Genomic DNA, 72089 nt, shown 5'->3' with positions numbered 1-72089 from the left:
CACTTGGCTTTTACATGTCTTCGACATGTACCTATGAGTATTTTCTATTCAATTTTTCTCATAAAAGTTATTCAAAGAAATTAAGTGTTAGAAACATAATTCAATTTTGGTATACATCACATTAAATTAGAATACCGGTATGGAGTTCTTAGTTAACCATATGTGAAAATTATGTCACATATTCTAGTCAAGTCAAGTCAAATTTATTTATATAGCGCTTTTTACAATTGGTAATTGTTTCAAAGCAGCTTTACATGTTAGAAGCACAGAAAAAAGAGAAGTGGTTAAAAATTAGCTGTACAAGCAAGCGTGGTAATATGTAACATATACAAGATGGTGCTACATTAAGCCAATGTCGGCTGACTCCCAGGGGTGGAAAAAACCCCTTAGGAGAAAAACCCAGCGTGCTAACACTGGGAAAAAAAGTCCTAGGAGGGAAAAAACCCCTTGGAAGATATATGTAATATATGTAAATGGATATGGAGATCAAAATCTGAATTATACATTTTTATTATAGAGATTAAAAATAGATTATATATAAATATATGTAAGCGGATACGGAGATTTAAAAATCTGAATTATAGATGCAGCCAGAACTGGATCTGTAGGCCCATTGTCTCCTGGGCTACGTTGTAGTCAGGTCCAGACACAGGTTCTCCATCTGATCTGGATACGGCCTGGATCCAGCACCCGGAAAACCTCAGGATAAGCAGAGAGACTGATATTAGCGTAGATGCCATTCTTATTCTGATGTACAGGTATATCTAGTGTTATAGAAATGTTCTCGGTTCCGGCCGACCTAATTATTGCAGCGTAACAATCCTTTAACGGATTTGAAAAATGTCAATGTATTGATAATGTGTTATGTGTATGCAAGAGCAAAGAGATGTGTTTTTAGTCTAGATTTAAACTGACAGAGTGTGTCTGCTTCCCGAACAATGCTAGGAAGATTGTTCCAGAGTTTAGGTGCTAAATAGGAAAAGGATCTGCCGCCTTCAGTTGATTTTGATATTCTGGGTAGTATCAACTGGCCTGAATTCTGAGATCGCAATAGACGTGAAGGACTATAATGCACCAAGAGCTCGCTTAGATATTGGGGAGCTAAACCATTTAGAGCTTTATAAGTAAGTAGCAAGATTTTAAAATCTATACGATGTTTAATAGGGAGCCAATGTAATGTTGACAGAACTGGGCTAATATGGTCATACTTTCTGGTTCTAGTAAGAACTCTAGCTGCCGCATTTTGGACCAACTGTAGTCTGTTTAAAAGCCGAGCAGAACAACCACCCAGTAGAGCGTTACAGTAATCTAGTCTTGAGGTCATGAATGCATGAACCAACTGTTCCGCATTTGTCATTGAGAGCATATGTCGTAATTTAGATATATTTTTTAGATGGAAGAAGGCGGTTTTACAGATACTAGAAACATGACTTTCAAATGAAAGATTGGTATCAAAGAGCACACCCAGGTTCCTAACTGAGGACGAAGATTTAATGGAGCACCCGTCAAGTGTTGGAAGGAGGAAGTTTTTGGTCCAAAGATTAGGATATCAGTTTTTTCTGAATTTAATAATAAGAAATTTCTTGTCATCCAGTTTTTAATGTCAGCTATGCATTCTGTTAGTTTTGTGAATTTGTAGGTTTCGTCAGGGCACGAGGAAATATAGAGCTGAGTATCGTCAGTGTAGCAGTGAAAACTAACACCATGCTTCCTAATTATCTCTCCTAAGGGCAGCATGTACAGAGTGAAAAGCAACGGTCCTAGTACTGAGCCTTGTGGTACTCCATATTGAACTTGTGATCGATACGACATCTCTTCATTAACTACTACAGACTGATAACGGTCAGATAAGTAAGATTTGAACCATGCCAAAGCAATTCCACTAATGCCAATATAGTTTTCAAGTCTTTTTAAAAGAATGTTGTGATCGATAGTGTCAAAAGCAGCACTGAGATATAATAACACTAATAGAGAAATACAGCCACGATCGGATGATAAGAGTAGATCGTTTGTAACTCTAATGAGAGCAGTCTCAGTACTATGGTATGGTCTAAATCCTGACTGGAAATCCTCACAGAGTCCATTTCTTTCTAAAAAGGAGCACAGTTGTGTTGAAACTGCCTTTTCTAGTATCTTTGACAGAAAAGGTAGATTCGAGATTGGCCTGTAATTTACTAAATCTCTCGGATCTAGTTGAGGTTTTTTAATAAGAGGTTTAATAATAGCCTGCTTAAAAGTTTTTGGCATGTATCCTAGTGTTAAAGATGAATTAATTATATCAAGAAGTGGACCTACGACCTCTGGAAGCATTTCTTTCAGTAGTTTAGTCGGCATTGGGTCTAACATACATGTTGTTGATTTTGATGATTTGATAAGTTTAGATAATTCTTCCTCTGCTATAGCGGCGAATGATTCTAGTTTTACCTCAGGGACACTACAGTGCACTGTCTGAAGCGAAACTGTAGACATGTTTATAATTTTCTCTCTAATATTGTCAATCTTGCAAGTAAAGAAGTTCATAAAGTCATTACTGCTGTGCTCTTTGGAAACGTCAGCAGTTGAATCTCTGTTTCTAGTTAATTTAGCCACTGTGTCAAATAAATACCTAAGATTATGTTTGTTTTCTATTAAGAGATTTGAAAAATAAGTAGATCTAGCATTTCTTATAGCCATTCTGTACTCAATCATTTTTTCTTTCCACGAAAGGCGAAAAACTTCTAGTTTTGTTTTCTTCCAACTACGTTCAGCTTTTCTCACAGCTCGTTTTAGAGCCCGAGTGTGCTCATCATACCACGCCGTTGGATTAGTTTCCTTAATCTTCTTTAGACGTAAAGGAGCGACTGCATCTAATGTACTGGAAAAGAGAGAGCCAATAGTTTCTGTTGCAGCATCGAGTTCTTCTAAGTTGTCAGGTATACTAAGGCGATGAAACTGCTCGGGGAGATTATTTATAAAGCAATCTTTAGTGGTAGAAGTGATGGTTCTACCATATTTATGGCTGGGTGGTGGTTTTGTAGCCTTGGCTAACTGTATTATACACGAGACTAAATAATGATCTGATATATCATCGCTCTGCTGTAGAATTTCAACAGCATCAATATCAATTCCATGCGACAGTATTAGATCTAAAGTATGATTACAACAATGAGTGGGTCCTGACACGTGTTGTCTAACTCCAATAGAGTTTAAAATGTCTGCAAATGCCAATCCAAATGTGTCTTTATTATTATCTACATGGATATTAAAATCACCAACAACAAGGACTTTATCCGCAGCCAGTACTAACTCTGATAGAAAATCAGCAAATTCTTTGATAAAGTCAGTATGGTGCCCTGGTGGCCTGTATACAGTAGCCAGCACAAATGTCAACTTACATAATGTTACATAAAGCACCATCACTTCAAAGGAATTATATTTGAAATTGATTTGAATGATTCTGAATATATTACTATAAATTACAGCAACACCTCCCCCTTTGCCTTTCTGTCGAGGATTGTGTCGATAGTCATAACCTTGAGGACTAGACTCATTTAAAATAATGTAATCGTCTGGTTTTAGCCAGGTTTCTGTAAAACACAGCAAGTCTAGCTTATTGTCTGTGATAATTTCATTTACAATAAGTGCTTTTGAAGAAATAGATCTAATATTCAGTAACCCAAGCTTTATCATTTGTTTATCTGATTTATCTGTGATTTTCATTTTTTGAACATCAATTAAATTTTTACCCTTAAAAGGTTTCGGAAGTTTTTTGTATTTACTAGTTTGAGGTACAGACACAGTCTCTATGTGATAATATCTAGGTGAAAGAGTTTCTATGTGCTGTGAATTATCTGAGTTCTGTGACGTGAGGCGGCTAGCAGACGGTCGGTTTAGCCAGTTTGTCTGCGTCCTGATCTAGGCCCTGGTTTGTCAGTAAACTTGGAATGTCCTTTCTTAATGATTCCAGGCTTCCTGATACGCACAAATTAACCAACTGGAATCTTTGGTGATTTTGCATGGCGTTGCCGATCCGTATACTCTTTCATTTTGTTCTGGGATTGGAGAACAAAACACATGGAAGACCACCCACATGCAATTTTGTCTTAATTTGTCGACCATGCAGAAGCTCAGCAGGTGACAGTTTTGTCACAGCATGTGGAGTTGCTCTGTATGTATGTAGGAATTCGGTCACAAAAGCTTTCCACTCTTTACCCTCAATGCTAGCGGTCTGTAAACAGTCTTTAAAAACCCTGTTAAAGCGCTCGATCTCACCATTCGCTTGTGGGTAATAGACAGAGCTACGGTAGTGTTTAATATCTCTGTCTGCAAGGAACGCCTCAAACTCACCCGAAACGAATTGTGAGCCATTGTCAGTTATAAGTTCAAGTGGATTCCCTTCACGACTGAATACAGCAGACAAGAACTTCCCAACAGTCGCAGACGTAATGTCAGGGGCAAACGCAATCTCGTAGTAATTTACCATTTACTGTAGTAATCAATGAGTGTCAGAGCAAAGCGACAACATGGAGGAGCATTATTTAGGGACCCAACAATATCAATAGCCAGCTTTTCCCAAGCTGTAGTTGGAGTCGGCACAGGACAGAGTGGAGCTACATGAGTATTGGCAGTTTTATCATGCTGGAGGCAGGTGGAACAGGATTTGATGGCATTTTCTACTTGACAGTCCATACCAGGCCACCAGTACAAATCTCTCCACCTCTGCTTTGTGCGCACCATTCCTTGATGAGTGGCATGGGCCAGCTGGATGAACTTTGATTGCAACGCTTCTGGAATGATCACTCGATGTGTGCCACGAATTATGTAGCCAGCATGTACAGACAGCTCATTCTGAAGAAGATGGTAAGGGGCAATGACCGAGCTTTTCATGCTACGAGGCCACCCCTTTTCAATGCAAGCCTTAACCTGTTGAAGAATAGGACAGGCATCACACTTAGACTTAAGCTCCTGTAAAGTAACAGCGGCAAATTCAGGAGACAGTACAGCTACCAACTCAGGCTCCTGCTCTTGGTTATGCTCAGAATCTGGAAGCGGAAGTCTGGACAGGCAATCAGCTGTCACATTGTCTTTGCCAGGCTTGTATTTCATACTGTAATTGAAACATAAGAGGCGTGCAGACCATCTAGCAATCCTCATGCCTGCTCGTCCAAGGCCTTTAGTAGAAAGCAGAGTAGACAAAGGGCTGTGGTCGGTGCAGAGAGTAAAGTGGCGGCCCCAAAGGTAAGTACGCCATTTTTCCGTCGCCCATACACATGCCAAAGCCTCTTTTTCTGTTGTCGAGTACTTTCTTTCACAGTCTGACAATGTTCTAGATGCAAAAGCAACTGTTCTTTCTGTAGTGTCATGACACTGGGTAAGCACAGCACCAATGCCGTAATCTGAAGCATCCGTAGTGACTGTTGTCGGTAAAGAAGGATCAAATAAAGCAAGAGCTGGGCTAGCAGTGATTAGATGTTTCAGATGGCTGAAATGTTCCTGGGCTTCATCAGTCCAGCAAAAGTCTGTCGACTTTCGAAGCAGTGCACGGAGCGGTTCCACTAATGTAGCGTAATTGGAGATGAATTTGGAATACCATCCTGCAAGTCCAAGAAAGGAATGCAATGACTGTGCATCATGAGGAGGAGGTGCTTGTTGTAAAGCTATAACATGATCAGGATTCGGGTGTAGACCTGAAGCAGAAATAACATGGCCAAGAAATGGGAGCTCAGTTTTTCTGAAACGGCACTTCTCTACGTTAAGTTTCAAACCACATCTTTGCAACCGTTGTAAGACGGCTTGAAGTCGTGTCTCATGTACCTCTGGGTTCTCACCATAGACAATGATGTCATCTAGATAACATTGTACGCCATCCAGACCAGACAGAATTTTAGACATCATTCTTTGAAATGCACTTGGTGCTGAGGACAGCCCATAAGGGACCCGTGTGAAATGATAAAGTCCATCATGGGTGATGAAAGCAGTCAGATCCCTACTATCCTCATGCAGGGTCACTTGGTGGTATGCATTCTGGAGGTCTATTGTAGAGAACATAGAAGCTCCACGCAATTCTGTAAAAACCTCCTCGATGTGTGGCAAAGAGTGACTGTCGATAACAACAGCTTTGTTCGGTTCTCTTAAATCAACACAAAGTCGAATGCCTCCAGTTTTCTTTTGGATGACTACTACCGGCGACACCCAAGGGGATGACTCCACTTTTTCTATGATCCCTTCAGATTCCAGCCTCTTTAACTCCTGTGAAACTGCATCTCTCACAGCAAACGGCAATCTACATTTACTTTATGTACGAAGCCAGCAGCCAAACCCAAAGGCTCAGTGAAGTTTACAGCAACTTGCCCGTTCTTTGCAGAAGATACAACTGATCCATTCCTTATATCCAGATGCAAAGCAGTGAAGAGATCCATGCCAAGTAATGGTGTTCCGCCTGGCACAATGAAGAATGAAACCTGCGTACAGTGGCATTGAAAACTGGCAGTAATGGTAAGGCACCCTAAAACTGGAATAGTCTTTTGCATGTATGTCACCAAACGAACATTAGGCACAGTAAGGGAAATATCCGAGAAGTACTGTCGGTACAGATGCTCTGGGAGGATAGAAACAGCTGAGCCAGTATCCACAAGCAGTTCAGTGTCAATTGAATTTCCATCCACAGTATGTAAAGAAACAGTACATTTAAGATTATGCTTCCGTTTTGCAGGCAGTGGCATTTCAATGCTTAAGACCGTTAACTCCGGCACATCAACTTCTTGTACAACGCATGTAGATGCAGAACTCCGACAAACTCTAGCAAAATGTCCAACTTTACCACACTGTCTGCATTTTGACTGTTTAGCTGGGCATTTGGGGTAGTTTGCTAAATGCGATGTAGTGCCACAACGGTAGCATGTCTTTGCATCCATTTTTTTCTGTGTTTCATTTGATGTTCTCTGATGAGAAACTGCGGACTTACGTGAAGCAGGTCTCTGTTGCCATCGCTGTTTTGCTCCGTCACGTGAGCCAGTATGCACCATGTTTACTGAAGTGTCAGTGCGCTCCATAGCTTTAGCTTCAGCTACTGCAGACTCGATTTGTCCTGCGATAGTAATCGCCTTTTGCAGAGTAAGATCCGTTTCCAACAACAGACGTTCCCGTATGCGAGGGGTGCATGTCTTCTCAACGATCTGATCTCTAATCATATCATCTGTGAGCGTGCCAAAGTCACAGTTCACAAGCAGTTCACGCAAAGCTGCAACATATTGCACGATAGACTCACCAGGTCTCTGAGCACGCTGGCGAAATGTATTTCTCTCAGCAACTACGTTCACTTTCTGTACAAAAAATGCTCGCAAAGCAGTCAACACAGTCTCATATTTGTCATCAGCCACCGTGAGGGTATAAAAAATCCTCTGTCCCTCCGTACTGTACCTAAGCAATGAATAAGTAAGTCGTCTTCCGCGGACAGTGCAGTCACGTAGTTATCAAACATACGAATCCATGAATTAAACGGTATAGTCGGCTCACCTGGAGTATCCAAAAAAACAGGAGGGGGCGAGAGCGCAAGCATGGCCATCCTCGTCGCCAATATGTTGTATATTTCCCAGTAATAAACTTCACTACTGCCAAGTAATCTGCTCACACCGTTTATTTACATACTTCACATCCACTTTCTCATACACTTCTTCCTGTGAACTCATCCTCGTGTCTTCTATGTAGCTGATAGACTATAGCGCCATCTACTTTTAATGCCTGTATCTCAATATACCACACAAGGCTACGTCTGTAGTGACAAGGCTCACCATTTTATTATTTGCTTACCTTGATTGTCTTCCAAACTTTCAAGCCGCCTTTCCACTGCACACGACATTTGCATCCGATTGTCTCATTTCGACCCCTAGCGGCAGTCGCACAGAACTTTGAAATTGGTAGTGAAGCAACCGTTACCCTCGGCTTATTCCAATCCAGCAACCACCATGGTAAACTGAACGATTTTAATGATTGTAACGTTAATGCATGTATGAATATATCCATACAAAGCAAATGACCCTCAATACATCTGAAATAAAAACATACTAGTATATTTTATAGAGCTAATCAAAGTAAAAATTGGTTTAATAATCATAAAATATATATTTTTTACATAATTATTAATAACCACTATTTTAAAGAAACAGTGTTTACATAACGTTAAGGTGTTAAACTATTGGTAATTCTAACTTCGCGCTCATCGTTTTGATTAGAATACATCATATCCGGTCGGCCGGTCGCATACGGTCTAGCCGCAGAAGTTCAAATATTTCAATGCATCCGAAGCTCAAATTGGATCCGAAATTTCCGCATTCGCATATGATCGGAACTCCACGCAGCCCCCTTACTACTCTCCATTGGAAATGAATGACTTCCAGTCCAACGGCTGTCGTTTGTCGTGTGCAGTGGAAAGGCGGCTTCACACGTGCCGACTCCGTCTCCGAACCTATGCTCCGAACTCTCTCTGAACTTCTCACACGCAACTGACGTATCAGGTGCAAGGTTTTCAGCCAATCAACGATCAGAGAATACTGCAGTGAGAACGTTGTAGGGAGATGTAACAGCTGTGGGCCTTAAACTCCTCTCCTGTCATTAATACGCTGTGGTCTAGTCATCAACAGAAAGTAACGGATTGAGAGGGGAGAAAAATGGATTTTGGCGTGACATTTCTTGCGTGTGCGTGAGAGTGTGAGATTGATTCAATTCAATTCAATTCACATTTATTTGTATAGCGCTTTTCACGATACATATTATTTCAAAGCAGCTTTACAGAGAATGCATGTCAACATCACAATTTAAAGAATACAGTTAGCAAATATTGTAATAATTTAGGCAATTAATTTACATCACTGTTAGCAGTTTAACTGAAGGTAGAAACAATGAGCTCCTGGAAAAATGAATTACATTAATAATAATTAGGATATAGAAATTGGGCAATGTGCATGTTGATCCAGATGATTGCGTCTTCTCTCTTTCAGCATCTCTTGATGCTGAAAGCGTGAGTGTCATGCCAGATGCGTGAGAGTTGGCAACCCTGAAGCTGCAGAATAAATTTGGTCCTGGAATATCACTGTCTTTGTACAGTCAGCATTTTTCACATTAAGTGTTTTAGAATGATTAAAGATCATAACAGAGATAAAACTTTACAATGGATGTTGTAAAAAACAGGATTTTATGACAGGAGAGTTTAAATGTCGAGCATCAGTGATTGTCCTCCTGTAACTCACTGCACATCAGCAGATTTTTCAATGATTCTCAAAGGACTCTCTCTAAACCTGCCTTTCCTCGAGCTGCTCTGTTGATTCACTGTGGTAATTTTAACCCTGGACTCTTCCTCATCCTTTGGAAGTGTTTACAAAGAGTCTTCTTGACCAGATTCAGTGTTTAAAGGTCAAATACAAATGAGATGTTGTTCATGGGCAGCCAATGAAGATCATAGGTAGGCATTATGCAAATGTGTTACTGCGTTACATATGCAGGTCACGGAAGTGGGATTCGAATTCATGATGATTCGTTTAGGCGGTTCAGAGTCGATTCTGTCTTTTGAGAGACGATAGCTTTATTTATTGTGCACTTTTGACTGAATGTTTTCATTCACAGACAGCTATATACATTATATTATAAACATTATATTATCCAATATTACACAATGGATGAAAGGAAATATTCTAAAAACATAATAGGGTACATTAAAACATCTGACTGTAAAAATATCAAAAGACTGTATTTCTAGTCATATATTTTTGCACTTTTCTTAAAAAGTGTTAATCTCGTCTCATGAACCCAACATCATGCATGACACCAACGTTTTAGAGACCAGTGAAATATTCACAATTCCCATTTCTGTTTTTGCTACTACAGCAAAAACTACTAGCCGAGGAAGTTCGTCCATGGTAACCAGTTGACTGTAGACATGGATTTATACAGTATTGTTTTTCCTATATTAGTCAATGGTTACATCAACTGTCTGCTTACTGACATTCTTCAACATATCTTCTGTGTTAAGCAGGAGAAACTCACACAGGTTTGGATCAACATGAGGGTGAGTAAATGATGACGAAATGCTCATTTTCTCTTTAATTCAAAACAAAACTAATGTGGTCAGTTGGTTCATTTTTCTTCTTGACAGTAAGTGATAAAAATTGTTTCATAACTAAAGTACAATCTTAATTATCTTAATTGATCAGATTGTGAAGCGCTATATAAATGGAGAATTTAACAGATTTCTTTCTCATTATTTCAGCTACATATTATATTAGACAGAACAAGTAACAATTACAGCAAGTGAAATATCACACAGAAACCATTAATGAATGACGTTCAGTGTGATGACAGGATGATCCTCTGGACACGAGCCGTTGATCTGTTCAGATTCAGTATGATTCAGTGAATCAGATTCATCAGATCTGAGCTTCTTCTGGACAGCAGATTCAGGATCCCTGAGAGAAACACATTCAGATACAGCAGATGAAGATTCACACATACCCCTTTTCCACTGACACAGTTCCCGTGTGGATATAAATGATGTGAATATGATTTATTATGTTAATTTTCCTATGTGTTCCTGGCTTGTGTCCGTTCTTGAACCATGCCGTGAGAGGTGGTTCATGGACTGAAAAGATCGATTCAGCTCTAAAAGCCAGAGAAACACTGGCGCTGTCTCAATAAGCAATCATTGCTCTTATATCTAAATATATACAACTATGTGTGCGAGAGAGCGAGTGAATCAACGCTTTCAGTTTCAGTTTATCTCCAGAAAGGACAGATGATTGTGAGCTGCCGGTTCATTAGAATCACTCCCGGTTTGGTGAACAGCACGACCTGCACAAACACTGGGTCACGCACTGTGAGGCCTTTAACACAACTACAACTAACTAGTTGTTTCTCAACTAGATTAGACATTTATTTTTTAGGGTGAATGTTTTAGATGTCTCTCTATTTGACGCTGGCAAACAAATTAGTTAAATAAGGTGTTTTGATTAGTGGGACATCTAAAACTTTCTGGGAGGTAAGTATTCAGGACTGGAGTTGTAGGCTAATACTGCTCTTCCACATGGTATAATTTCAAAAACATGATTACATGCCTCAAAAGCTAAAACCAATCTGAATTCCTGACCCTTTAGGCACTTTGTTCCTCTCTCCAGATAAATACCTACAAAGACGAAAGGAAAAGTGCCATCTAAAACAACAGGGCAGACAGTTCAGAAGAAACGAGTTGCGTTCAACCTACATGTTGCCACTCTTCTGTGCAAAGTGATGGATTTTCAGTGGAATTTCTGAAATGTAAGAAATACACACACACACACACCAAGATCTATTTTTCCTTTTATTATATACTTTTATTATTCTATATCTGTATCTGACTGTATCTATCATCCCTCTATCAGTCACTGAAAGTATTATGTTTTGTAATATATCTAATGTATTGTCCTCTTTGTTCCTTTCAATATTTCTAGCCTCTCTTTGAATCCTGGGAACATCATCTGGAGCAGAATTGTTCTTTTTTGATCGCAAGTTTGTTGGACTTGTTGTTCGGCCATGTTGGTCTGTTCATGAAGTGATGAAAGTGATCTTGGTTTTAAGAAATGTTTTTATATGACCCTATTGGTCAAGTTATAGTTATAATTGTATTTCTTTGTGTGAAGGGCCATGATGGCCAATAAGTAATTTAAAACATTTTCATGACAAAATTTTGTCCAAAATTATTTTCTAAATAAAAAATAAATTCAAAATAGTACACTTTTTATGGCATTTTTTTATGTAAATTTGAAAGATAGAATTTTAGTTAAAATTTGTTTAAAGCTTATGCAGTTAATAGTTTAAATTTAAAATTCAGCTCCCATTCATTAAGTGAGCAATAGGGAAAATATATCGTATACTGCATTTTACATATTCTACTTGACTAAACTACTTGAATGTGTGTATTTGCTATTTAAAGAAGTATGTTAAATGCAGTATACATTTTTTTTTTTTTTTTGTAAAAATGCAGTATACAAAATATATAAATTGCTGTAAACGAGAGAACAGGAAACAAGAGAACAGGAAACAAGAAAACAGGAAATGAGAGAACAGGAAACTAGAGAACAGGAAACGAGAGAACAGGAGACCATTCCGGTGGAAAAGAGCTAAAAGTCTGAAACCTGAATGATCATGTGATTCAGTCAAATCCATTTCAAGTCTTTCTTTCCCTCACTTTGATTCACTCACCTGATTTCTGAATCACTGCACTGAATGACGCTAATCTCTGCTTTCAGATAACATCTCACAACACATTGAAACTGATTCCTAAATACTATTATATTCATCAAAGTATTTTATATATACTCAGAGAGATTTTATAATTTAGGCCACTGATTTCATCATTTAATAGGACTTTGTCAAACTGTTTTTCATGACTATTTTATTCTTTAAGGCATGATTAAAAACTCGTGACTCACCTGAAGATCCTTTTATGCAGCATGAAACACAGAAATGCCAGAAGAAAAATGACGAGAACAGAAATCCACCAGAACTGATCTATATATGAGATACAATATAAAATCAGATCTGATTGACACAAACAACAACACCATACAATCATCTGAATAGTAATAAAAGTACAGATGCAAAACAAAATGGGTCCGAGTACTGACCCCTGTGGGACGCCCTCCTGAACTTATTTGTTTTTTCCCAGGCAAACATGCTGAAAACGATCAGTGAGATAGGATTTAAACCATTTAAACACAACCCCAGAGATGACTGACAAAGCACACAACCTATCAAGGAGGATGATGGGACATATGGTGTCAAAAGCAGCACTGATGTCTAGCAGGACTTAAATGTTCCAAACACTCGTATCAGCAGAAGTAAGAAGGTCATTTGTCAGTGTCTGTGCGGTGTCCGGATCTGAATACAGATTGGAACGGGTTCAATATTGTTTTTGGAAAATATTTTGCTGTAGCTGGCCAAATCCTCCTCTTTCCTGAAGAAAGCACCCATAAGTCACCTTTCCTTCTGCAATTCATTTATTTTTCACAAACAAAGCACTTGCATGCTTTTCCACAGCAGCACATGATCAATCACAAACTTCCTTATTTTAGTTACACAAACAGTGCAGAATCTTAAAATCTGATAAACAGTTTTTGAATCCAAAAGTTAGTTTATTTTCAGGTTTTATTCAGACTCTGAATAACAGATTTAGAGATTGACCCTATTGTATCCTCAGTGCATGTGTGTGTCTGCGTCACTGTGGTTTACTGTGTGAATAACCAGACTCATAACTAACGCTCTCTTTGACTTGCATTGGTGCGTGTGACGTAGGTTACAGACTCTGCATATTTCAATATTTCACTCAGTTTCACTGTATGTGGAGAGAAACCGGTGTTCGGTTTCACCATGACTGTTGAAAGTCAAAATATGAAAGTGAAATAATTTCAGTAACGCAAACAAAAACATTTTAATCTGCATGTGCCCAAGTAGCAACAAAAGTGCCATTAAAAAATAAGTTGTTTTTTTAGTCTCTTTTCAGATCTCATTCTAAAAAATTAGTTTAGTCAGTCTGGTAACCAAAACCTCCTCTAGTCTAGTCTCATCTCAGGTCGCTTTCTGTTCAGAGTCCCAAAACCACATCAAACATCTATGGCTCCAAGGGTCAGTTGTGGCCTAATTGTTAGAGAGTCTGACTTGTAATTCACATAGGAAGCAGGAGACGATGAGATGATAAAAAGAGCAGAGTTTATTGCTCAGACTTCATCTGATCAGCATAATGTACAGCAAGAGTTAAAACCTTAAAGAGGGAGATGATCTCCTTCATCTCATTCATGAAGACAAAGAAAATCACATGGTTAGACAACTTACAAAGCATTACAAGAGCAAGAAATATAACAATACAAAATATATAAATAGTATAAATGGGTAAATGAGAATGAGTAAATAAATGGTTAAATGTGATTGACTGTAAATGACTGTAAATGGTTGAAATGGATCCTGTTTCCCGTGTCATGAATTTATTTGTATTATTTTTCTGAATACACATTATTTCAAGGCAGTTTTTTAGAGATTTGTGTCTCTCAATGTCAGTAAGTTTACAGAACAAATGTTTTAACGCCTCTGAGCCCATAAAAATCTCCATAACATGTTTGAAAGTGTTTCACTGATCTGTCTCAGAATAAACTGAAACGCCCTTCATCATGTCAAAGATCACAGTGATGTTCAGCCCTGAGTTTGAGTAAATCATGACCTGAGCTGATTCACACTGATCATCCTCTGGACACTGAGCTGTTTAACTGTTCAGATTCAGATTGACTCTGTGAATCAGGAGCATCAGATCTGATCTTCATCTGGACTCCAGCTTCAGGATCCCTGAGAGAAACACATTCAGATTCATTCACAGAGTCTCAGCTGAAGATTCAGACATCATCCGTCTGTTTCAGAAATGATCATGTGATTCAAACTCACTTCAAGTCTTTCTTTCTCTCAGTTTGGTTCACTCACCTGTTTTCTGAATCACTGCGCTGAAAGATTTGTGTCACTGCTCTTGAAACACAACTGAAAACAGATTGAATATAATAGTATATAATGATCAGATTCAAAGTTTTTTCTACACTTATTTCTTCATTAAATATGAATGGTTTGATAAAGGAGTAAAATGATAAATAATATTTTCACTTATAAAGTCAGTCTCATAATTTAGTTTCCATGACTATTTTAAAACACAATGAATCACTCGTGACTCACCTGAAGATCCTTTTACGCAGCATGAAACAGATCAAGAGCAGAAGAACAACCGTGATGAAGCAAAGAGCAGAAATCCACCAGAATTGATCTAAACAAGCCACAAAATGTAAATTCAGCTGATCTACACAAACAACACTGTACAGTCATCTGGATTAATGAGCTATATATTAAAAATGTCTTCTCTTTCTCTAAACTTTGGTGTTTCTTATATGTGATCTTTCATCATCTGAACTCACATGAATCTAGTGTTTGTGTTGATCCGCTGCTGGAGTCTGTGTCATTAAACACTGAAAAACACATTCACAATCATCATGATTCACTTACAGAAGATTCACTTCAACACAGAGTTTGATCTGAATCAGGACAGATTCACTTCGACACAGAGTTTGATCTGAATCAGGACAGAATCACTTCGACACAGAGTTTGATCTGAATCAGGACAGATTCACTTCGACACAGAGTTTGATCGGAATCAGGACAGATGCACCAACACAGAGTTTGATCTGAATCAGGACAGATTCACTTCAACACAGAGTTTAATCTGAATCAGGACAGAATCACTTCAACACAGAGTTTGATCTGAATCAGGACAGATTCACTTCAACACAGATTTTGATCTGAATCAGGACAGATTCACTTCAACAGATTTTGATCTGAATCAGGACAGATTCACTTCAACAGATTTTGATCTGAATCAGGACAGATTCACTTCAACAGATTTTGATCTGAATCAGGACAGATTCACTTCAACACAGATTTTGATCTGAATCAGGACAGATTCACTTCAACACAGAGTTTGATCTGAATCAGGACAGATTCACTTCGACACAGAGTTTGATCTGAATCAGGACAGATTCACTTCGACACAGAGTTTGATCTGAATCAGGACAGATTCACTTCAACACAGAGTTTGATCTGAATCAGGACAGATTCACTTCAACACAGAGTTTGATCTGAATCAGGACAGATTCACTTCAACACAGAGTTTAATCTGAATCAGCACAGATTCACTTCAACACAGCGTTTGATCTGAATCAGGACAGATTCACTTCAACACAGCGTTTGATCTGAATCAGGACAGATTCATTTCAACACAGCGTTTGATCTGAATCAGGACAGATTCACTTCAACACAGAGTTTGATCTGAATCAGGACAGATTCACTTCAACACAGAGTTTGATCTGAATCAGGACAGATTCACTTCAACACAGAGTTTGATCTGAATCAGGACAGATTCACTTCAACACAGAGTTTGATCTGAATCAGGACAGATGTGTATGTCTCCTTTAATTAAAGTCTGCAATAATGTCAAGGCAGATTCTCATAGTAATTAATGTGTTTGAAGTGTATCAGAAGTAAGTCTCAGTCATAATTTCCTCTCCTTCATGTCGCTCCAAACCTCTTAAGACTTTAATTACATGGACCAAAAACAATGAGGTTCTCTTTAAAAATCTGAGTGTCTCTCACCTCTGAACATGGTCTCATGTGTGATCTGAAATGAAAGAAAGAATCATCAGATCAGTGTTTAGTGTTCATGAAGGATTCATTACTGTGTGAGTTTATTGTGTTCATGTTGAACTGCAGCTCTAATGATTCATAATTAAATCAAAAGAACTTGATCATCATTTCTGTGTTTAAATATGAAAACAGATGAATGTTGAGAGAGATTGAGTTGATTTACTCCTTTAGAGTGACACTGAATCTCATGATGAAGTTCATCCACACAGTAAGACGTGACGAGTCGATCAGATGATACAGACGTCACAGGATACATCAGTTTGTGTGGATCTGATGGATCTGCTAACAGACGCCCGTCCTGAACAAATCAAACACAAGATCAAGTAATGCATTTGAGTGAGTATGATGGTGTAGTTTGAGGACAGAAATGTTTTGGTCAGAAATGACCACATGTCTTCACAAAGATAGTAAAATTAGTTGGGCCGCACAAAGACAAGATGTTTTATATGAGACTAAATGATGACTCGACATACTATGCTTCTTCACTACACTATCCATAAACCCACTCATTGAATCTGATTGGCTGAGAGCCGTCTCCAGCTGTACAAAACTTTATCATCAGCACTGGAACCGTTTCAGCGTTTGTGTCACTCCGCTTGCGTCAACTGTCATGGCGGTCGAGCAAATCCACCATATTTTTGCAAATACAACTGTTATTGTGTCACGGAATGTAGTTTTAAGAGTTTTTTAGATGAGAATGTAGTTATTTAGACCTCAAATGTACAAATGACTTTCATAATTTTATATTTAGGCTCTATTTAACTTAAATCCTGTTCTAGATCACTGCTTATGCGTTTAACTGAATTGTATGATTGTGTTTATTTCCTATTGTCTTTTATAATGGCTATCGTTGTTCATTTAAAAGTTGTTGAATAAATATTATTTTATATAAATAATATGCCATATTTGGTATTGCTAAATATTGTTTGTAACATGGATTTCAGTGAAAGTTGCAATAACACACCATTAGATGGCAGCAAAGACTGAATGATTCAGTCCCAACAGATTTTTATTTTGAAAGGGTCTGGTTGAAGTTGAAATTATGTTTTGCGAAACACTGAGGCTTTCCCACTGTATCATAAAATGGTTTATTACTTGAACCTGTTCAACATGGTGCACACTAACAGCATCACAAAAAGCTGCCTTTGCATCCCAGATAACCCAGACTTTGTTGGTATATCAGCACTTTGTGATTACCTACAGCCGAACCACGGTTTGTGGTTTATTACATGGGTATTACAACGTAAACATGGTTTATGAGGTCACTTCCTGTGTCTTCATAAACTGAATGGCTTAGAAAACATACAAAAGAGTGTGATGGGTAGGTTTAGGGGTAGGGGTAGTGTAGGGTGATAGAATATACAGTTTGTACAATATAAAAACCATTACGCCATTGGAAAGTCCATGTAAACCACATATACAAGTATATGTGTGTGTCATGGTGTGGTTTGAGGACAGAAAGACACATTCACCTTTGAATACCAGCTCTGCTCACAGTCATTACTGGTTTGATTCAGTATATTAGACAGAAGTCTGTATTCAAACCCTCCTTCAGTCTGAATCTCTCCACATGTTTTATTGATTGTGTTCATGCTTCAGTGCTGAAAACAGAAGATAAATGTTTTAAACAAAGAACCAAATGACTGCAGTATATTAATATTGAATAACGTGTTGCTGTAGTGATGTGCATTTAAACCAGTGAAAATAACTCTTACAATATGATGTTTTCAACAAATAACCTCGATCTCAATCTTTTCCTTACAAAGCATCACATTTTAGATGAAAGTATGTTTATATGTTAGGCACAAGAGGGCGCTGTAACTATGAAATAATGAAAGTTAAAGTATAAATCTCTACTGCAAAATCTGGACAACTAGTCAACCTTAATTATTTTAAACAGAACCTTCATTATAAATAAAACAAAACAAAAAGATACAGAAGAAAAAAAAAACAGTTTGAGAGGAAAGGAGGATGATAAAATGTAAAATGTTTAAGAAAAACAATGTGTGTGACTGAAGTAAATCAGCTCAGATCTCATGACTGACTGAAACTCGATTTATTCACATCGTTATTAGAATATCTCCGTGCACGTTTTAAATACTTTTTATAGTGCCTATTTATACTCAGGCAAGCTTTACAAAGATTTCATTATTATTATTAGTCTATTAATTATTACCTACCTCTTATTACCCCTTCTAATTTGATCAGAATCCATTTTTTTTTCTTCAGCACAGTCTCAAATCCTCTAATTATAACCAACAGTGTAAACACGATAAATAAGAGATTGTCAGTGAGCTCAATGAAGTGACGACAGATCTGTAATGGGAGCGCTCTCTGTTTGCTTCGTTTAAAACACACTGACAGAATAAGAATAAAATTTTTGTTTTTCATGCTGCTAAGAAGACCAGCGTGCGCGAACGCAGGTGCTCGAGTCGGCACATGCGCACTAGAAAGATTCAGTCTGATCCAATCTCTGCGTTTTTTCGCTATAAAAGTTACCATAAAAATGTCTTTGTACTCATTTAAAATAGAGTTAATGGTACCTTACACGAGTGCTCTTCAACACGGGTGACTAGTGTTTGTTGTTGTTCAGACTTATGGACAAACTAAATTAGTGCAAAAACTATTCAAAGCGCGCGTGCAAAGTGCCGTGCATTATTTACCTCAACAAACCTGCAATCAGTTCAGAGACAGCTGAAGTGTATTTAAATGTGAATCATAAGGTTTAAGCGAATCGTTGTGTGCAGAGAGCAGAATTAGTCTTCTCCTGAAATCTCCTGGATGAATTAAAGCGCGTCTTCGCTGAGGGAGGAGCTGCTGTTTCACGGGCAGCACTGACTGCATGTGCGCGCGCGCGTGTGTGTGTGTGTGTGTGTGTCAAATCTGCATCCGGAGACCCGAGAAACCCTTATAGACACTCTATCAAGTCAGTCAGATTCACGTCTCTCGATTTTAACGGAGTTTAACTGGAATGCACGAACTAAATTCTTTGTCTCGTTTCAAACTTATAGCCTACGGTCACACACTACAATCTGCTTCAGTATACTATATACACATGCATAGCCTATGCTACTATAAATGAACGTATAAATACGGTCAGCTGTTTCAGTAGGCCTATACAATGCACACTATGCACACATGCATACTCTAAAAACAATTTATACTATGTCCAAAACAGCGTCAATGAGTATCAAAATATGCTGCAAGATATTTGATTCCAAAACATAACATAAGCCTATTCCTTTAATAATAATAATAATAATAATAATAATAATAGTTCTTTTTGCAGTAAATTCCATTTTTAATGGATTAGCCTACATCTGCGCTTTATTTCCTTAAAAGAGAGAATTGGATTCATTACCGCTGAGAAAATCTGCTTATTTAAGAGATTTAATCCTGCGAGAGTAAAACATTTCATATTTGCACACTTTCCTTAAATTCTCAAGAGTTAATTTCACAATATACTTTCTAGTCAAACATATAACATAAACACCATACCTGCACGCGGATCCGTGATTAGGCGGTGATGAATGAATGGGTCGATGAGATCAGAGCCTTATTATTACAGTCCACGCTGAGGGTGGAGTTTAGGCCAGGGAGGGACGGCACTATCGTTGCCATAGAATCAGATATCTGGAGTTTCCGCTCCACAGGAACGAGAGGTGAGAAGTATGACCGCAGAGTAGACTGTATGACTTCCGTTTCAATGCCATGACAACGCAGCGGCGGTGAGTGGGCTGTTGAAAGATCTGACTCACCTACAGCTAAACTCAAGTTAATAGTAGTTATGAGGGCGCGACACGAGACGTGGGAACACTGCAGAGTCACAGCAGGGAACTGAAATGCACGGAATGTGGTTTGCTTCAAGGTTAATTTTCATAAGGGACAGCACTATTGCTTTGGATTAAAGCGTCTGATAATTGATTAAATGTCAATCTAAACGTAAAAGTGTTTGACTTTCCATGAGCAGCATTGCTTTTTTTTTGTAAAATAACTCTTACTGCATGCAAAGCGGCATAAAATATTGCCACAGTGACACAGAGAGACCTGTTGAGTCGCCATGTTTGCTCTCGAGTCATAACTGCAGTCTTTTCAGATTCTTCTGTTTCATAGAAAGCAACATATTTCAATGATATACAGTATATTGGCCTGTAAGCATGTTAATGAGTGGTCAGAACTGTATATGAAGAGTTCAGATGCAAAAGCCTCTAAGTGCCAACTGAAATTTCCTTATAAAATGAGCATTTTTATCAAGCTCGTATGTTTAGGGTCAGTAATTTCACTTTAATGGCAATTAATATGTCCTTTTCATTGCCATTAAAGTGAAATAACTGACCCTAAACATACGAGCTTGATAAAAATGCTCATTTTAGAAGAAAATTTCAGACGGCACTTAGAGGCTTTTGCATCTGAACTCTTCATATCTTTAGCAAATATATGTGATGGTAACTTGTCTGTATTTGTTGGACATTGTGTATTTCAGTGACTTTTTTGGTGATCTAAAATGTGTTTAAATGATGGATTTTAAGATGTTGCCACAGGAAAACATTCAGTGCTCTTCCATCAAGCTGTTCTTTAGGTTTGGTTTCACTCGCAGGTGTTTGTTACACCATTGTGTATCTTGTCAGATCAATCTTGCACAATGCTGAAGGAAAGTATTACTCATCATGAGAGGTGGTGGTAAACAATGCAGTCACTCAAATCGGATTAATGTGAATAATTTTAGAATATAGTGATCAAAAGAGGGAATTTAATTTTTAAACTAATTCTCATTTATTATAAAATACACTTAAACACTTTGAAGATAATATGTATTTATAGGCTAATGACGGTTCTTACCATGACACACACTTGAGTGAAAGCCGCTGCAGGTTACAGGCCTAATAACTTTACAAAGAAAGAAAAAAGAAAACCAAGTAACTCTCACAATATGCACACATGCTGAAAACCCCTTAAGTTCATGCGGCTTTGTCTTTTTGCTCGTTTTATTCACAAAAAAAATCTCTCAGACGGACTTCAAGCGTTTAAAATCGCTGCGCTGAACTCAAAATAAGATCGTGTCTTTTCTTGTCTAGATACAACAAAATAGTTTAGTTTAATATTGTAATTAAAAATGCAAAGTACAAACTTAAAAACCAGAAATAATCTTTTTGGCATAATTTTATTTTTTAATGAACACGCCTGACGGATGTCAAGTCACCTTGATAGCGCTTAATACAACACTGTTTCTAAACAGCTTTGCGTGACAAACAGGTTTCTAAAAAAGTGTTGATGTTAGAAGTTTTCCCAACTTTTGTTCTCATCAGATAGTGTCAGTGCATTCAGAACAATTACTGAATAATAAGTGTCCTTCGAAGCCAAACTGATCAAGCTGAACTGTTATAGGATAATATAAAAATAACAAGCTAAATGTATGAGGCGGGCCTACAAATACTTTAGTTCAAGTAACTGTTTTGCAGAAGTTAATACTTGTTCAAAACGACATTTTCAGCAAAGTTTGTACTATTTTCATCAAATGTATTTTCGTTCAAAAAATACACTGTCGCTGAAATATGTTTTATATTTTTTAAAATGCAGACAAACATTAATGATTCTGAATGTTTCTTAAACCTTTTCGGAGATCCGAATCTATATTTCAATCTGTCACCATTGCTGTGTGGTTTGGAGTTGGTACAATATGCTTGGAAAATATATGATGAGAAAATCAACTTGCATAATTATGCACGCGCTGTCCAGGACTGTTCGATCAGATTACAGCAGAATCATGATGATGCTCACGAGCGCGTCCAGAATCAACCACGCGCAAACAGTGAAACTCAGTTGTTGACGAAATCGTTGTGGTGTCGATTTATGGCATCTAGTGTTTTAGAGGACAATTAAATAAAATGCCCCTTTGCCCGCGTGCACCTTTAGCACTGACCATTTAATGCTGATGAGGGATATGTGTAGGTACCTGCTAATAATTGCATAATAATATCATGAGAGTACCGATGTAATATTTAGAAAGCAAAATGCAACAACAACAAACAAAGTCTTTAATAAGGGTCACTGAATCATTGTAACGAAATGTCACCGTGTTTTTCCGAGACAGGAAAGGGATCCGCTGCATCATGACAGTCTTCAAAAACCAGCTGGAGATATAAGAAACTTGAACATTTGTTTTAAAACATCAATACAAAAGATTAATCTGTATTAAATACACAGTTTACAAAATATGTCCCACTTTTTTTGCTGACTTCACCCTACTGCATAACTCCTATGAAAGCATAGCAGCATACCGTAAACATAGACTAGCACTTTTTATAGCAACTGCCATATGAGGTGAAAAAGCTTTTAGACGGAAAACAAAATTCATAGAAGCTTTCGTAAAAGTGACAAACAGATAAAAACAGACTTTTCACAGATAACAACTCCAGCAACATCTCAGGTGATGTCAGGGTAAGATTTGACATTAATAATACACCGACATCGGATATTAAGATATTGTACCTGCAGATGCGCTCATACGGATATAGTCCAAAATAACGCTTCTTAAAAACAAACACGCCGCAAAACATCTATAAATCACGCTCTTTATATGAAATGCGACGAGGAACTGGTCAAGAAAACCCGAAGGAACAACAGGCTGCAGCGTTCAGCTTTAGGCGCGAACTCAGAAGCGGAAGATCAAACGTCATCGGTGTTTGGCGCCACCTGCCGGACACTTATTGATATGACGCAATGACACTCCTGCCAAAGGCCCATTAAACACTTCATCTGTCTGTACAGAGACACTGAACAAATACATCACAACAAAACATGAACCTAGTCACATGGTTCATTTTTATTTGGGCAGTAAAATGGGCTATATAGTTAAAAAAAAAAAAAAAAAATCACAATAACTGTTTCATTAAAGTTCATCTTAACTGATCAGAAATAACAGTTTCATGATTTTTCAAAATTAATCATTAAAAAAAAAAATCACATTTAGCATAGCATAGATTTACTTCAGCTATAGTTTACAAAATATTAAAACATTGAGAATCACAAACAATCTGACAGACTTTGGGAAAACCTTGATGAAATGATGAATATGAACACTGCTGTCCTCTGTAGAGCTGCTTATGAACTGAATTCATAACACTGATCTGAATAATGACTCTATTGTCTTTTAGAGCTTCTTTACAGCAGAATTGAACTGAATCATTATTGTGCTGTTTATTACACTGAAGCTGGTCTGAATGAGTCTGTACTGTATAAAGTGCTGGAGAGATAAAGCTGATTCTGTTAAACCTGTACTGACACCAGGAGCCTTAAATGTCTGAGAATATGATCTCAAACGTAAATCGCTTCCATCAGCATCCCGTCAGATCCAGAGTGATTCAGTGAATCAGATTTGACCTTCTTCAGAGTCCCATCAGTCCCATCAACCGTCTGTGCGATTCAGTAAAAGTCTCAGTCTTTCTCTCAGTTTGATTCACTCACCTCTTGTCTAAATCATTGCAGACGGATGGCGCTGCCTTTGGAAAACATCTGAGAACAGATCTACACATTATTATTAAATATTATTTTCACCAAATTACTTCATATTGATTCAGGGAGATTTTAAAGTTTAAGCCACTGCTTTCATCATTAAATATGACTAGAGTTAAAAGAGGTCAAATCATAAATGATCATTTCACTCATTGTTAGTCATTGTTTCTATCAATCATAATTGAGCTTTTTTAAAATCTATTTTGAAGCTTCTGGTCTCACCTGAAGATCCTTTTCCTCAGTGTGAAACAGAGAAATGCCAGAAGAAACAATATCAAGAGAACAGAAATCCACCACAACTGATCTATACGAGCCATATAGACAATAAAATCATAAATACATAAACCAGTGAAATTATATTTATAACAATGATGAATCAATATTAGAATTTAAAGGGTTTAAAGCTCTTGATGTTTTACCTAAACGCTGGAGAGACGGGGTCACTTCATCCAGAACATCTTTAAAACACACAATGATCACAAATATCAGACAATATGACAAAACAAAGGCCTGTTCACATTCAAACTGGATTGAGTCTGAATCAGATCTGAATCAGTGTTTTAATAGTGAATTCGTTTATCAGCTGAAACTCACCTGAGTTTGGAGTCGCTGGAGTTTCATTCCTCACTGAAAAACACATTCATAATCATAACGATTCACTTAAAGAAGATTCACTTCATCACAGAGTTTGATCTGAATCAGAACAGATTCACTTCAACAGAGTTTGATCTGAATCAGGACAGATTCACTTCAACACAGAGTTTGATCTGAATCAAGACAGACTGATGTGTTTTACTCACCTCTGACGATGCTCTCATGACTGAAATGAGTCTGTAATGAAAGAAAAAAAGACAGAGATTAATTAACTGATTAATGGTGTAAGAGTTTATTGCGTTTATGTTTCTGAATCATCTGTACAGGTAATAACATCATCATTTCTGTTTGGTTTAAATATGAGAATATCAATGTGTTGAGAGAAAAATCAAGATAATTTACTCCATCAGCAGAATCACAGATGATCTCATGATTCAGATTCACAGTCAGAAGTGACGAGACGATCAGATGAGACAGATGTCACTGGATCACTCAGTTTGTGTGGATTCGAAGGATCTGCGATCAGACGCCTGTTCTGCTCCAAATTAAGAGGATTAATAATGTATTTCTGTGTGTGTGTGTGTGTGTGTGTGTGTGTAATGGAGTAGTTTGAGAACAGAAACACACCTCTGAATACCAGCTCTGCTCACAGTCTCTATTGACTGTTTGATTCAGTAAATCTTCATGAAGTCTGTATTCAAACCCGCTGTCAGTCTGAATCTCTCCACATGACACACTGATGTTGTGCATTATTTAATGCTGCAAGAGAGGAAAATGTTTTAAAGCACACATTAATATACTGCTTTGCAAGTGTTTTAGAACAAAGATATATGGTAAAGGTGTATGCTGATCTCATATCAGTTCTTCTAAAATGTAGTAATTACAGCAGGCAGAAGAGGGCACTACTGAGATAGTAAAAGTGAAAATTAGTGCAGACCTCTGCAAAATCAGGAAAAACTTAAAGGTGCCCTCGAATGAAAAATTGAATTTATCTCGGCATAGTTAAATAACAAGAGTTCAGTACATGGAAAAGACATACAGTGAGTTTCAAACTCCATTGCTTTCTCTTTCTTATGTAAATCTCATTTGTTTAAAAGACTTCCGGAAAACACGCAGATCTCAACATAACACCGACTGTTACGCAACAGTCGGGATCATTAATATGTACGCCCCCAATATTTGCATATGCCAGCCCATGGTCTCAACATTATGAAAGGCATTAGACAAGGGCAGCCAGTAACGTCTGGATCTGTGCACAGCTGAATCAACAGACTAGGTAAGCAAGCAAGGATAATAGCAAAAAATGGCAGATGGAGCAATAATAACTGACATGATCCATGATAACATGATATTTTTAGTGATATTTGTAAACTGTCTTTCTAAATGTTTCGTTAGCATGTTGCTAATGTACTGTTAAATGTGGTTAAAGTTACTATCGTTTCTTACTGTATTCATGGAGACAAGAGCCGTCGTTATTTTCATTTTTAAACACTTGCAGTCTGTATAATTCATAAACACAACTTCATTCTTTATAAATCTCTCCAACAGTGTAGCATTAGCCGTTAGCCACGGAGCAAAACCTCAAACTCATGCAGAATCAATGTAAACAATATAACAGTAAACAATACTCACATAATCCGACGCATGCATGCCGCATGCATGACGAACACTTTGTAAAGATCCATTTTGAGGGTTATATTAGCTGTGTAAACTTTGTTAAGGCACTGTTTAAGGCAAGCGCGAGCTCTGTGGGCGGAGAGCACGAGATTTAAAGGGGCCACACAGCATAAATCGGCGCGTTTATAATGATGCCCCAAAATAGGCAGTTAAAAAAATTAATTAAAAAAAAAATCTATGGGGTATTTTGAGCTGAAACTTCACAGACACATTCAGGGGACACTTTAGACTTATTAGATATTTTAAAAACATGTTCTAGGGCACATTTAAAGCTGCAGTCTGCGATTTTTGGCCCTCTAGCGGTTAATAAACAGAACTGCACGCATCTTGCGGAGGATCATTGTAGCCGGAGCTACTTTTCTCCGTGTATGTGTATGGCGAGTCACGCAGTTACTGTGATACTCTGCGGCGAGTCCTACCAGTCTGGTCTGAAATAGTCAGAATATAAACACTTATTATAAGTGTACCATAATGATTCAGGGTAAGACAAAAACACGGTTTGGAAAATGGATTCATGTTGTACATTCTCATTATATAATTTTTGTAAATTTTGAACACAAAAAAAGTTGCAGACATCAGCTTTAATAAAAAATGCAAACACAAAATAATATTTGAAATGACCTTAATAAATTCTTCAAAACAACACACACACACCCGAGATGAAATATGGATTTTTAATATGGATAATTCAATGTGGAAAAGTTAAAAAATCAGTTAGTGAGATCTCAGTGGAAAAAACTGAAATATTAAGCTGAATTTGGTACACCAGCATCATTGCCTTAATGCATTAAGTCACAATAAGCTTTTTTCTTTATAATGTTTTCTTTTTTTTTTTTTTTTTGTTTAAAAATGGGACAACACTTAACATTCAGTTAAGTGCTTTATTCTGTGCTCTCTCTCTCTCCGTCCTCCCTCCACACCCTCAGTCTCACGTTTTTTTTTTCTCCCTCTCTCTCTCTCTCTCTCTGTGTGTGTGTGTGTGTGCATATAGAATTCACCATCGGTGTATAAAGTAAATATAATATTTTGTAATCACTGACTTCAATAATAATAACAATAGACTGTAAACATATACTTGTTTGCTCCCTAGTTGTTCCGAGCTATACGTGATGTGACGTCATGAGCTGTATGACATCAAAGTAGCTTTCCGCAAAAGTGATTCAAAAGCATGTCCAGCCATTGCAGTTCGAACAAGCCTATCACGAGCTGCTCACGCTCTCTGAGCGGGACTCGAACCCTGGTTTCTTGCACGGCGCACTAACGAGAACGCTACAGATCGTAGTCAGTCTCTAATGCTCCTCTTGAGAGATCAGGGGATGGACGGTCTGCTGTGACTGGAACGACAGGTTTACACACACTGACAAATGCGACCGTACATGCTACAGACCCTTATGTTTTAAACAATCTTTTGTATATATTTATGTTAAAACTGCATTTTATGGGTTGTATTGGACATTTAACGGTAGTTCACCTTGGAAAGAGGACTGGATGGTTTGGCACAAAGCAAGTAAAATAGGCTTCTGTTATAATCATGTAAAAATCATGCTCGATTAAGCAATACACGGCAAATTAATTAAATTAATAATTTTGATTAATCAGTTACAGAAAAAGTTTCTTTGCTATTAGCACGGACACATTACCACGGACACAGAGTTATATGTATTTGCAGGTTATGGCCGTTTGATCATGATAAAATCAGCTGTAGATGTGTAGAAACAGGGTGATACCCTTTAAACATGCTGTGCGCGCTCCCGCGGACGGTTTTCGGCAGACGATCAGTTTTCGGCACGACACACCCCGGTGCTCTTATAGAAAGATAGCAGCAGAAGAGAGTCATAGTAGCGGGAGCGCGCAAACGGAAGCAACGATTTTCATCAAAATAAAAACGCACTCTTGCACTAAAACATTCACTCATACACTCCTCGTTGTCTTGGGTTCTTAAACTTCTTAAAGATTTAAACTCGACATTTTTTACTGTAATTCTGTCTATGTTAACTCTGTTTCTTAAATGTTAGTTCATTTTTTTTTCTATTTCATCGCTTATTGTGATCGTTTTGTTTTACAGTCTGAAGTTGAATCGTCATTCAAACAGCGAAGATAAAAACACATTTTTTTTTAGTTATACTTTCATTAGATTAAACTGACAAGTGAAGTTTCTATTTCTGTTATGTTTGTCCTTTCTGAAATTCCTCATTCATCAGCCTAAATCCTCCCCAGATAAAAAAAAAAAAAAAATGATAATAACTAATAACCATGCTAATCATAAAAACTTTAATCTACAAAAAACGGTTCAAGGTCAACCGTAATTAAATGTATTTAAATATTTATTATATTTATATATTTCATACCTTAAATCGGGTCCTCCCTCAAAGTAAGTGCAGGAATCCTAAGACAGGTCTGTTTTTGCACGAGCCATTTATCCCAGACGTGTGACGTGACGCCACCCTGCTTCAGGTTCCGCGGACGCGCGCATCGAGGACGCACACTTCTGAAAGCGGAATGCTTCACGATCACGCGCACGCGGAGGCCATTGTTGTCTACCAGTTCGCAGGTGCATAATGACATATGCCATTTTCATTTATCAGCTCGCCACGGTGACTTCTCGATGTTCTCCAAGTGTGTGTCTGGCATGATCCTGTATAATGAACACAAGCAGATTGAGCGCCTCCGCGGTCCAGTCCAGTATATTCCAGTCCAGCGAAGGTGTCGAACCGATTACTGTGAAAGTTCTGGTCCTTCTGTTCCTCTGCTACTCAATCCCATTGGAGATCAGGGTTTTTCAAAGTGTGAGGTGCACTTCTTTAAATTTCTCCAGTTTTCTTTCATCTTCATCAGTGACTCGATTCACAAGCATCGGTTCAGGAGTCGAGTACATTAGATCAGAATCAGTCCTAAGATACGTCAGCTTCACGATTGTTCATCATAATAAATGCATTTTCTCCCAGTACAGTGTTTCCAGATGAGCGTTTCTGTCCATCAGAAGAATCCGGGTCGCTGGATCATCTGGACTGGAGCGGATCGCAGAAGTGTTTCAGATCTCACGGCCATTTTCACTGAATCTGACCACAACGAGCCTATAAAGATGAAAACAAACACATTCAGAACATAAAAAACTAAACCAAGCCTCTACTTAATGATTTATTTGATCTAAAAAGAAAAATAAGTTCATAAAACAGAGGAAATGTGATCTCACCAGGAGTGGAGCTGCTGTTCAGATGGACTTTCACTTTCGGATCCACATGATCGAATCACTGACACTGATAATCTCAATAATGGACATCTGGCGCCTCCTGCTGGACTCTCAGAAAACAACATCAACACCAGGGGCCTGTACCATGATGGTAGATGAACAAACTCAGGGTTATAGGATTAGTTTCGAGTTGACAAAACCAAACCACTCCAATCTGGCTTTGTTGGTACCATGATGCTGATCATCAACTTTCTCTGTCAACTCAGGCTTTGATCCTGAGTTTGTGGAGCGCGTGCACATGAATCCGTGACATCAGTGGTGAACAGCCAATCACATGCCTTGCAGCAGAGATAAACTCTGATTCACTTCTCGCGAGAGAGCCAGCGTGATTCAAAACTCTTTTGCTGAAAATGAAGAATTTAAACGCATTCACACTAATGGAAAATACCTCTGTGAAAGAGGACAAATAAAAGTAATGATCTTTCTCTATCATTGCAAGTGAAAGTTGTGAAGTTAGTTTATATAGTTGATAATATATAGCGATAGAGACTCAAACATACAAGGTCACATGTAGTCATATTTAAAGCTTATTTACAGCTTATTTATATTACATATGATCTATATATATTAATATTCATTGAAACTAAATGCTAAATAACAACTGTTAAACTAAACTTGCTTGTGTGTAATGGATTAATAAAAATATAGATCATATAATTATACAAATCATATATAAATCATAAAATATTCTAAGTAATTATCATTAAAACCAGACAATTTCATCATTAAATATTTGTTTTTACTATATAATGATCTTTAATTTGGAGGAAGAGAAACTGGGGGAGTGACTTTATTGCGTTGGGTGTGTCAGTGTCACTTTGCTCACATCTGATTGGTCCAATTTCAGTTTGATCTCTGAACCAGAACATAACCTGCCCTGGAGCAGGTTAGCCGTGGAGCGTAAGTTACTATGGCGATAAACACCGCTAAAAGTCAAGTTACTTTCATGGTACCTAAAACCCAGGATTGGCGCAAACTAATCTGAAACTTACCTGGCTAGCCTGATAATTCAGCTTCATGGTACAGGCCCCAGGACTGAAAAACTGGAGAAACTTTACTGAGGATATCTCTGTAAATCCCAAAATCAATCCACCAGAAGAGAGGTTCCTCTGCAGTCCGAGTCTGAAGTTTTCAGGAAGACTGTCTGTTACGACCCGGCTCAAAGTCACAACATAAAGAGGACACTTAACAAAATAGGTTTCAATAAAGAAAAAATAAGTTTATTTCAAGTTAATCAAATAATGTCTAGGGTCAAAATGTTAAAGAATAATAAAAGAAACAACAAATCAAATAACTGTTGGGAATGGGGTTTGTGGAGTTGAGGAAACAAATGAGAACACTAAAGTATCAACCCACTCTTCAAACAAAGACACAAAAACAAAAATGAGAGAGTGAGCTCAAATCCATGAGCCTCTTAAATAGGAGTGCCACAGGTGCAGCCCATGATCAGCACTGGAGTCCCGCCCATCAAGGAGGAGCCTCTGTCCCTGCAATCTCACAACAACAACAACAACAACAAAAACGCTGAAGGAGGAGCAGATGTGTCCGTGGAAATCCATTTACTCAATAATGGGAACTTGACCGACTGCTTCATATCTCAAAGCAGCTTCACAGAGATCTGTGTGTCTCAGTGTCAGTCAGAAATTATTATTATAGTCTGTTGTTTTATTTTTGCTATAATTCACTGAACATGAAGCATCAGACATGTTGATCACATTATTGTGTAATAAACATTATTAGAGATGTTTTATCAATGTTTAAGTGATGAATTTGATCAAAGACTGAAATACTGTCAGAGAATGAAAATCTGCTATAGAGATCTTCAGGTTTCTAAAGTCAAATCAAAGTTTCTCATCATACAAGAAAATATTAAACAAGTGTGAAAGGACACTTGACAAGGTCAATAAATTCATGATGTTGACAGTATTTGTGTGGAGTGAATCAATATGAATCAGATTGACAGGTCTGAGAGATTTGATTCACACATCTGTTTATTTCTCACACTTTCCTCCATCGTCTGATTCCAGCACTGAGCTTTAACAAACACACACTTCAATCATATTTCATCAACAGTCTGTCATTAATGTCCTTATCAAAGATCTTTTTCAGTTCATGATAGAGATTAAGCTGTTCTCTCTAGACTCTCTAGTTCTCTAAAGTTGAAACACATATGAACCAACACAATTTCTTATGACAACTTTAATTTCATAATACTCATACATAGTATGCATATACATGCAGTTCAGAAGAGCAAAAAACATAAATGTTAATTAAAACACTAAATATAGTAGCCTATGCACATTATGAATTTGTTTGGCAATAAACATATTAATTGCAAGGCCTGTTTTAGCCTACAGCCACCCTAAAATTGTGATTAACTCATAATCTGTACCTCAATCCCATATATTGTGAGAACAGCTTATTCTATGTTTATGATAAAAACACAGAAATGCGAATAATAATATTTAATAATAGTAATGTTTTGATGTTGTTGTTTGTAGTTTCCATCACTGTGCTCCTGGGGGCAGAAATGAGCTGATAAAAGATCCAGTGAGTTTCATAGTGAGAGTGACAAATGAAAGGTGAAACCTGACCACACATTAGTATTCATTCAGCACTTACAGTAATGTTTGCATGACTCCTAATGTTAATAGTAATAATAATAATAATTCCTTACATTTATATAGCACTTTTCTGGACACTCAAAGCGCTTTACACATTGAAGGGGGAATCTCCTCAACCACCACCAATGTGCAGCAACCACCTGGATGATGGACGGCAGCCATATTGAGCCAGAACGCCCTCCACACACCAGCTGATTGGTGGAGTGATGAAGCCAATCAGTGTATGGGGATGATTAGGAGGCCATGATGGACAGAGGCCAATGGGCAAATCTGGCCTGGCCAAACCCCTACTGTTTTCGAAAGACATCCTGGGATTTTTAAACATTTGATTGATTTACAAGCGGGAGTGGGTGGTTCCTGAAGCAGTGAAGGAGTAAATGAACTTTTTATTTATTCATTCATTCATTTATTATAAACAAATAAACAAACAAAAAAGCGTGTAAGATTAAACACAAGCCAAAAAACAAAAGCAGAGAGCAGATTAAATAAAGCAGACAGATATATAATTACTATAACTAGCATAATTTTTTCACATTGAATTAATGAAGCTTCTGCAAGCATTTTTCTTTCCCTGTCGGGGATTGTTTAGAGTTAAACTGTAAAAACAATCACCTATTATTGATCCTCAGTGCGTAAAAGATGTAGTAGCTACATTCGTCCCCACTAGAGATAAAGAGTAGCCTAAGTTATATTCAATGAGTTTCTGAAAAAAAAAAAAAAATCTAAATAAGTAGACCTAATCTAAATGAATATTTCTGCATATGGCGCCTGCATGAGATAAAATCGCGAATCTTCGTTTGATTGAAGGGGCGGGACGATGGTGACGACGTTTACTATAATACATTTCTGTGTGCAATATACACATTTTCCATCAATGGAAGATTAACGGGAGGGTTTTGCGAACCATGTGAATGCCAAATGTTACTTTGGCGTGTAAATACTATGCCAAATGAAAATGCAAACTCGTGGCATAGATACGCAGTAGCAAGAGACTGGGTTGGATGATCAGATAATCACTGATGTTATTTATGCTGCATATTGTTTTTCTTAGGCAGTAACTGTGTAGTTGCTGATGCAGTGATAAGCTGTTTGCTGAGTACTTCTGTTGCTAGCTAACAATTAATTCATTCAGTCATGTTTCTAATTATTTTAGCATTACACATTAAGCATTTGCAGTTTTATAGTAAGAAATATTCCTTTTCAGTGGACTCAAGCGAAATAAGTTCACAGTACTAAGTATAAATACTAGTTTTAAGCTGTTTGAAGCAATCGCTTTTCCGAATTAAATGAGCTAATATCCATGGTATTATTAAGGTAACAGACTGTAAAAATGAGGGTTTAATTAACGGTAGAGGGATGTAAATTTATAGTACACTAATTGCAACCACAGCTGCCAGTAGATTACTGTTATTTTACAGCACAATTTTTAAATTATGAGTTTATTGAGGCAAAAGTCATAGTTAATAATGAATGTGTACCCCATACTAAAGTGTTACCAAAACCATTGACCCATGTAGACTGTTTTATGATGCGTCTCTAAGCACCTTTACCTTATTTTTGTTATTCTCAGGTTAGGTAAGAAAGTCAAATCTGACCTAAATTATAAGCATTTTAAAAATACTTAAAATCAGACAGAAGACTTCTCCGTGGTCTGTTCTGGCTCAACGACTTAAATCAATGCCACATGAGGCCGAATTTAGTTATAAAGTTATAAGTTCATTTATTTATTACACTAATACTACTAACATTACATATATTCTACTAACATTCTATACAAGTAATTAAATAAAGTATAAGTATTGAAAAGTTCTTCAGTCAAGGCAATATCAGCGATGGAGGCATCATCAGCTGGTTCTGGTGTCGGAGGTACAGCCTCAGGTGTGAAGCAGCCCCTCCTGTTCTCTTCATGGTCCAGCCTTTTATAGACTATCTGACCACTTGATGTCATCTTCTTGGGAATTCCCCTCATCTGAATCTATATATAGAGGCCTTGTCTCTTTGTTCTGGACTCTTCTCCTCTGGTGCGCCCCGCGCCTCTGATCAAGACATCCTTCAACGGTAATGATTGTCTTTCTTACTAAATACATGTTATGTCCTTTCTAATCTACTAACATGCTTTATTGAAATCTTAAAACATCAGTTGTAGTGTCTTCCTTTATAAACATATTTTAATAAAGCTTTACAACAATTGTGTTTTGTCTCTTTTCTTTATAAACTACATTCTTATTAAAGTACTTTTACAATAACAGTTGTCTTGTCTTCTTTAATAAGCTATTATCTTATTAAACACTTTTATAAAAACCCATTTGGTTTTCCTCAATAAACAGTTATCATACAAATTATCATGCATTTTTCACTGTTTACAAACGAGTTATCAAACATGTCTTTTCCTCTCAATATGTCTTTTACAGGTTTTTGTTTTTATATAAAAAGCTATCACTTGTTTTTCTCTACAAGTCAAACATCTGTTTTTTTCTTTATCTTCAAATCACAGTTGTTGTGTTGTCATTATTATTCTTATAAATCACTTATTTCAATAAATGTTTTTTCCTCTTAAATCTCAGTTGTGTTGTCATCATTATTCTTTATAAGCAGAAGAGGTACAAGTAGCATAGAAAAGTTGCATTTCCTAATGAAGCAGAGTGTGGCTGATATCAACAAGATGTGTACAAATTCAGAGTTTAAATGCCTCTTTATTAATCACAAAAAAAAAAAAAACAAACAAACAGGAAAGTAATGCTCATAACAATTAAAAATGAAAAGAAGTTAAATAATACAATAGCTGGAAATATTATATCTACATTTATGTTGCAGATAATGTATAGTAATGGGATAACTGTAATAAATGATTCCCTTTTTTACAGAACAGTTTTTTTACAGAATACAAAACCCCAGTTTAAGCAACAAAAAACAACTGTTTAACAATAGCTGAAGTAATGTAGATCTGGGTATTTCTCCAACCAGCATGTCCATGTGGGCCCCACATGAGTTTTATCTGGGTCATATGGGCATCATCTGGGCATGGGATCAGAGTGGGCACTTTAATGGGCTCAATGCATATTTTTGCATTCATCTGGGCCCTGCCACAGCACCACAACAACAAGGTCCTGTTTAACAGTTTTATTAAAGGCTCACAAAGTATCGCCAGGTTTCTTTTTAATATGGAGTACAAATTAGGAGGGAAACAAAGACTTCAGGAGGCGGCAATTCAAAAATAACAAACACAAGTTTAGTCTACCTGGGAGTTCAATTCTTACTTAGTCTAAATAATAAACCAACAACAGAAATGTACGTTCACTCCCTATCTAGCCACAAACCAGGAGAAAACAGAGAATTACAAAATAAAATGGCACCTAGCTTTCTACAGTTTCCGATTAAAAAAAGCAAACAATCAGGAGAATGACAAAACAAACAAAAAAAAAAACAAAGAAAGAAAAAAAAAAAATCAAGGTAACTGTACAATAGTAAATTTGTAGACTGGGGCAACTCACAGTAAAGCAACAGTACTTTAGGCTCACAACAAGAACAAATAAAATGTTTAGATATTGATGTTTGGTTTGACGTTACCAATATGGAGATCAGTGTTTGCTTTAGTTGGGCTCTTGACCCTCGACCTTTTAATACCATTTTTTCCCTCTGGCTGCTTTCACTGTGTTTGCAAGGCACTTTGTTATGGTAAGTGATGATGCTGTGATTATCATGGCTTTGTCTGATGCACTGATCTTATCCAGAGTCTAGCCGTAGATGTTTATTAATTTTATATTTACTTGTTGCAGCAACTCTGTGATTCTACAGCATGAGATCCAGCAATGTCTTGGTAAACTGTTACTTCTAAGGACTTTAACAACATTATGAGCACCTGCATTACTTAGACAGTCACATATATCAACATATAATCATCATGTAGTTTCTCAGTTCCCATTGCCTCTTACGTGCCTTGTAAACACAGTTAAAGCAGCCAGAGGGAATAATTTTTACAACATTGAGGGTCAAGAGCCCAACTAAAACATCAATATCTAAAAAAATTTGGTTCTTGTTGTTCCTCTTTTTTTCAGTGATTCTGCTTGTTAACAGCAGGTGTTCATCACTAATGCTCAATCATCACTTAATTATCTCACTGCAACACTATGTCAATGTTATTTTTACTCTTTGTTTTATGGACACTACAGGATGTTCCTGTGTGGTTAAAAGGGTTAAAGTTCATTTCATTTAGTAGCAAAAAAAAAAAAAAAAAAGAAAAAAAAAAAGTATGTGAACTCAATAAAAGGAGAGTAAATGCTGAACTGAAGTGTTATTTTATGTGTTTTTGCACATAATGGTTTAGTGGAGATCTGTTAGCGTTTAATGTCCTGTTGGGATTTAAAGGGTTTCTGTTGTCTGAGTTTTGTGTGTCACCGTTGTGCTGAAGAGTAGAGCCTGTACTTCAGTCCAGGAGAAGAAACATTGATGTCATACAGCACAATGCTTCATTTGAAAGGCAGTAACTGAGTAGTTGCTGATCCAGTGAAAAATCAGTTGGTTTTTAACTTTTTTTTTTACTTGACCCACTGAGGTCCTTAAAGAAATTAATAAATGGGGCTCAATTTACACCCACTGTGATCCCACAATAAAACCATATTGAGGCCATTTGTGGGTTTAGTGTGATCACCCATGTGGGCCCCATAAGGTGTTTGTGTATAGCCCTCCTCTGCCTCATTTTTTGCACCCATTTGCGACCCAAGTGAGCGCATATAATGAATATCTAAATGAGCCCTCTATGGAGCCATCATGTGCACCTATGGACTAACATACATGGGGCCCATGTAGAGCCAATGGACAAATTTATATGAGCCCCATTTGGGTTGGCTATGCAGGGACCAAGTCCACATGGGGCCTACATGGAAATGTTGGCTGGGTAGTGGGTACATGTTGAAAAGAGGTTGCTATTTTTAGCCTATTTGTTCTTTTTCTCTCTGTCGTCCTTGACCTTGTCCACAACAAGTTTCACACCCATTCCCACTCCAGCTGCAGCACCAGCTGCAATTAAAACGGCAGGTAAAGCCACAGCAACCTCTGTTACTCCCAAAACGACACCACCTGCTATTGCTGTTCCTGTTCCTACAGCTGATCCAACACCCAGTGCAACATCAATTGCCTTTTTTGTCATCTCTTTTCTTTGAATCTTGTTCTGAGCTTCTTTAAACATTTCATTAGTGTAATGGTTTCCTCCATTTTCTTCTATCATTCTGTCAATCTTCTCCATCAGTTCAGCGACCTGAGTGCGATTCATCATGTCTTCATTGTTGAATGCGTGGTATCTGCCCCCGCAGCTGTCAGTAAGACTCTTTAGAGGCTGACATTCTCCTACATACTGTTGCAAAGTTTTACGTTTCAGCTGATCGGCGTGAGTGAACAGAACGATGGTGTAGCGCACAGCATCTCCTCCAAAGTTCTCCTGAATCAGTTTGACCGTGTTCACCTCCTCTGCTGTATATCTCACACCCAGATTGATCACCAGCAGAAACACATGAGGACCAGGAACTGACAGATCAACACACTGCTTTATATTTGCCTTCATGTCTTCTTTAGTCATTGATCCACAAAACCCTGGCATGTCAATTACAGAGATGATTCTTCCTCCTTGCTGTGCAAATTGTTTACTGCACTCTGTCGTGACCTGTTTAGGTGAAATTTCTGAATAAAACACTTCCTGTCCCAGGATGGTGTTTCCTGTCGCACTCTTTCCTGTTCCAATCTTTCCCACCAGAATCATCCTGACCTCAGATGCTGCAAATCAACAACTATCATTAAATTTCAAATTGGATTTGTTCCAAGTAGCATGTGGAAAGTTCACAATGGTGTTTGGGTAAGTTAGGTCTTATTTGGATAATTTGGTAAATAACCAATATGCATAAAAAAACAATACAGTGCTTTAAAATGTAGACTGTTTTTAAATAGAATGTAGGATCTAAATAATTGCGTTTACCATATATTTCTTACAAACGGGAAAGCAAAAGCAAACACTGAAACAATAATAAAAACAAAAACAGCTGTTTCCGAAGAGTATTAACTCATGTCCCTTAAGGAACAACAATATATTTCCATATATTTATGATCAATATATTAAATGGTTCTTTTTGAGAATTAACAGAGGTTTAGATGAAGATAATAGTTACCGTTATGGAGATCAGTGTTTGCTTTAGTTGAGCTCTTGACCCTTGACCTTTTAGCTTTTGTTTTTATCTGACTGATGCTACTGTGTTTGTAAAATACATTTGTTATGGCAAAAATGGCAAGTGAAGTGTTCTCATCTCAAGGTTTATCACTGATGAAAAGTGTGTAACTTCATTGAATGCATTTATTATAAGAGCCTGTAATTAAGGATGGGTAGTTCGACACTCAGTGTCGACACACTAGTGCTCAGCAGTTCTGTCTACCTCTGACATAAACATCGAATAAGAGGAGTGCCTCTTTAATTACACACATTTGGTGGTGTATAAATGCTCCCATAGGGGTGCTATGTGTGTGCGTCTTCTCTGCCTCAGGTAGCGAATCACCTTACTTCCTGCAGGGCGTGTGGATGTTTGTGAGGTAGGAGCTGTTGTCAGTGATTGTGGTCTGTTGTGAGTTTATTATACAGGGTTTCATGTTTTTTTTTTTTTTTTTTTGTTAAAGGGTGGACTGAGGAGCTTTGTTGGATGCCATCATCTGTTTTTACAGAAATGCGTTTAGCACGCAACAGTTTATGTGCCATGTGAGTCACATTACAGGTATGTTTTGATTTTGAGCATATCACTGTATGATCATTAGCGGCCTGCTGGTTAAACTTATGTTTGTGTATTTTACGTTTAAGGTGCGGTAACCAAGCTTTTCTGCTGTCTTGTGTTTGTTTTCTAAGTGAATTGTTTTTTCTCTATTTTATGTTTCACGTATGTTCTTTTCTGATGTGTTTTTGAGTTTGATATTTATACATATTACTTTGTTTTCTTTGATTTGATTTAAGTGTTTGTTATACACTGCTCAAAAAAATTAAAGGAACACTTTTTAATCAGAGCATCAAGTCAGTTAAATTTCTGGGATATTGATCTGGTCAGTTCAGTAGCAGAGGGGGTTGTTAATCAGTTTCAGCAGCTTTGGTGTTGATAAAATTAACAACAGGTGCACTAGATGGGCAACAATGAGACAACCCCTTAAAACAGGACTGGTTTTACAGGCCACTGACATTTTTTCCCCTACTCATCTTTTCTGACTGTTTTTCACTAGTTTTGCATTTGGCTAGGATCAGTGTCACTACTGGTAGTATGAGGCGATACCTGGACTCTACAGAGGTTGCACAGGCAGTCCAAATCCTCCAGGATGGCACATCAATACGTGCCATTGCCAGAAGGTTTGCTGTGTCTCCCAGCACAGTCTCAAGAGCCTGGAGGAGATTCCAGGAGACAGGCAGTTACTCTAGGAGAGCTGGACAGGGCTGTAGAAGGTCCTTAACCAATCAGCAGGATCAGTATCTGCTCCTTTGTGCAAGGAGGAACAGGATGAGCACTGCTGCCCTGCAAAATGACCTCCAGCAGGCCACTGGTGTGAATGTCTCTGACCAAACAATCAGAAACAGACTTCATGAGGGTGGCCTGAGGGCCCGACGTCCTCTAGTGGGCCCTGTGCTCACTGCCCGGCACCGTGGAGCTCAATTGGCATTTGCTATTGAACACCAGAATGGGCAGGTCCGCCACTGGTGCCCTGTGCTTTTCACAGATGAGAGCAGCTTCACCCTGAGCACGTGACAGATGTGAAAGGGTCTGGAGAAGCCGTGGAGAACGTTATGCTGCCTGTAACATCATTCAGCATGACCGGTTTGGTGGTGGGTCCGTGATGGTCTGGGGAGGCATATCCATGGTGGGATGCACAGACCTCTACAGGCTAGACAATGGCACCCTGACTGCCATTAGGTATCGGGATGAAATCCTTGGACCCATTGTCAGACCCTACGCTGGTGCAGTGGGTCCTGGGTTCCTCCTGGTGCATGACAATACCTGGCCTCATGTGGCGAGAGTATGAAAGCAGTTCCTGGAAGATGAAGGAATTGATACCATTGAATGGCCCCCATGATCGCCTGAATTAAATCCAATAGAGCACCTCTGGGACATTAACCGACACCACCAAGTTGCACCTCAGACTGTCCAGGAGCTCAGTGATGCCCTGGTCCAGATCTGGGAGGAAATACCCCAGGACACCATCCGTCGTCTCATTAGGAGCATGCTCCGACATTGTCAGGCATGCATACAAGCATGTGGGGGCCATACAAACTACTGAGTACCATTTTGAGTTGCTGCAATGAAATTTCAGCAAAATGGACTAGCCTGCTGCATCATTTTTTTCACTTTGATTTTCGTGGTGTCTTTGAATTCAGTCCTCTGTAGGTTGATAATTTTCAATTCCTTCAAACAATGTGACATCCTCTTGTTCCTAACACATTACCCTGTCCATATCAGTATAGATATCCAGCATGATATTTTTCACCATTGAGATCTGATGTGTTCCTTTAATTTTATTGAGCAGTGTATTTTCTTTTTGCCTTGTTTGATGTGAGGTTGTTTTTGTATATGTTTTTTTTTTTTTTTTTTTTTTTTTGCCAATACCGCTGGCTCCCTGTTTCCAACCTGATATCCAATTGGTTATTGTAGGGACAGGACGCGGTCCCTTGACCAATTTGGTAGGTGTTATGACACAGAGGGGTCGGACACAGATGTACAAAGGTAAGTAGTCTTTATTGAGAAACCAGTGGGCAGATATGGAAAGCAGGGTAGAGCAGATGAACAATGGTAATGTCTGATGATAGTTACGGTCCTTTTGTGATTGCAAATGATGGAGTCTTGGAACTGGATGGAGCTGGAGAACGTAGGAGACATAGGAGCACTCACACACAGACGAGGAACACACTGGGAGATCGGGTTGCACAGGAGACAGGTAAGTAGCGAGCGAGGGAGTCCTTGAGGTAAGCATACGGGTAAGTATAGCTCAACGAGACTGGACAGTGAGTGCAGGGTGTGAGTGCTCTATATACTGGTGGTGATGAAGGGGATAATGCTGTGCAGGTGACGGTGATTAGTATTCCGGTGATTGGGAGCGTTGTGATTGGTGCATGGTGGAGCCTGACGTGTCTGTGACAGTACCCCCCCCTCCACGGCCCGCTCCTGAGGGCCGAGGACCCCGACGTTGTGGTGGCCTTCCTCTTCCACGCGGGGCAGGTCTGTCAGGGTGGTTACTGTGGAAGTCTTGAAGCAGGTTGGGATCGAGGATGTCGTTTCTTGGGACCCAGGAGTGTTCCTCAGAGCCATAGCCTTCCCAGTCTACGAGGTACTCTAGTTGACCACCACAGCGTCGGGAGTCCAAGATCTCGTGTACCTCGTATGCTGTGCCGTCTTCCAGGATGAGTGGAAGGGGGGGTTCGGCGGCTGCCACGTCAGGCCCTGTGGAAGAGGAGACAGAAGGGTGGTGAGGTTTAAGTAAGGAGACGTGGAATGTGGGGTGAATGCAGTAACCTGGTGGGAGTTGGAGCTGATAGGTGACCGGGTTGATCTGCTTGATGATCTTGAATGGGCCAATGAACCTGGGACTCAGCTTCCTGCAGGGCAGACGCAGTCTGATGTCCCGGGTTGACAGCTGGACCGGTAGACTGGGGTGTCGGAACGGCGAAGGTCGGCTGTCAGTCTGCGTCTGCGCAGGGCTCATTGCAGCTGGTGGTGTGCTGAGTCCCAGACCCTCTCGCTCTCTCGGAACCAGAAATCCACATCTGGTACGTTGGAGGGTTCCCCATCCCAGGGGAAGAGTGGGGGTTGGTATCCGAGTACGCACTGGAATGGTGTGAGTCTTGTAGTTGGTTGACGTAGGGAGTTCTGTGCGTACTCGGCCCAACCCAAGTACTGGTTCCAAGAGTTCTGGTGGTCATGACAGAAGGTACGGAGGAAGCGGCCGATCTCCTGGATTTTCCTTTCCGTCTGCCCGTTCGACTGTGGGTCAAGTCAAGTCAAGTCACCTTTATTTATATAGCGCTTTTTACAATGCAGATTGTGTCAAAGCAGCTTTACATTGATAACTGGTACATAATTTGGCTGCACAGCAGCTCTTAAATAATATGCAGGCAGATCAGAAGCACTGTTGAATAAATGTCAAGAATACTATTGAATATCAAATGTCAAGTGTCCCCAACTAAGCAAGCCAAAGGCGACAGCGGCAAGGAACCCAAACTCCATCAGGTGACATCAGGTGGCAAACAAGTGGCAAATAGGTGTTAAAATGGAGAAAAAAAAAACCTTGGGAGAAACCAGGCTTAGTCGGGGGGCCAGTTCTCCTCTGGCTAACAGTGCTTTGTTACAATCAGGTTGCTATCATAAGTCTGATAGGATCGCAACAATCAAAGTATTTATTTCAGTTCCATCCAGTTGAGGATCGTATTCATCACGCCGGTATGGACGGTCTGTTGAGGAACTGTGCTACTGGCTGTCGTGTCGATGAGGCCTTCACAATGGATGATCCAGTTGACTCGATCTCTGCTTATACTTCAGGGCTACGTTGTGGTCGTGTCCAGTTGAGGATCGTATTCATCACGCTGGTATGGACGGTCTGTTGAGGAACTGTGGCACTGGCTGTCGTGTTGATGATGTCTTCACAAAGGATGATCTAGTCGACTCGATCTCTGCTTATACTTCAGGGCTACGTTGTGGTCGTGTCCAGTTGAGGATCGTATTCATCACGCCGGTATGGACGGTCTGTTGAGGAACTGTGGCACTGGCTGTCGTGTTGATGATGTCTTCACAATGGATGATCTAGTCGACTCGATCTCTGCTGATACTTCAGGGCTGCGTTGTGGTCGTGTCCAGTTGAGGATCGTATTCATCACGCCAGTATGGACGGTTTGTTGAGGAACTGTGGCACTGGCTGTCGTGTTGATGATGTCTTCACAATGGATGATCTAGTTGACTCGATCTCTGCTGATACTTTAGGGCTGCGTTGTGGTCGTGTCATGGCACCGGTCCTTGGTCTCAGCTGGATACGGCCCAGATCCGGTTGACTACGGTAAACCTCGGGATAAACAGAAAGACTAATATTAGCGTAGATGCCATTCTTTTTCTGATGTAACGAGTACATCTGGTGTTATAGGAAGTGTTCCCGGTTCCGGCTGACCTAATTTATGCAGCCTAATAATCCTTTAACGGATTTGAAAATATAAATTGATAATGTGTTATGTGTATGCCAGGTTAAAGAGATGCGTTTTTAGTCTAGATTTAAACTGACAGAGTGTGTCTGCATCCCGAACAATGCTAGGAAGATTGTTCCAGAGTTTAGGTGCCAAATAGAAGGATCTACCACCTGCGGTTGATTTTGATATTCTGGGTATTATCAGCTGGCCTGAATTCTGAGATCGCAATAAACGTGAAGGACTATAATGTATTAAGAGCTCACTTAGGTACTGGGGAGCTAAACCATTTAGTGCTTTGTAAGTAATTAGCAAGATTTTAAAATCTATACGATGTTTAACAGGAAGCCAATGCAGTGATGACAGAACTGGGCTAATATGGTCATACTTCCTAGTTCTAGTAAGAACTCTAGCTGCTGCATTTTGTACGAGCTGTAGTTTATTTATCAAGCGAGCAGAACAACCACCCAGTAGAGCGTTACAGTAATCTAACCTTGAGGTCATGAACACATGAACTAACTGTTCTGCATTTTTCATTGAGAGCATATGTCGTAGTTTAGATATATTTTTAAGATGGAAGAATGCAGTTTTACAGATGCTAGTAACATGGCCTTCAAATGAAAGATTGGTATCAAAGAGCACACCCAGGTTCCTAGCTGACGACGAAGACTTAACAGAGCAGCCATCAAGTGTTAGACAGTATTCTAGGTTATTGCGTGAAGAAGTTTTCGGTCCAAAAATTAGAATCTCTGTTTTTCCTGAATTTAGTAGTAGGAAATTACTGGTCATCCAGTTTTTTATATCAGCTATACATTCTGTTAATTTAGCGAATTGGTGATTTTCGTCAGGGTGCGAAGAAATATAGAGCTGAGTATCATCAGCGTAACAATGAAAACTAATGCCATGCTTCCTAATGATATCTCCCAAGGGTAACATGTACAGAGTAAAAAGCAATGGTCCTAGTACTGAGCCTTGCGGTACTCCATATTTAACTTGTGATTGATATGACATCTCATCGTTTACTAAGACAAACTGATAACGGTCAGATAAGTATGATTTGAACCATGCCAATGCAATTCCACTAATGCCAACATAATTTTCGAGTCTGTTTAGAAGAATATTGTGATCAATAGTGTCAAATGCAGCACTAAGATCCAGTAACACTAATAGAGAGATACAACCACGATCTGATGATAAGAGCAAATCATTAGTAACTCTAATGAGAGCAGTCTCAGTACTATGGTATGGTCTAAATCCTGACTGAAAATCTTCACAGATACCATTTCTTTCTAAAAAGGAACATAGTTTTGATGAAACTGCCTTTTCTAGTATTTTTGACAAAAAAGTGGGTGGTATCCAGATGTTAAGCTGACGGCCACACCTAGGAGTGAGTGGAAGGCTTTCCAGACACGGGAAATGAACTGTGGTCCTCTATCGGAAACAAAATCTTCAGGAATTCCGAAATACCGGAACACATGGTTGAATAACAGTTCGGCCGTTTCCATAGCAGTGGTTAATCCTTTCAGAGGGATTAGACGACATGACTTGGAGAAGCGGTCGATGATAACCAGAATGCAGGTAAATCCATCAGATGCTGGAAGGTCGGTGATGAAATCCACTCCTAGGTGTGACCAGGGTCGATTTGGAACGGGCAGAGGAAGGAGCTTGCCGTCTGGTAGATGACGTGAACTCTTGGAGGTGGCGCACTCCCTGCAGCCCTGCACGTACCTTCTGACGTCTGCCGCCATGTTTGGCCACCAGAAGCGTTGTTTTAGCAACGAGAGGGTTCCATTGACCCCTGGGTGATCAGTGCCAAGTGACGTGTGGGCTGAGTGGATGACTTGAGTGCGTCGTGACCGGGTGATGAAAAGCAAGCCTGGTGGACAACCCGGCGGAAGAGGGGATGGTCTCTTCCGACCACGTGATGGGACTTACGATGAGGGAACTTGGAATGATCAGTTCAGGTTCTTCAGATTTTTCTTCAGGAGCATGGACACGAGAGAGGGTGTCAGCCTTCACATTTTTAGATCCAGGACGGTAGGAGATGGTGAAGTGGAAGTGAGAGAAAACATGGCCCAGCGGGCTTGTCTAGGGTTAAGTCTCTTGGCAGCACAGAGATAATCAAGGTTCTTATGATCAGTTAATACAAGGAAAGGGTGTTTTGCTCCCTCCAACCAATGCCTCCACTCTTCCAGGGCTAGCTTCACTGCGAGAAGTTCTCTGTCACTGTTCTGTTCTCTGTAAATTGTAAAGTTTCTCACCAGCAGACGAGTCAGTGATGGGTTTTCCGAAAACCTCCCAGAAGTGGGAAATGAAGGCTGTCTGAGTTACCGCGGCATGTTGTGACCAGATGGAATCAGCCCATTTTAATGCCTTGCCGCTGAGTTGTGAGATGAGGAACGCTATTTTGGCTGTGTCGCTCGGGTACAGGTGCGGCTGCATCTCCAGGACCAGTTCACACTGTAGCAGGAAACCGCTGCAGTCCTCCGCCGATCCTGAGTAGGGTGCTGGTTTGGCCATGGGACTGGCGTAAACAGGTGGAGAAGGAGATGGGGCTGTGTTGACGGTGGTGACTGCAGGTGCCGGTGAAGGAGAGGTGGTTGTGGATGGCGTTGGTGGGTTGATGGTTAGAGTGCAGCGTAGCGCATCCATAAGTGCCTGGAAAGGATCCTGTTGGCTCATACTGGTTAGCGGTTTGGGTCCAGTCTTCTGTTATGACACAGAGGGGTCGGACACAGATGTACAAAGGTAAGTAGTCTTTATTGAGAAACCAGTGAGCAAATATGGAAAGCAGGGTAGAGCAGATGAACAATGGTAATGTCTGATGGTAGTTACGGTCCTTTTGTGATTGCAGATGATGGAGTCTTGGAACTGGATGGAGCTGGAGAACGTAGGAGACGTAGGAGCACTCACACACAGACGAGGAACACACTGGGAGATCGGGTTGCACAGGTGACAGGTAAGTAGCGAGCGAGGAGTCCTTGAGGTAAGCATACAGGTAAGTATAGCTCAACGAGACCAGACAGTGAGTGCAGGGTGTGAGTGCTCTATATACTGGTGGTGATGAAGGGGATAATGATGTGCAGGTGACGGTGATTAGTATTCCGGTGATTGGGAGCGTTGCATTGGTGCATGGTGGAGCCTGACGTGTCTGTGACAGTAGGATTGACCTGGTGAAATTGCATACTGGTTGAACTTGTGATGCATGTTTGTTTTATTGTTTTTTAAATTAACTTTGTCAGTGGTTGTTTTAGTGTGTTTTGTTTCCCTTCAGTACTGTAACTGTAAATGCTGCTGTGAGAGTGACTGCTGTGGGAATGACACTAAAGTTGACATCTTTATCTCTTCCGACTGCTGTTATCAATCTCTATTTTTTCTTCTTCTCTTTGAAAGTTGTGAAAACTCTATTGTGGAGTTTTTATTTTGCTATTTGAGCAAATGGGAACACAAAATATACACTGTTTCCCAGGTCATAGGGCTGCTATGCATTTGCTAATAGATAACACGTGGAATACAGACGTTAACATGATACTGACACTAGAAATCTAGCAACTTAAGCACTGGATATATAAGTTTATATATCCATACTAAAGACTTTGATAAATCTGTTTAAAATTCACATGGTAACATTTGTCTGTCTTAAAACAATTATAAAACATTGTCCAATGCATTGGCAGAAAAAAATAGTCATTATGTACAACATTACATTTGACATTCTTTTTATTTGCAATTTTAAGTGCATTTCTGTCTGATTTCCTTCACAATTTGGCTTCATTGTAATGAGGTAAATGATCTTTGAAAAACCATGTTATGAACATACAATTACTTTGTCTGAGCAGACCAGCCAACTATGGTAGTGTTCATTGATTTTTGAATAATATATTAATATTAATTTCTAATATATATTTCTAATTATAGATATGTAAAAAGATTTAATTGTAAAAAGGGATGCTTATAAGAGAGCCATGCAGAGAGCCGCGATCTGAAACTGCTGAGGCTGTGAAGGGTTTCGATTATATTACCATGTACATTGTACTCAGCATACTGTCATTCTTAAAAAGAAAACAAATTAATCATCATTTGCCTGCCTTTTTTGTTGTGGTTGTTTTTCAGATCAGCTGCTATAAAAGACAAACTGGAATCAGAAACAAGTGAAGAGGAGTATGTTTTAATGTTGTACCACCTCTGTTATAGAGATTTTTAAATCTGGCCTATAATAGAGGGCGATTCGGTCAATCTTGGAAGGAAAATGTTAGCACCATATCCATTCCAGGTGTCTAATTTGTGCTTCCGTTGAGTCATTCGTGCAAAAATCTGTTTATTTTTTAATTGTTTCTGTTTTTTGGTAAAGCTGAAGGGTATTTGTCCTAGTTGTCCTGGCATACAATATTTTGCACAACTTCCCATTTCTTTAAATCTTTGCAACAGAGATGTAGAGAGTGCATGTTAGCATGACCATTATAGACACATTCATGGGAAATACCTTAGGTTAAAATAAACCACAATTTCAAATATCAATATCAGTGACTTTGTGATTGAACTCTGCTCACTGTAAATTATGTTTTTGGGCTTCTTCTAATCTTGTGTTCAGTGTAACTCAGAGTGCTGTATAGTGACGTAAGAGGATAAAAATGGACACTCATATGTCAAGCTTGATCAGGATATAGTCAAAAGGTAAATTGAGAAGTCAACAAAATTCTAATGAATATCAATGCAAATTATAATACTTACTATATATTCAATCATGGATGCAAAACTGTTATTTATTGGTTAGTTTTATATAAGTTCTGTTTTCCCTTTCACAGATCCTGTGATAAAGAAGCCTTCAGATACTACAGTGTCTGGATTGCAAGCCCTCAGCTGCTCGTGCTCAAGGAAGTGACCCTCCACTTGAAGATGAAGATGTGACACTCTTCAGTTTCTTTTCTTTCTTTCTTTCTTTCTTTAACATTTGTAAAAAAAAAAAAAAAAAAAAAAGTACTATTCACTTCTGCAGTCACTTTTCAGTGACTTTTTTTTTCGTCCAGAATATTGCATTGTAATGCTTATTTATTCATAGATGTAAAATTCTGTACTTTTCAGTAATAGAGGTATAACTGTGTATAAATGTTTTTTTTGTTTTTTTTGGTCAAAAGATTAAATTCTGCTGTACTTTTTTAATGTACTGTAAGAAGACTTGTAATGTACACAACAATATAGTGTACATTAAAGTTTTTAGATTTCAAAGTGTGTGTGTGTGTGTGTGTGTGTGTGTATACAGCTAAAAACAGCTTTATAATAAGCTAGTAGTGTGATACTAATGTATTTGTAATGATCTGAAATTGTATTGGAAATGTACATAAAGCACGTTATTTCTTTAAATACATTTAAAATGTACTAACTGTAATTCAAGTATTAAAAGTACATTTTAAATGTATTTAAAGAAATACACTGGTGTGAGGAGAAGGCAAGATTATTTGCTTTAGTAATCTTATTTAAAATTACATGAACATAAAAATATGTCTGTGTGTATGAAGGTGTAGAGAAGCCTTTTGTCAGGTTTTATGAAGTTTTTTTTATTTTTTATTATGCATGTTCAGAAATTATTTTTTTCTTTTTTTTGCCTCAGGGCAATGTTGTGCTATAAGGGGTACTTTTCGAGGATGTCTTGGACAATACCTCACATTGACCATAATGTGTTATAAGAAGGGAAGATGCAGGTCTCAAACGCAAGTTAATTATTTACTACAGAAAGTGAAAGTAAAAACTGGCCAAGCTTTTGGCATCTGTCACTGCATTAACGGCGCATATTCACCCAGGATATTCGCATATTCGCATCAAAGCGATTAACTGTTTTATCAAAATCCACACGCATGGATCATTCACTCAACTGTACGCGAGATGGAGTGGGACGCGGAAAATGAAGTATACCCGGGCCGTAACCACTCCAAATTATAGTGGAGCTGACGGCTCACACCAGGGAAAATATGGGAGGGCATATGCCCCCCTTTGCCCCCCAGAGGACCAGAGAAAGTGCTGAGAGTGGCGAGAGCATCAAAAGTTTGGGCAGTTCTTTATGCAAATATCAAGAGAAAAACGTGGTCAGCAGCCAATCGCTGTGAGGTTCAGGTAGACATCTGTCTTGAGTGCGCCAGAGTTTATGCTAGAATTAATGGGTAAATTATACTGTTTACACATTGCCATTTTGTCAAGCCAAAAAAAAAAAAAAAAAGTGTGTGTGTGTGTGTGTGTTGGGGGGGTTGAGGGAGGGCAATTCTTAATAGACGTTTCACTCATCATATAAGCTGACTTCCTAAACTGATGTTGATTTTCCTAAAATGTATTTCTTTGAACTCACCATTATAGTGATCAGTATTCATTTTGGCTGGGCACTTGTAACTTCATTCATATTATTGCAGCAATGCAACAAGAAATCACAATAATGTTGTTTCATAGGAAGGGAAGTATTAAATATTGCTTTTAAAAGGTGACCAAACTTCTAGCTAAATCGATAAATAGTCTACTTTTCATGTCTAATAAATATCTTTTAAAATGTTGTTGCTAACAGTTATGTCAAAACAGTATGAAATATTTAATTGAGTTGATATAATCCCTCTATATTTCTGACAATATCTTGCAATTGACCATGCTTGAGTCACACACAGACTTCAACAAAACACAAAACACAATATGGGTAAAAACAGTGGTAGCTGTACTCAAGTAGGTAGTAGTCAAGAGTAAATGTAAAGTGCACTATACAGTTCTTTTTTAGTTACTGTTACTCTTGTGTAAGTTAACTATACTAAGCATTTGTCAGTGCAGCATACTATTCCTATTTCACTTAGTTTTTTTAAGGCAGTCAGTTTGCATGCTTTTTTTAGTAAGTCTAATTCGATTTTATGTTACTCACCCGAGTAGTGGGATTGTAGCAATGGAACTCTTTGTGTTTGACCTTAACTCACATAATTTGTGATTATATTGTATGAGTCCAAGCAAGTTATATTTGTAGTAAACAAATGTGGCTAACATGTATTAATTTTTAAGCAATATAGCACAAACAACCAATGAGTTACTGCTGCTCAAACAAAAGCTGTTTCTTTCATTCCCAGTCTCCCATAATATATTGATCATAAATGTATGGACACATATTTTCATTCTGTAAGGGATGCCTATACAGTATTGAACTTCTGACTGATAACTAGACCAGGAATCGAATACCACCTTTTAATTAAATTCATAAAGTGTTATACAGAGTCTACATATTTTTGTTGTAAATAATATTGTACAATGAAAACCTAACAACACTGAAACCTCTTATAATCATTACACTTGTTAGTATCACTTTCAGAATAAATAAATAAATAAATTAAATAAATAGGGGGAAATTAAGTCACTTACTCGATGCGATATTTGAGTTATAGAACATATTGGAATTGTCACTTGACAGTAATGCCTCTGTGAAAAAACAAAACAAAACATCTTGATTAAAGTTAATACTTATTGCATGCTACTTAAAAAATACTGTCAATAAATTACTTACCCGTATCAGTCATTTCTGAATTATTTTGGATATTTCTTAGTTGTGAATGTTGTGTATAAGCTTCACTGTAAATTATCTGCCCTATCTTACTGTTGAAAGTCAAGTTTATAACAACAGGGCGGAGCAGAGGTTGCTTTAGTGGAAACTCCCTTAATGTCCATAAAAGGAGATATGGTAAGAATAAACCAATCATGATTGAACTGAAACTGTGTATGTGTACTTTCCTTTTGTACACAAACCCAACTGGTATACTAAAACTATAGGTCCTCTAGGCCAGTGGTTGATAACCTATGGCTTGCGAACCACTCCTGGCTCTTTGACAAAAGTCATGTGGCTCACCAGGCCTCACCCTTTACCAACAAACGATCAAATACAAATTTGACATTACTAGAGATCAGCAATTCCTTTGCTGTAGAGCTTACCTAAGTTGATGAAAATTTTATAAAAATAGGATAACCTATTTCAGTTTGTACCGGCCAGTGTGTGTCAAGCGCTGTTTGCAACTCTACGAGTGTCACGCTCAGATTCAAGAGGCTACGCGGCATGTTTGTGGTAATGGCAAAAAGAAAGATTTATTGAACAGCAACAGAAATTTAAAAGTAGCGGAGAGTGGGGACGGTTGCAACACTTTTTGCATTTCCTTCAATTTCTTAGAGGCCGTTTGTATTTGAATAATCTCAATACTGATGCTCAAACAGCTTTTGACAGTTTATAAAAAAGGGAGATACCTGGCTATTAAAAGATATAATTAGAAGTTAGTAATTAATTACTTTTTAGAGTAACTTACACAATACTAGTTCCCTTTCAGTCGGTCACGTTCGACGTACGTCAGTAGTGACCGACGAATTGGGATATCGCTTAGAGAGCCCTATCATCTTCGTGTAAACTAAAACAAGCCAATGGAATTGGCGTGCGATATTTGCATAATGCGCACCGCCCCCGACAGGTGTATATAAATAGGAAGCGGATGCAATCGCACTCTGTCTTTCGCTTCGGAGCCATTCTCTGGTGTCCTATTTAGAAGACTCTTTTCTTCGTTTGTTATTTATTCTAAAACAAAAAACAGAAGAGGATCACAGCGAGCTTTTAGTGCTGGTGAAGAGGGCACGTTCAGCGAGGTCGCGAGTGTCCGAGGAGCTGAGCTATAAGCTCTAAAACTGCTGTTTTTACAGCAACACAAAGAGTGTTCCTGGAGCGAAGGCTGTCTCCCTCCACCCTGAAGGTGTATGTTGCCGCTATCGCCGCACATCACCACGCAGTTGAGGGTAAGTCCCTGGGGAAACACGATCTGATCGTCAGATTCCTGAGGGGAGCGAGGAGATTAAATCCTCCTCGCCCTTCCTCCGTACCCTCTTGGGATTTGACCCTGGTTCTCACAGCTCTCCGGGGTCATCCCTTTGAGCCTTTGCAATCAGTCGACCTGAAACTATTGTCTCTTAAGACGGTTCTTCTGGTTGCATTGGCTTCCCTGAAGAGGGTAGGGGATCTGCATGCATTTTCGGTCGACGAAACGTGCCTAGAATTCGGGCCCGGTGATTCTCACGTTATTCTGAGACCCCGGCCTGGATACGTGCCCAAGGTTCCTACCACTCCCTTCAGAGATCAGGTAGTGAACCTGCAAGCGCTGCCCTCGGAGGAGGCAGACCCAGCCCTAGCTTTGCTCTGTCCCGTCCGCGCTCTGCGCGTTTACGTGGATAGAACGCGAAGCTTCAGGACCTCAGATCAGCTCTTCATCTGTTACGGAGGCCAGCAGAAGGGAAAGGCTGTCTCCAAGCAGAGGATGGCCCACTGGATAGTGGATGCCATCGCCTTGGCGTATGAATCCCAGGGCGTGCCTTGCCCGCTCGGGTTGAGAGCCCACTCCACCAGAGGGGTGGCCTCTTCCTGGGCGCTGGCTCATGGCGCCTCGCTGACAGATATTTGTAGAGCTGCGGGCTGGGCGACACCCAACACGTTCGCTAGGTTTTATAGCCTACGTGTAGAGCCGGTATCTTCACGTGTACTCGCATCCACTAGTCGGTAGACGTGCTGTGCCCACTCTAAGTGTCGGCTTGCAATGCCATTCCCGCCACTGGCCGGATACGTGCATACTTCTCTCCAGTCGCGTTCCCCGCTTGGCGAACCCTGTCGAGCTCCTCCGCCTCCCCCTTCGGCTCGGACATTGCGGAGTGTCTGATGCCAGGCCTACATCCGTCGCTGACGCTGTCTGTTGGCTGGGGCCCATATGTCGTGACCCTCTACGTGAGCGGTCCCATATGTGTATTTTCCACGGTTTAAAACTCCCTACGGGCCGAGTCCGTGTCTTTCCCTTAGCAGAGCCAGCTCTGCTGTCACCTGTCAGATGAGTCTCCCCCTACCAGGTGGAGCCATCCCAGGGACTCCATATGCGTACTGCCCCCGGGCCAGTCCATATGTGTATTCCCACGTAAACTCCTCCCCCATTGGGTAGGTAGTGGTCTCCGCAGCGTCCCTTCGGGTTCGCTTCCCCAGTGTGTCTAGTTTACTTAGTGGGTAGTGGTTAGACAGCAGTAGACTCTCTCGGTGTAAGCTCGCCCCCTTCACCGTCAGCCGGTGCTATGGGCGGCTGAGCTTGCGCTGGGCACTGGAAGGGGTTTCGTAACTGTGGCGTTTTAGTTGGGATCCCAATTCGTCGGTCACTACTGACGTACGTCGAACGTGACCGACTGAAAGGGAACGTCTCGGTTACGTATGTAACCCTCGTTCCCTGAAGGAGGGAACGGAGACGTACGTCCCGTCGCCACAGTTTCTGTACCCTCGCTGTAGTGCGGACACCAGTTGTCTCCTCAGCGAAAAACAGAGTGCGATTGCATCCGCTTCCTATTTATATACACCTGTCGGGGGTGGTGCGCATTATGCAAATATCGCACGCCAATTCCATTGGCTTGTTTTAGTTTACACGAAGATGATAGGGCTCTCTAAGCGATATCCCAATTCGTCGGTCACTACTGACGTACGTCTCCGTTCCCTCCTTCAGGGAACGAGGGTTACATACGTAACCGAGACGTTATGCTGAGTAGTTATGTAGTTATGACAAGCTTTTACATTAATGCTGTCACTGGGGTAAGATATTGAAGATAATTTAAGCTCCTCAGATGGTAAATCAACCTCATAATGAAAGAACAATTAATTATATATTGAAACTTATTTATTGTTTTTTGCATATTTGTGTATTTTAATTGTATATGGACCTAATAAAGTTAGTATTATTAAAATAATATTGAAAAAACACGTTTTTTATAATATCAGACAATATTATTTTTACTTTGGCTCTTTTAGAAAAAATCATAAACAAAAAAATGAAAAAATGTCTCTTTGGTCAAAAAAGGTTCCTGACCCCTGCTCTAGGCAGTGCCAACTCACACCAGGAGCATTTTAGGAGCGAAGCGACAGGATTCACGAGACCACATGATTTGGCTGTCTGACCTTTTTTTCCTTGATTTTTCGTGTTTTTTTTATTTTTTATTAATCAATTATTTTTTTTTTTTGTCCGGTTTAATTGTTTATTGCTATATACCATACTTTATTTTGCTGTAGCCTACAGACAAAGTTAATACACTTAAAAGTCCAGTTGTGGATGACAAGAACAAAACATTTTCAAGTTTTTCAACTTCGAATCTCTTGTCGTCAGTTTCTGGCATTCTAGTGATGTGAAATATGAGCGGAAGTTTACACAGGGTGATTATTTTGACTTTATTTTGTATTTAAAGGGGCTATATGTAAGATTTTTACTTTAATAAAGCATAAAAATACCCCAATATGTTAAAAACAATGCTACAGCCAGATATTCAGATATTCCTAGAGCCCTTTTAAGCTGCGTGCGGCATCTGTCAAAAATAGGCGAGGCACCTATCTTTAGTGAAGCGCACACGCATGCGGTGTAAACGAGGCTTTAAGGCTGCTCTGTGCCTGCTCAAAATTCTGTGTAAAGACATAATGCTGCATAAAAGCCAGACCAAACTATGCCTGCTCTGACCCACCTCAGTTCCTATAGTAAAGTATACAGTTGAAATGGCTGTGTAAAGCATTTATGCCACCTCTGAGCAGCATTAAAAAGTGCGTCAAGACACCTAAATGCCGCTTCAGGAGCACTTCTGTGCCACATTTGGCACATATAGTGAACTGTGGACTGTCTGACCAGCATGCCGGTGATGCTGCTGAAGGGCAAAAAACCCAGAGTAACATAATTACAACATAATAATTATGTCTGCCAATCTCTGATATACATTATATTAACAGATTATCCAAATCAAAAATCAATATCATACACCATATCGGCTTCAGGGGAGGTCTGGAGTAACAGTATTTGATCAAATACACACACACATACAGACTTGTTTAAACTTTATTTTCATATTTGGTGGCTTTTTGTCAAAAATTTACACTTTTGGATGGTCCTAGAGATTTTTCAAGGGAGGGGTTTGGCAACACTGCACTAGATATTGTTGAAAAGTGTTTTTTTGTTTGTTTGTTTGTTTGTTTGTTTGTTTTTTGGTGCACAAAATGTATTCTCATCACTTTATAATATTAAGGTTGAACCACTGTAGTCACTTGAACTGTGTCTTGAAATATGTCTTTAGTACCTTTCTGGGAATCTGAAAGTGTAAATGAACTTGCTGTCAATAGAGTCCTCACTGAGCCATACGATTTCATCAAAAATATCTCAATTTGTGTTCTGAAGATTATCAAAGGTCCCACGGGTGTGGAACGACATGAGGGTGAATAATTAATGACATTGTTTTCATTTTTGGGTGAAGTAACCATTTAAGTTATTGTAGGTAACAATATTCATTTTTTTGTGTGCTTTACAATTAATGTAAACTGCAATGTGTTACAGTTAAACTGAGCACAGTTTATTACAACAAAAGTAATAACAATGTGAGGAAAAATTAAATTACATCTTGTTTATATTCATGCCAGGTGAAGAGTAAAAAAATCTGAACAAAGTTTAAGTACATTATTGTACATTGACAGCAGAACAGAAAAAAATAAAGAATACAAAGTGGAACCCAAATGTAAAGATCAGAGGAAGTTACTGCAATCTACTGGGTTCTACATTTATGAGTTCTACAAACTCAGGACTGGAAACATGGACTGGCAATTCATAAGGACAACAACTTTATGTCTTTGTTTTTGTCTTTTTATGTGGCTGAATTAATTATATTAAGTGATATTATATTGCAATATTACATCTTAAAGGGATAGTTCACCCAAAAATGAAAATGTGATGTTTATCTGCTTACCCCCAGCGCATCCAAGATTTGGTGACTTTGTTTCTTCAGTAGAACACAAATGATGATTTTTAACTACAACCGTTGTATCTCGTTATATGTTTTATAATGGCAATGGGAACTTCATCTATAAGAGTAAAAAAAAAACATGCACAGACAAATCCAAAAAACACCAAATTAAACTTTTACCTCTTATACACCACCGTGTTTAACTGCCCTCCCCATCCGGTGTGTGAGGTCAGAAAACTCGTTCTGATGCCAGAAGTGATCTCTCGTGCATATTCTTCAATGAGTGCAAGACATCACTGCCACTGTCAGAGCGCGATCGGACATCACTAACCGAATGTGGAGGGCAGTTGGACATAGAGGTGTATTAGAGGTAAAACATGATATAAACACTGTTCGGTTTCTCACACAAACCGATCGTTTCGTGTCTTAGGATATCAGTGTGTCGTCACGAGCTGCAGGGTTTAATTTGGATTTGTCTGTGCATGTTTTTTTGACTCTTATAGATGGAGTTCCCATTGACAAGCATTATTTGACTGACAGACGGCAACGGTTGGAGTTAAAAATCATCATTTGTGTTCTACTGAAGAAACAAAGTCACCTACATCTTGGATGCGCTGGGGGTAAGCAGATAAACATCAAATTTTCATTTTTGGGTGAACTATTTCTTTAACCTTATGTGCTAAACTAAATAATTGTACATTTATGACAGGCAAATGCTAAACAGAAATGTATACATACATGGCTTTACTAATTTACCAATAATATACCTTTTCAGTTTGCCAATGCACTGTGGTTAAATGAGACTGTATAAAAGCTGCATAAAAATTAATAATGTGAAATAAAAACATCAGATTCGCTATTGTATGCCTTATCAAAATACATCACATTTACAATTTACACAATATCTCATTTATCATCACATGCATTTTTTGTAATATATACATATAAAGAATAGCCTACATTAAGATGAAGCTGATTAAGTGTAATTGTCCCACTTTGTCAGTATTCACAGTCATTGCTTGTTGGCTAATTTGCTGAATGTAAACTCGTCACAGGAAATGTTCACAAGATGAAGACACTTTGATCAAATCTCTTCAGCTAATCAAAGCAGTATTTACTGTTCCATAATAATAAACATTAAGAAATATGACCTAATTAAGTGTTGTTTACATCCTCTGACATTTAAAAGGAAAAAAATAATGGGATAGTTCACCCAAAAATTAAAATTTTGTACAGTTATTCTGTTTAGTTACAAACTTTCTTCCAAATATCTTCCTCTGTGTTTAGCAGAAATTAACACAAGTTTGAAACAACTTGAGTGTGAGGTAAATGATGACAGAATTTTCATTTTTTTTTGTGAACTATCCTTTTAAAAGATAAATAAGGCAGGAGTGTAAATGTGATTTGAAAGCTATAGGGCAGAAAATGAGGCTTCATCTGAACAGGATTCATTTAACTTGACAAAATAAGCCCATAACTTGACTGGCGTAAAGTCCTGTAAGGACACTGGAACTTGTCTCCATTCTCCAGCTTGCAATTGCATTTTAAAGAATGTTCTTGAATTCTTTGTTTTGGGCTTGAAGTGAAATCGTCTGAACACACTTGATTTTGCTTATGAACCTGTTTTCCAAAAAAGGAGGGTTGGTTAAACTTAGCAAATATCTTTATATTTTGTATATTAGGCTACTATTATTATGTATTCATGACAATAAATAAATATAAAAGAACAATCTGTAATCTTACATTACAGCTCTGTGTGTTCAGAAACTCATGCTCCAGAGATTGTCTGAACTCCTTGTGTAATTTTTTCATTTCTTTGACCTCGTAACTTTCCATCATTTCATGGTATTCTTCTGCAGTCTGTGAAACAAACATATGAATATGCTTAAAAACTGAATATAGTCAACAGGATATATAGATATTGACTATCTAACCACTTCAAAATATCTGGAACATGAATGTTCATTATTATGGTTTCATCTTATGACTTGATCTGAGTGACACTTGAATTTGATTGGCTGTTCCAGTACAGTCCAGCAGCACCAGGACTGTCCAGTGTTTGTGTCACAACACTTATCATAGTTTTTATCTGTGCTTTACACACTTTTCAGCATCACATGACTGTTTTATGAGTGAGTCGACGAATCATTTACTCAATTCAAAACTATGAATTCACTGTTGCTCAGAGACATAGTTACTCAAACCTCTTCTTCACTGAAATGTTATAAATGTATGCTGGTACAGCGTATGACCTCACCGGCTCTTCAAAACATTCTCCAAGCTTGAAGGTTTCCATTCCAGGGAAAACCATCTGGCATTGGAGCAGGTCCCTCAAATTCACGGCTACGAGGTGCAAAAGCTCATCCTCGTAGGCAAACACCCTTCCATCTTCACCCAACAGAAGCACCAACTGCAGACCAAACGCGTCACATGGGAAGTCATCAATGGCACCAATCACCTCCATTTCCGTCCGTTCTGGCAGGTAATAATCTTTCCAGGCTTCAAGCTGTTCTTCATCCCCTTCGTACACGGTTCCTTCCTGTCCACAAATTCTCAGAGCAGAACCTCTTGGTTTCAGGAGTGGGATCTTCAAGTCACGATTACGCTTTACAAAGTTTGCAATCCCACTGAGGTCCACGGCATCTAATGCAAAATTATTAGTAGTTAATAACAGATTAGAAATGACAAGAAATGACATGCAGACAAGGACATTTATGAGGTGTTATAGTATGCAACAAGTGTGCAACAGTGAGTTTATTTCAACTTTTGTACACAGAATGTAAATTACACACAGATTTCATGAATCTCTATCAATCAATTTTATTTCAAGTTTTGTAAAGTGTCCAGGAATAAGAGGTACGGATGAATCCTATTAACCATATCATAAATCATCTCACGCTCGCTGTCTTGATTGTGACTCTTCGTCCCACAAAAGAGAAGTCTTCACACTCTTGCTTGAATCCTGATGGATCTGCCAGAGAATAAGTCCAGAACACATCATGATATTCATGAGATTTGTGCAATGTCTTCTCATCCGCATTTCCCTCTCCATGAACAGGGACAGATCCTATTCTTACTCTCCAGTTTGAGATTCATTTGTTCCTTTCTTTCTATAATTGAACCACTTGACACATCTGACTGAACAGCATTTGTGCGAATAGACAGGGAATGATACTAAAACCGTATGTGGTGTTTAAATTCATGTGTGCCTTTAATCAGAAATAAGCCCAAGTGTTATTTACACATGATAACACCAGTGAATATGATGCTTTGTGTGTTTCTGACGTCAGTCATTTATATTAAGTGTACTGAGGGTCAGCTTGCTTCCATTTGAGCCATTTGATGCCTTGGTCTCTTTATGAAGATTTTTTGGAGAAGCTCATGTTCGTCCAAGTGCTGATCCAGGTGGGACGCGTCTTCTCTAGCCGAGGTTTGCTGCGATCACAGGTTCTTCCGAATGTAAGAGGCATGTTTGGGAATCTCTCTCAATTTACAGTAATACTCTGTATAGACGATCTGTGCAAATGCCACAGAGTTACTGGTCAAGATCTGCTTTCGGTATTTGCACACGTGCACTACACAGTCCCATTACTACAAAATGGGAGTCTCCAAAACATGACAACATTGTCGTCGATCAGCGGGCGATTCTTTCTTTAACGCAGTGTGTCTGTCAGTGAACAGCACATGGTCCATTACAGCTTCAAACACTGAGAGAAATGGCAGCTTGAAATCTCACTCATCCTTCTGTTACAACTAGCCATCTTAAAAGAGTTTAATGTTTATACAAACCTGATTCCAAAAAAAGTTGGGACGCTGTACAAATTGTGAATTAAAACAGAATGCAATGATGTGGAAGTTTCAAATTTCAATATTTTATTCAGAATACAACATAGATGACATATCAAATGTTTAAACTGAGAAAAGGCATCCCCTCTTCTTTTTATAACAGTCTGCAAACGTCTGGGGTCTGAGGAGACAAGTTGCTCAAGTTTAGGAATAGGAATGTTGTCCCATTCTTGTCTAATACAGGCTTCTAGTTGCTCAACTGTCTTTGGTCTTCTTTGTCGCATCTTCCTCTTTATGATGCGCCAAATGTTTTCTATGGGTGAAAGATCTGGACTGCAGGCTGGCCATTTCAGTACCCGGATCCTCTTCTACGCAGCCATGATGTTGTAATTGATGCAGTATGTGGTCTGACATTGTCATGTTGGAAAATGCAAGGTCTTTCCTGAAAGAGACGACGTCTGGATGGGAGCATATGTTGTTCTAGAACTTGGATATACCTTTCAGCATTGATGGTGCCTTTCCAGATGTGTAAGCTGCTCATGCCACACGCACTCATGCAACCCCATACCATCAGAGATGCAGGCTTCTGAACTGAGCGCTGATAACAACTTGGGTTGTCCTTGTCCTCTTTAGTCCGGATGACATGGCGTCCCAGTTTTCCAAAAAGAACTTCAAATTTTGATTTGCCTGACCACAGAACAGTATGGTTTTCCAGCCTTGACCCTTACGCACAGAGATTGTTCCAGATTATCTGTATCTTTGGATGATATTATGCACTGTAGATGATGATAACTTCAAACTCTTTGCAGTTTTTCTCTGAGAAACTCCTTTCTGATATTGCTCCACTATTTTTCGCCACAGCATTGGGGGAATTGGTGATCCTCTGCCCATCTTGACTTCTGAGAGACACTGCCACTCTGAGAGGCTCTTTTTATACCCAATCATGTTGCCAATTGACCTAATAAGTTGCAAATTGGTCCTCCAGCTGTTCCGTATATGTACATTTAACTTTTCCGGCCTCTTATTGCTACCTGTCCCAACTTTTTTGGAATGTGTAGCTCTCATGAAATCCAAAATGAGCCAATATTTGGCATGACATTTCAAAATGTCTCACTTTCAGCATTTGATATGTTATCTATATTCTATTGTGAATAAAATAGTTTATGAAGTTTATGAGATTTGTAAATTAGTGCATTCATTTTTTTATTCACAATTTGTACAGTGTCCCAACTTTTTTGGAATCGGGTTTGTATTTTCTTTCCTTAGACTAGGTTTGGTGATTATTTTAATGAGATTTTTCAAAGAAAAATTACGCTGGTAAAACCAGGCATGTAACAGTTTATCCTAGCTCAGACATTTTTAACTTGTCCTTACCTTCTTTAATGAACGACAAAAAATCCTCCTTGATTCTGTCTGGGGATCTGATGGAAAAAGGATGGGATGACATTTTTTAACAGTCATAATTGAATATTCATGATATACTGATATATAATATTAATATAATAATTCTTGATCATTTATTTTTTATTAGCTATTATCTTTGTTGATTTTGCATTGCAGAGTATAATTACCAATACAGAGGTTATAGCCATAAAACAAAAACAATAAAAGAACTAAAAGGTATCTTCCATCTGAATTCCATAAGCTAAAATACTTTTGCATAAGCATCTCATTATTTGTTTTGAAACTTTGACTTGTTTATAGTACAAGAAGAGATCCCTGTACACCAGTTAGCTTGCTGTCTGATGGTCCTGCAGATGAATAGTGATGGCGCATGTTTTTGTGTAATATTGTTATGGAAATACACTTACTTGGTTATCATAGTTCGACTGAAGTCGTTCAAGTTGTTCAAGTTTTGAAAAGTTGAGGTACATGGTAAAAAAAAAAAAAAAAAAAAAAAAGTAAAAATTTGCAATATATTTTTATCACATCAATAAATCTTAGCCTGGCACAATTTTATTTTATTAGGCCTACATTTCACTCATGATATGTGCACATATAATATAAAAGAAGATTTAAGATATTACTTGTTTTAAAATTTAATTTCATATGCAATTTCTTTAGCAAATAATTAACATGATCAACATTAAACAAAATGACTTATACTATAAATAATTTGAAATAAACAGGAGCAAACATTACCTGGCTGAGAGGGCGGAAATGGACGCAGTGAACTGGAAAGATGGGCACAGTCCTGCGATAACAGAAACAACAACACAATTATTATTATTTTTATATTATTATTATTTTTTTAATGGTGACATGTTGTGAAAACTAATAATAACAAAGTAGAGATGTACTCGTGTACTCGTACTCATTAAAATGCTCCGATACCACAGAGCGTATACAATAGCTGTGTCCACTTTTCTGTCCCTAGACTTTACAGAAATATTACACTTGAAAAACACTTTAGGATTATAATTTTTTATATATTTTAATATGAAACAATGTGTTATTGAACAATTAAACCTTCTTGAGCATCAATGTGGCAATAATTGTTTTTTAATTAATTATAAAAATTCTCAGAAGTGCTCGTCCCCACAGTCATGTACAGAGGGAAAGGGCTTTATTTTGAGCTCAGAAACAGGCTTTCTACCATTTCAAATACAATAATTATACATAACTATCAAATATATGATGTAAATGACATTAAAAAAAACAAATACTGAATAAATATTATAAAATATATAATGAATGTAGTGGCCCCCTGGAGTTGTGTCACTGGTGTTACCTTTAACAAAAATCTCTTATTTTGAAATAAAAAATGACACATATGTCATTATGACACATACCATGTATTTGATATAACAATGAAAATATTTGAAAAACAGTTATAAACAAGTATTGATGCAATCCTTTACATCTTAATTCTTGAGTGTGGCAGAATTTCCTTCTTCCTATTTCCTGAAGATCCATTAAGAAAGGCCAATGGAAAATTCACCATCTCTTTTCAGTTATCAGAAATTTTAATATGAAAATCATAATTTCATATGAAGCTTTCAGTTGAAGTCACTGGTGTGACCTACTTTATTGTTAGGGAATTAAAAAAAAAAAAAAAAAAAAAAAAAAACTAGAATATAAATGGATTAAACGACTTAATTTAGTGAATATATCATGACTGACAACATGTGGATTGATACCTTGCAGCAGCCATTTTGTAAAATGCATTTTTCATGAAAATTGTCACTGGTGTTACCCGTTTACAGATAAACTTTATTCAAAGCTATTCATTAAATTATTTTGTAAAAATTGCACTAAGATTACATGATTATACCTTTTCTTTCTCGTTGTTAATCCTCCTTTGGGCAGATATGGCTAAATTCAGTGCAGCGACTTTATGGACAGTGTATTTTACAGGCAGTTTTTAAATGCTGTTAATGATCTTTTTCTGACTGCTTACACTAAGTGTCAATGGTAGTCTTTGATTGTACACCATATGTAAAAATTTAGTCTCATCATCTACCGAATTATAGTTGAAAAATTAAGGATCTTTGGTCTTATGTATACATCAATGGAGATTCATTGTGTCACTGGTGTTACTGTTTTTTGTCTGTCACATTAAATAAAATGTGTCATATGTGACATGGTAATAATTTTACATTCATTGAATTCTGCCACACTCAAGAATTAAGATGTAAAGGATTGCATCATTACTTGTTTATAACTGTTTTCAAATATTTTCATTGTTATATAAATACATGGTTGCACAATTGAATTAACATCATTCAATCACACTTTTAACCTGATTAAAAAAAAACAAAAAAACACACACAATCTCCTTATTTTTTGCATTATCATTATTATTCTGTAACTCTGACTGCATGTGCTGAAAATTGAGAAATAATATTTCATAAAAATGTTTAAAAATGCCAGAGAAGTAAGGTAACACCAGTGACAAAAAAAATGGTACATTTAAATAAATGCACAAAAAAAATTAAACTTCATTAAGCTGTCATTGATGTGTATTCATAAAGTCAACGTGTAATATAATAACGTGGTCTAAGTCATCTTGTCATACCAAAAGTGGACATTAATGACCCAACTACAGTGCTTGTGACAAAGAAACACCAACAACAGAGCAAACCGAGAGCAGAATGGATATATCCGTGAAGGATATCTATGAAGTAAATGTATCGAATTAACAGAATGTTAAACAAATAAAACATTTACGTCTATATACTGCTGCTGTGAATAAGGGAAACACGGAGAGGATTGAGCGCGCGCCATCACAGATGAGCACACTTTCCATTTTCACAGACGTCACTGTAAAGTTTCGGTCGAATATGTCAATAGCAAATAAATTAAAACAAGGCACATGTTACTAACTAACTGACAGTAAATAGAGTCCACTTCTGTTGCATGCTCTTGATTGCTGATCGCTCACTCAATTAGTTTTTTTTTTTCAGCATTTATTAAGATTTTCATATAAGAATATATAGAATATTTACGAATAAAAACATAGACAAAGATCCTACACTGTCATGTGACCTAAAAACAACAGCTGAACAGCTGAAATAACTAGTTTATTCAAAACTAAAATGTTATTTAATATGACCCCGAATCAACCCGTTTCCATTAGGTTAAACCAACACATTTTAATTCCAGTTAGATCAGGCATAAACATAAGCTCCTTTAAGTAACAACTACCACATTTTACAGTGTAGATATGTTCTAGGCTCCCAACAACTTCGATTTTCAATATAACCTCACAGATTACACCAAATTTTAGGCCTTGATTAGACCTTAAAAAAACCCTTACTTACCCAACTCCTGTCACTGGGCAATCTTTTAGTGGTTGGCCTTGCAATACAAAGTCTATGGGTGGTTACGTGGAAAAACACCTAGAGGTGTGGTTGTTTTTCAAGCTCCATAGGTGGAGCTCCTGAAAGGTGACAAAGCCCTGGCAGTGGCACTAGTACGCATGTGTTAGTATTTTTCCATCCAGCAACGCATGCAAAATTTAATTGATGTCACTGGTTGCTTAAACATAGCTTGTCTGAACAGGTGAGCAACGTCCTACACCCATTGTGGCTATGCTGTTGACATAGACAGTGATGTGTAGTGTTTGATTTGATATTGGCAAATGACCAGTATTTTGTTTACGTTACTGTAATAAGTAGCTAATAAGTCTAGCTCTCTATGAGAACATGAGGAGGAAGGCTACAGGTTGATCATAACATCAGGCCTATTGTAGCAACTGCACTTTTTTAACTTCTATTCTCCAAATTAAAACTTCATTATGATGCTGTTGGATAAACTCGTGGACAAATTAAAACCACACTATGGCATACATTCAGAGGGAAATGTAATTGATGTCGGTTTTAACAGAAGGGTTAAACAGGCTTCTCAAGGCAAGGGTGTTTTTCATAAATGTCAAGACAAGTTGTCCAATTTTTATTTGGGCTTGTCATGGCTTGATATGTTTATGCTCTGGGTGTTGATTGACTCAAATGGTGTTATTCTGTTAGTCACACACTGATCCCATTCCTTCTGTCTCTCCCTCAACTTTCCCATTAATTCTCTACTATCAAATATAGAGCAAAAGATAAATATATAATAATAATAATAATACAAATAAATAAATAAAAACCTTTATAAAAACTAAATAAAATATTTTTGTAAAATCTTTTGTTTGCAATAACATTATTTATTTCAACAATTACAGAAAACAGCTTTGAATATTACTGACCATATCTAATGATCATTGCATGAGTGAAAAAGACATGAGAAGACATTCAGGTTTAACCTCGAAACCTAGGTGTGCCTCATCTGTGCTCATGTTGTCAAGATCTCAATAAACCAGTCAGAACATGTTTGATCTCTGTATGATTACGGGCTTATAAAATGTGTTCAGTGTAATATAATCAATGAGGAAGTTGGAAATTCAGACTGGACCTTGACTTGACCTTCCACTGAAACATCACCACAGTAGATGATTATAATAAAATGACACAGTGACACAATGGAAACATTCAAGTCCATGTGAGGGTGTGAAATACTGAAACGTATACATCCCTTCATCACGCACTTCCAAAAAAAAAAAAAATGTAATAAAAAAAAAAATGTAATAAAAAAATTAAAAAGGGAAATACTTTACAATAAGATTTCATTTGTCAACATTAGTTAACATGAACAAACAATTAAACTTCTATAGCAATTATTCATAGTTACTCTCAATGTTTACTAATACAATTTTAAGATCAAAAGTTGCATTTGTTAACATAAATTGATGCACTGTGAACTGACATGAACATGACCATTTTAATTAAGCACCATTAACAAAAGATAATAAATGCTGTAAAAATATATTGTTCATTGTTAGTTCATGTTATAGTTTATGCTTGAATTAATGGTAACAAATAAGACCTTATTGTAAAGTGTGACCAAAAAGGTAGAGAAACAGCAACGAATCTACATAAAACCTTTTCCACTGTATGGGACTTGAGTTGGTTATAAGGCTTTGGAGCTAGAGAATAAAATGTCACTTGTGGAAAAGATGGAATCAGGATGCGAGACCCCTTTGGCTCTAACTGGGGACTTTATTTTTAAGAGTGCAGGTTAAAACATAGAAGGTCATTGTTAATCACATTGTAGAGAGAAGGTATTGAAGCAAGCACCTTTTGCAAGCGTTCCCTGGTACAGTCTTTTAGCACATTCATTTTTTCAGGAGTATAATTTCTGATTATGATATTGTCTCGCATGAACTGATCTTTAAACAGGAGTTTGCTCAAGCACTCTGTCTCTGCACAGTTGCCATAAGGATAATGTTCCTGCTCTGTACCTTCTGACAGACTGAAAAGCTGTGTACAGTTCATACATGGCTGTCTTTCCTTGTAAGTGTTTTCTTTCCAGTCCCTGAGGTATGCCTGGCATTGCATAGACTCGTGAAATCTTAAACTGTCACCCTGTTGCTGTTGGAATGACATTACTGCATACGACACATACTCATGCCACGTATTTACACATGAGGAATATATCATAACACTTTTGGCCTTTTCTGTCCTGCAACCCAGAGAAGCACCGAAATATTCATCTGATGCGCGTTGGCTATTGGAGCACACGCAAATGACGGTGGACTCCAGTGTGTAGTAGCTCTGGTTTTTGTTTGCTGGTCTGCCCAGAGGATACGGGAATTTCAGCTTTTTCATGAGACTGCAAAGCTCAGGCAGCACTCTGTCTTTTGTGCCATATGTAAGCTGCATCTAAAAACAGTCAAATAAGAATAATATTTAACAAGTAAAACATTTCTGGATCCAATGTTACTTTTTGGGGGAAATATTTGATTAAAATTCTGCTAATGCACAACAAAAAGACAAATATATTTGCATAGCGTAATATAATTCTTACCATTTCTAACAGTATTGAGAAAGGCGTCCGCTTAGGTAGGTGACTCTTGTATTTCTTAAATGGCTCTGGAAATTCTCGTCTTACAGTCTCAGCCATCTCTGGAGATAAAATGTCTTCGGGAGTGAGACTGTCCTTATGAATGATCCCTAAAAAGAAGATGCTGTGGAGAATCTTGAAAAAACCCCACAAAGATTAATAATTAGAAAATATGATAAACTTAGAAAGTGTTTTTGCCACATAAGAAATGTCAGAGTGATTGCTACCTGGCAAATATAGAGTTCATCCATGTGTATGTGTACATACCTCATTAACATGAGCTCTCAGATGGTTTTGCTCTTTTTTAAATTCTTGCCATACATGACAAATTAACTGCAGTCCACAGGTTTTCAAGTTCTCCTTGTTAAACTCATTGATCTTCACAAAACCAAGTGGCATTTTTCTGATTGAGGAAAATGATTTAATTATATGATGGTCGACTAGACTTTTATGTCATTAACATGTCATGCATAATTCATTTTTAGAGATTAAATAAAGAGAACCTAGCTAGTTAAAAAATAAATAAATAAAATCAGCTTCTTACCTTTTTTCTCTGTTCACAGCCATCATCATTCAGAAATGACTAACATGAGGAAGTGTCTGTTTCAAAAGCTTCAGCCTATCTGCATTGTTTCATCTCCGCCCTCTTTTATTCGTACACATTCACCGATACCATATAAAAGCTTGAAATATACTCTTTAAATGCCAATTAAAATTCTTGAACAATTAAGACATTCTTGGACATGAAATTAATTGAATTTTCCATGATTGTTCTGCAGATAAAACAAACACATTTTGGAGTTAGTAAATAAATCAGCACTGTTCAAGATTTACAATTAAATTAATATACATCCATTATACTTCAGAAAGAGGATTCAGGGACTTTGACTATAGACTATTGAATACTGTTTATATTGTATACATCTATGAGTATAAATGGGTGTAGTATTTATGGTTTATTAAGTTACTGTCACGGTTGTTTCAGACAAAGGAGAGATTTAAGGTGAGGTTCTAAAGGCAGTCTTTATTAAACATAACCAAAAAGTCTGAAGCACAGGAGAACAGAAAACACACAGACACACAACCTTAACACTGACAATAATAGACCAAGAACTGAACTAATTATGTTCAAAGGACAAAATAGGACTTAAAAATAAAAGTGGGGAGGTGATCAGTTATTATGGAAATCAAAATCTTTGGAGACAGTTTGAAGAATTAAATGCATAATTTAAGTAATTCAAGAGTTTATTATAACGTTTATATATAGAATGTAAGTAGGACATAACACATATCCATTCCAGGATTTATGACCATTTATAATTAATAATTTATAAATGATAATTTCATAAATTAAATTATTGTACAATGAATAAAATCCACACAAAAAGTATTTTAAAACTTAAGCCAAAAAGAATAGAAACCTAAAGCTACAAAACAAGGTGTGTCCTCTGTACACATTTGTTTGCCATGCAAACCGATTAGTAATGAAAAACATGTTGTCAAGACTACAGCGCACAAACCGGTTAGAACCGGTTCCAACTCTCATCATTTCACGTCCAAACTCTATGACTCATTAATTTAATCCATATATAGAAAATTGTGACTGAAACAAGAAATGCAGATACTTCTCTTTGTGTGCTAAATCATGGGTTAAACAAGAGAATGTCTACATTATTCATCACTGTGTTATTTAAAGCAGGTATCGAAGCAAGCATCTCTCTTAATCGTGTCCAGTGGAATGGTTTCAGTTCTCCGTGTTGTAAACAAAAACCTAATAAATGTTATATAAAAGATCACCAGTCACATTTGATATACAAGGTATAGATATAGATCTTTGATATAGATCTTTATTAAAGTGGCATAAAAATTAACATAACATTTTGCTATTTTATATAAATGTAAATACTTAAATTATTACAAATTGAGGCAAATAAATATCACAAAATACCATAAATCCCCCAAAACTGCACAAATTTACAGTAAAATATAAAAGTATTACGTTTGTTTAATTATATTGTTGGCCAATGTGTAATAGCACAGCAAGCAACATAACACAAGTGATAGGCCGTATATTTTATTATTTTCCTACTATTATTGCAATATGAGAAATAGCTGCATACCTTTATCTTTTGCATGTTTTCCTCTCTTCCTTTATATTTATTTAGGCTACCTAAATCGGCCTCCGGTGGCTTAGACCTTTTGCCTTACCATAATTTAGCGTTGATATAGAACTTGTCCCGCTGTCCCTACAGACGTCACCTCATCCCTTCTTCTCGTATACTTTTGAGTGAGTTGTCTTCTCCGGGCGTACACTCCGAGTCCCTCCTGACCCGGTTCATTTACCCATAGAGTGACATGATATCATTGATGTTACGTACAAATGAGCGGTAAACGATCGTGCATTCGTTTGTATATTTTTTCTCACGCGGGTACCCCGTGCTGCCGCCGGCAAGATGCCACACTGAGCCGTTGCCCATGTCATCCAGGCCTAAATACGTCACTGACTGGTTTTAAGGAAAAAGTTAGGCTACTCAGCTTAGTACTTTTGTCCGCATCAACAGTTTCTAGAGCATCCATATTTCAACCAGTGCCATGACAACACCGGCCCTCGTGGCCAAATAAACTGACCGGCCCACCGGGAATTCTCCCGGTGCTCCCGATTAGCCAATCCGGGCCTGCCGGATACGTCTCATCTCTGCTGCAACCTTCACATATAACAATGTGATATGGAACTGTTAAAAATGCATAAACTTCACGATCATTGTCTGATCATAGTGTTGTCTACCTTCGCCCTGTCTACCAGAGATTACTTGAAAGAGAGAAGCCCCAGATGAAGACTGTTAAATTGTGGGACAATGATGGTATAACAGCTTTGCAGGGGTGTTTTGAATGCACCCAGTGGGAGGTCTTTGATAGTTCAGACATTAATGAACAGGTTGGGGCAGTTACTGATTATATCATTTTTTGTGTTGATTCTGTTATCCCCTTTAAGATATGCAAAGGATTCCGAAATGATAAACCCTGGGTGTCTAAAGAATTAAAGACCCTTATAAAAAGATGACGGCAAAAAAAAAAAAAAAAAAACAGCATATAAATCAGAAGGATGAGGCAAACTTGAGGGATATACAGGGGCAAATTAAAAGGCAAAAGAGTCCTCCTTGACATGTGGAAATGCCAGACAAGCTTGGCAGGGGATTAAGACCATGACAAATGTACCCCATAAGGGAAGAGGTAACCCACCTCTGGTGTTACAAGGAAATGAGGAGCTGAAGATGGCCAATCAGCTTAACTCATACTTTTGTCATTTTGACAGTAGATGTGGGAACGCTGTTTCAGAGATGCCATAATTTTTGAAGATAAACTCTTCTGCTGGTTTTTATATTGATGAATTAGAGGTCAGTCAGACCGTTAAGAAGTGTAACCCTCATAAAAGTGCAGGCCCGGATAAAATATGCGGTAACGTTCTAAAACATTGTGCTGTTCAGTTAGTGCCAGTCTTTACTAATATCTTTAGAGTGTCTTATAATACTGGTATTGTACCTGCTCTATGGAAAACATCTACAATAGTTCCTGTGGCAAACGTTTCTAGACCTTCAGGATTAAACTTTCGACCAATAGCACTTACATCCTTACTGATGAAGAGTTTTGAGCGCTTAGTGAAAAAAATACATTGTATCTCAAACAGCATCTTTTTGATCCCTTGCAGTTTGCATACCAAGCCTCTAGGGGGATAGAGGATGCAGTCTTAACAGTTCTGCATTTGCTGCACTCTCACTTAGAGAAACAGGACTCATGCTAAAATTTTATTTGTGGACTTTTCATCAGCTTTTAATTATATTTCTCCTACTATTTTAGCTGATATTCTGGCAATTCTCACTTGAAACAAATTGATTACATGGGTGACTTACTTTCTCAGTCTTAGAACTCAGCTGGTAAAGTTAGGAGGATCTTTTTCTGATAAAATGATTACCTCAGTTGGATCACCCCAAGGATGTGTTTTATCTCCTTTACTTTTTATTTTATATACTAATTCTTGATGAAGTTCCTTTAAGAATAGATACATTATTAAATATGCACACAATACTGCTTTAGAAAGTCTTTTACATGATGGGGAGGAAAAGCATGGGCCTGTTTTGGACTTCTTTCTAATTTGGTGTGAAAAATCAAATCTTCCATAGAATACTTCAAAAACAAAATAGATGGATATTGATTTTAGAGATAAAAATACATTTCACCCTACATCAATTAATGGGGAGCCAATACAATTAGTTACAAACTATAAATACCTTGGTATAGTATTGGATAATAAGCTTAAATGGGTTGTGTGGACTTTACTCTTTAGTGGTGGTTTATGCTGTTGTGGTCATCTGCTCCACCGTCGGGGTCTTCAGTCCTGTCGGCTCTACTCTGGTCACCTTTATTTTTTTTTTATATAGTGCTTTTTACAATGTAGATTGTGTCAAAGCAGCTTTACATTGATAGCTGGTACATTATTTGGCAGACAAGCAGTTCAGGAACAACCTCTGTGGTCGTGTTGGTGCAGACAGGCAGATCAGGAACAACCTCTGTGGTCATGTCAGAGCAGACAGAAAAGTTGTGGATGACCTTCGTGTCAGAGCAGACAGAAAATTTGTGGATGACCTAAGAGGCTCTGGTGAGGCCGCCATATTATGAACAGACTATGGTGTGAAGACAACTGGAGTGGAAGACACTGAAAGCACAAGGCTACTGACCATCAGAACTGGGCATGCTGGTGACTGTGGTGGGCCAAGCTCCATGACCACTGGAGCATTTAACAACTGACAAACACAAGTAAAACATTTACATTTAGTCATTTAGCAGATGTTTTTCTCCAAAGCTACTTACAAATGAGAATAGTAGAAGCAATAAAATCAACATGAGTACAACAGTATGTAAGTGCTGTGTCAAGTCATAGTTTAATCAGTAAAATCAGCAAGGAATTTTTTTTAAAAAATACACAGATAGAAAGAGTAGAAATTGGAGAAAGATAAATAAAAATAAGTGCTTACAGCTTACTGGGTCAAGTGTTGACGAAAAAGATGTCTTTAGCAGTTTTTTTGAA

General features: G+C 38.2%; 3 protein-coding genes across 4 annotated transcripts; all 3 read right to left on the bottom strand.

Moving 5' to 3' along the window:
• Positions 1 to 36766: 36766 nt before the first annotated feature.
• On the bottom strand, positions 36767 to 37690 carry LOC125247687 (GTPase IMAP family member 9-like). Its single transcript, XM_048159130.1, has one exon. The coding sequence runs from the start codon at positions 37637 to 37639 to the stop codon at positions 36821 to 36823; it is 819 nt and encodes a 272-aa protein (XP_048015087.1). The 5' UTR covers positions 37640 to 37690; the 3' UTR covers positions 36767 to 36820.
• Positions 37691 to 57089: 19399 nt separating this feature from the next.
• Positions 57090 to 64464, bottom strand: LOC125247828. Of its 2 annotated transcripts, none has more exons than XM_048159337.1 (7): positions 64387 to 64464; positions 61766 to 61817; positions 61435 to 61452; positions 60998 to 61044; positions 58095 to 58480; positions 57581 to 57697; positions 57090 to 57457 (listed from the first exon to the last, which is right to left on the bottom strand). In XM_048159337.1, the coding sequence occupies exons 3-7, from the start codon at positions 61443 to 61445 to the stop codon at positions 57290 to 57292; spliced, it is 729 nt and encodes a 242-aa protein (XP_048015294.1). In that variant the 5' UTR covers positions 61446 to 61452; positions 61766 to 61817; positions 64387 to 64464; the 3' UTR covers positions 57090 to 57289. The 2 variants fall into 2 exon arrangements, with proteins under 2 accessions (XP_048015294.1, XP_048015303.1); XM_048159346.1 differs by having other exon boundaries at positions 58095 to 59287; positions 64387 to 64402.
• Positions 64465 to 66067: 1603 nt separating this feature from the next.
• Positions 66068 to 67637, bottom strand: LOC125247417. The gene is made up of 4 exons (XM_048158710.1): positions 67551 to 67637; positions 67274 to 67409; positions 66971 to 67141; positions 66068 to 66825 (listed from the first exon to the last, which is right to left on the bottom strand). Exons 1-4 carry the CDS (start codon positions 67577 to 67579, stop codon positions 66169 to 66171), a joined length of 993 nt encoding a protein of 330 aa, XP_048014667.1. The 5' UTR covers positions 67580 to 67637; the 3' UTR covers positions 66068 to 66168.
• Positions 67638 to 72089: the final 4452 nt, after the last annotated feature.

This window comes from Megalobrama amblycephala, linkage group LG1 (assembly GCF_018812025.1).
Source record: "Megalobrama amblycephala isolate DHTTF-2021 linkage group LG1, ASM1881202v1, whole genome shotgun sequence".
Lineage (NCBI taxonomy): Eukaryota > Metazoa > Chordata > Actinopteri > Cypriniformes > Xenocyprididae > Megalobrama > Megalobrama amblycephala.
Note: the sequence above shows the minus strand (reverse complement) of the source record. Positions and strands in the feature narration are given on the sequence as shown.

Coding starts and splice junctions, on each gene's coding strand:
- LOC125247417 (XM_048158710.1), bottom strand. CDS start 67,579: ATGATGATGGCTGTGAACAGAGAAAAAAG. Junction 67,142..67,273: donor TGAGAGCTCATGTTAATGAG/GTATGTACACAT, acceptor GGTTTTTTCAAG/ATTCTCCACAGCATCTTCTT. Junction 66,826..66,970: donor TCTCAATACTGTTAGAAATG/GTAAGAATTATA, acceptor GACTGTTTTTAG/ATGCAGCTTACATATGGCAC.
- LOC125247828 (XM_048159337.1), bottom strand. Junction 58,481..60,997: donor TTTGTCGTTCATTAAAGAAG/GTAAGGACAAGT, acceptor ATTTTGCATTAG/ATGCCGTGGACCTCAGTGGG. Junction 57,698..58,094: donor GAGAATGTTTTGAAGAGCCG/GTGAGGTCATAC, acceptor TTTGTTTCACAG/ACTGCAGAAGAATACCATGA.
- LOC125247687 (XM_048159130.1), bottom strand. CDS start 37,639: ATGATTCTGGTGGGAAAGATTGGAACAGGAAAGAGTGCGACAGGAAAC.